This window comes from Macaca nemestrina, chromosome X (assembly GCF_043159975.1).
Source record: "Macaca nemestrina isolate mMacNem1 chromosome X, mMacNem.hap1, whole genome shotgun sequence".
NCBI classification, from domain to species: domain Eukaryota; kingdom Metazoa; phylum Chordata; class Mammalia; order Primates; family Cercopithecidae; genus Macaca; species Macaca nemestrina.
In genome coordinates, this window is record NC_092145.1 from 89,073,143 (window position 1) to 89,145,231 (window position 72,089).

At 40.6% G+C, this 72,089-nt stretch overlaps 1 protein-coding gene and 1 long non-coding RNA gene across 9 annotated transcripts; one reads left to right on the forward strand and one right to left on the reverse strand.

Moving 5' to 3' along the window:
- Positions 1-4,229: 4,229 nt before the first annotated feature.
- LOC105476696 (V-set and immunoglobulin domain containing 4) lies at positions 4,230-22,560 on the forward strand. 6 transcript variants are annotated; one of them, XM_071089140.1, is made up of 8 exons: positions 4,230-4,396; positions 10,413-10,769; positions 11,491-11,772; positions 16,162-16,224; positions 16,744-16,821; positions 19,138-19,242; positions 21,437-21,458; positions 22,131-22,560. In XM_071089140.1, exons 1-8 carry the CDS (start codon positions 4,327-4,329, stop codon positions 22,210-22,212), a joined length of 1,059 nt encoding a protein of 352 aa, XP_070945241.1. In that variant the 5' UTR covers positions 4,230-4,326; the 3' UTR covers positions 22,213-22,560. The 6 variants fall into 6 exon arrangements, with proteins under 6 accessions (XP_070945241.1, XP_011731163.1, XP_011731162.1 ...); XM_011732861.2 differs by lacking the exon at positions 22,131-22,560 and adding an exon at positions 21,888-22,007; XM_011732860.2 differs by lacking the exon at positions 22,131-22,560 and adding an exon at positions 21,681-21,899.
- A 1,660-nt stretch (positions 22,561-24,220) lies between these two features.
- Positions 24,221-29,323, reverse strand: LOC105476697 (uncharacterized). 3 transcript variants are annotated; one of them, XR_984184.3, is made up of 2 exons: positions 29,157-29,323; positions 24,221-27,775 (listed from the first exon to the last, which is right to left on the reverse strand). It is a non-coding gene; the product is annotated as an uncharacterized lncRNA (long non-coding RNA). The 3 variants fall into 3 exon arrangements; XR_984183.3 differs by having other exon boundaries at positions 24,221-28,379; XR_011618415.1 differs by having other exon boundaries at positions 28,250-29,323.
- Between the last annotated feature and the right edge of the window lie 42,766 nt (positions 29,324-72,089).

Sequence of the window (72,089 nt, forward strand, 5' to 3'; positions counted from 1 at the left end):
AGGGATCCCAAGAACATAAGTTGAGAATCCACTGGTGAGTATGACACCTTTAGAGTATAGATGGGAGCACTGAGACCTAGAGAGGTGAATGAACCCAGATCTCCTAATGCCTATTCCCATTCTCTTTCCATTGCATTATACAACCAATAGTCTAATTAGTCTCTCATTTTTCTGCTTCCAATTTCCCCATCCTATTCCATTGATATTCTGCAAACAGATTTGGTCCTAAGAAACTGCTTTCAACCGCAGCAGGCCCCTATTTCACTATAGAACCTTCTACAGCTCCCACATAAGTCTTTAAGATCAAGTCTAGGCATCTTGGTCTTCTTTTCAAGACCCTCCACAACCTGGTTTAGCTTTTTCTTCTCCTGCCTTTCTAAATATACACCAAGCTAGAGTCCAACTGACTCTCCCTGTTCATCAGAATCATTCTTGCCTTTGATTGTCTGTGGACTTTGGCTCTTTCCCTACTACTTACCTGGAATTTTTCCCCATCCTCTTTGTCTGTCCAATGCTAACCAAATCTCACATCCAAGCCCACACTCCAGCTCCTCTAGAAAGCTTTCCTAAACCACTGAAGTCCATAGGGATTGCTACCACCTCTGAACTCCCATTGCACAAAAGAGTTTCTGCCATTCCTTTGTCCCTTAATATGTAAGGTCTGTTATTGTTAGTTTTCTTCTAAACCCTCATGTTTATCTTTCTATGTATCTTTAGGTTGATGTTTATATGTGTATTTCTCTGTATATGTATGTTATATCTGTGTTTTTATTTAAATGTTCATATGCTTATGTGCATGTATTATCTGCCTATGTCCAGATTGAGTGTATGAATCTGTGTTTCATTGCTTGTTTTCTCAGGTCTATGTGCAAGTCTATGTATATTTGTGTGTTTGCCTGAATATTTTGTGTGCCTGTGTCCCATGTGCTTACATGTGTCTGTGTGTATATTTTGTGTATTGTGCATCAATGTGCTCATGTTTGTGCTTAAGGCCATATTATATACATATGCATAGCTATACGCAAAAGTGTGACCATATGTATCTGTGCATTTATGTTTATTTGTGGTATTTATAGGTGTGTGTGTGTGGGTGGGTGTGGGTGTGTGTGTGTCCTTGAGCAGGGCCTGTGTGGATTTCCTCTTTGTACCACTGCTTCTCTCCAGCTCAGTAAGCCCAAGGTGCACATACACACAGGAGGGTCTCAGATAATGTTTACACATTGATAAATTTCTCCAATCTGACCTTTCAACCTTTGTCTAGAAAGATGGCCTATGGGGGTAGAAATAGACATACAGTCACAGTGACCTCTGAATACTCGACCCCAAAGGGTGTGAGTCGTTTTCTCTGCTGCTCACCCACAACCTGTGAACTCTTACCACATGCACGCTATCATCTCATGAAGCACAGAGTTTGAAAATAAGAAAAAGGTGGACTCCCTGAATTAAAGTAACTACCCATCTCTCTCCTCTTCAACCACTTCATCTTTTCTGGCTCATGCCCTGGTGCATGGAGGATCAAAGGTACAATTTTTTGAAACACCAACTTGGATGGTAAGTTGTACTTCTGTCATTTATCAGTTGTGTGACCATGGGCAGGTTCCACAGTACCTCCAGATCTCAGTTCTCTCAATAAGGAAAGGTTATTCACAATGCCTTCCTTGTGAGGTAAGGCCTAGGGATAATGTGCACAACACAGAGCAGGAGTTCTACAAATGGTAGTTTTAGTATCACTTTACCTGGGAAGCCTTCCCACGCTACTATTGCCTTCACTAAATACTGCCCAAACCAGAAGTTTTACAGTTAAGTTAAGAATTCTCCTTGTATTAGTGTGTTCATGTGTTTGTTTTTCCTTTACACTAAAATCTCACTTATGCAGGGACCATATCTAACATTTCTTTTCTCTCCCTCACAACATCCATAGAAAATCTGGAACTGTTGTAGAAGTGGTCATTAAAGGTATCAATGAAGCAGAATAGTGTGTTACTTAACAGTATCATTTCTGGAGGCACATAGATAGGAGTTTGAATCTTGTCTAGGCACCCTCTATACAAGTAAGCGATTTCACTATTCTGGGTTTTAGACACATTTGTAAAATGGAGTTTTATTGAATTCATTCATTCAACAAATATTTATTGAGTGTCTTATATGTTAGGCACTGGAAATACAACAATGAACAGGACATACAAAAATTCCTGCCTTCAGAAGCCTTACACTCCAGTCTTACATTCTGGAGATGGAAAACAAACAAGTAAGACAGTAAATATACAATATGTCAAGTAGTGGTGGGCTCTACAACGAAAAAGAAAAGTAGCGTAAGGGAGTACAGTGTGGTAGAGAGAGATACAAGTGTACATACAATAATACCCACCCGAGGGATTGCAAGGGAAATAACCCATGCAAGGTGCTTAATTTAGTGACTGGAAGAGTAAAAGATTTTAAATAGCAACTATCATTATATAGTTGTTAGTGTATGTATAGTATAGTTTGATTTTTATAAATCTGAGAAGATACAAGCATTAAGTCTAATTATGTTCATGTTACAATTAGGGAAGCTGAGGTTCAGAGATATTTGACTTGTTCAAGGCCTCAGAATGAAGTAGACACTGAGTCAGGCTTACTTCCAGGTTTCTGACTTCTCGTCCAATTCTTTTACTAATCAAGAGGGCTACTGAGCCTACTGCAAGACTGGAAGTCTTTCCCAGTCTTGAAGTAATGTTGTACATACTCCCCAGGACATTTCTTTATCTTCAGATCCAGGAGGTCCTAACAAAATGCAAGGGACAGCTCAAAATATACACAATCACCTGGCCAGGCAAAAATTGACACCAGTTCTGTAGGCTTTTTAGTGGGGAAGGGGAGTGGTGTGTGTGTGTTGGGGGTGGTGGTGGTGGTAGTGGTGATAGGGTGTTGGTTGAAAAATATCAAAGGAAGGTTCTCCAAAGTTCAGGGTTTCCTGAGTGAGAATCCCCTTGGGAAAAAATGGCTAAAAGTTCCAGCGAGATGGAATGAGTGCAGTACTCAAAAAACAAGGAACAACAAGTCAAGGGGGATTGGGCCCTAGAGGCAGAGGTGATTGATAGAATTTCATGTAATAATGGGTCCTGAAATGCTGGAATGTCTCCTTAGCCCGTGCAAGCTCCAAATCATCTGTATGCAGCCACCCCTTGGCAAGTATGTTTCTTTATATTCCCACTCCCCATCTCTGCACAAACTCCTCCCTCCCCTGACCAAGGCCTTTCCTATCCCTCCAATCAAAAAGTAAACTAAGCTTAGATGCTACTTACAGTGCAGTATGAATTTTTTGGATGTATTTGTGCTTTTGAAAGTGCTTATAGTTTCAAAGCTTAGTAGACAAAGGGCAGTGCCAAACCTAGTTAGACTGCTGATGAAATTACAGTCACTCTGGGGCCTGTGAAGAGGAGCAATTTCTGGAGCAGTTGAGCTTTGCTAGGAGGCATAATATCACTCTATTGTAGGTTAAGGGCTTGTACCAATTGGAAGTCAATGAAAAATTTGACCTAATAGAGCGTACTACTAATGGGCTGCTGCACTGGAGGCTGGGCTTAACTTTCCCTTAAAAGAAGTAAATAATAAATAAATTCCTTATGAAAAAGCATAGAGAATATTAATGAAAATGAATTCTCCCTTACCACCAGAGAGGTGGAGCCATTGTAGAAAGTGATTCAGAGCTTCCCCAATATGAGATATGAGGCATATTCACCCATAACAGCCTTATCCATTGGCTTGCCAATTATTCAAGCTTTGATGTGTAGAAAGCCCTTTAATACACTAAGCTGTTGTACTCTTAAGCCCAAAGGCACACCAGACCCAACACCCTGTCCGTTTGCATAGGCTGCACAGGCAAGGGTTAACAGTACAACTGATGAAAATTGAATAGGCCAGCAAAGTTGTTTCCTTCTCCCTGGGCTCACCACAAAGGAAAACACTCCCATACTGAAGTGAGAAGACTCATCCCAAAGGTCACCCCCACAACCTCTGAGTCTTGTGGAGGAGACTCAAAATAAATACAGCCTGGGACATCAAAGACCAGAGAGCCCCATTGGCTCCAGGAAAAGTCAAGTCAATACCCTAGCAGGAGAGAAGAATTGCTTCACTCACCCTGGAACCTCCAACGCCAGGAAAGTGGGGGAAGGGGAGCACCCCACATGACCTGTGCTGAAATAGGGAAGGAAGGGGAATGTGTGATGGGACTAGGAGTTTGAGTGAGAGATATAGGGAAGGAGGGGAAGTAAACACACACAGACACTGGTGGCCACCAGAAGTTGGAGCCTCTTTGGTAGCTGGAGGCTGGAAGAAAGGACAGAAATGGCTCTGGCTGTGATGGGGATCTTACTGGGCCTGCTACTCCTGGGGCACCTAACAGTGGACACTTATGGTAAGGCAGAAAGTGGGGTCCTGGCTGCCATTGCTGGCTTAGGCAAAAGGCTAGGGGGTTGGTGTTTAAGGTCTACTAAGGAAAGCCTATTCCTGCTGGGCAGGTGAGTGTTCTCAACCAAACTCTGCAGGTTCTCTCAGCCTTGAGCAAAAGGGACGGATGTAGTTGAAGTCTGCTGAAGAAGTCAGAAGGCAAGTTTGGGCAGAAATTGAAAAAGGATTTTTCTCTTGGAAAACATCTGCATGATTTTCTAGGGCTTGTATCTCAGGGGCATCAAGAAGGCTCCCAGTGACACCCGAATTTTTCCTCCATCTGTGTCTCTCATCTAAAATTCTACCATTAGACTTAACCCCTCTGCTTCCAAGCTTTGGTCTCTGTTAAAATATATAGCCCCTGAAGAAGGAGTGTTTTCTAAGAGTTGGACAGGATTGTAGAAGTAACCTATACCACCCTTCATTGTCATGAATAAGTGCTCAGAAACATTCAGTAGTGATTGAGATTTCACTGTTGACCACTACCTCCGCAGACCATCTAGTCTATCCAGGAGCAGCTCCAACTGTTAGAAAGTTATTATTTGTGTTGAACTAAATTCAGTTCCCTCTGACTTCCATCCAAAAGCCCCAGCTTTGCTTCTTGGGGCTACACAGAACATAGATACTTCCTTGCCCTGTGATAGCCCTTCAAAGGCCTGAAGACAAGTACTATATCTCCTTGACTCTTCTCTCCTCCAAGCTGAACAGCTCCAGCTTTTTCAACTGGTCTTCATAGGACTCAGTTTTTTACACATTCCTGGGCTAACTCACTTCCCTATAGACATGGCTCAATTTGTCTGGGCTATTTACGGGTTGGATACAAATCCCAAAGGAGGATGGACTATTCCATAGTCACATTATTTCCTTGGAGCTTGGGAAGCTCCATCCTCATTTACACTCCTGAGAAGTGAGATGGATTTTCAGGAAACTAAACCTGGGTAACAGCTAAGTGAGATCCAATATAGGGTAAAGGGGTTTTTTTCTGCTTCCCTATCATCCCTAGAGAAAAAGGCTGGATAGGTGTTAGTTTGGTGTCACTTGTGAGGTCAGAAAGAATCCAGCTTTCCATAGCTGACTCTGATTAGATTACCCTATCCTGGGGCTCTGTGACCCATCAGACTCTGGAACCTCAGAGTTAGAAAAGACTCTGAATTAAGTCAACCAAAAGAAAAAATAATTTGCCCCCAAGCCAAAGAGCATTAGTGGCAGAGTTAATACTCCTGAAAAAATATTTTTCTTTCTATAACTACCATATTTCCATTCTCTAGTAAGCTTTATAATGTATCTCTCTACCTTCTCCAAGTCTGTTGGTGTGAGCTAGGGCTCAAGCCTGGGGCTTGAGGGAGCATTTTAGAAATGTTAAATTTAAATCCTGTGTTTGTGTGTGTGTGTGTGTGTGTGTGTGTGTGTGTGTGTGTGTGTGTGTGAGAGAGAGAGAGAGAGAGAGAGAGAGAGAGAGAGAGAGAGGAGAGAATACTCATGTGTCTTGTTCCTTCCCCAGCCTATGAGCTTTTCTAGACCTGGAAGCAGGCCTTCCATTTGTATATAGAATCTTACACTATAGACCTGAGGCTCAGGTTATGCTGAGCTGTAAATAATACCTTCCTTCTCCCTGGACCTCATTGTTCCCAGCCCATCTGTACAGTGAGGAGGTTGACTTGACTGGCCTCAAAGGGGTTTCTCAACTGGACAGCTCTGTGGGACTGCAACTTCACTGCTAAAAAGCCTGTAGGGGCCAGAATAAGTTGCTAGCCTCTTCCTGTGGGGCTAAGAGATATGTCAAGATAATCAAAATTTTAAAAGTTCTAATCTTCACATTTTATACACATTTTAAACATTTCAGAAACATTTTATAAACATCTATTATATAAGCTAATCCTCTATCCAGGAGGCATTCCAGGAAAGGAAGAGAACCCAGTCATGTGGGGGAATGGGATAGAGACATGGAAAATGTCACCCTCTTTGTGATGACGGGAGGAAGGGGATTCAGAAAGAGACCTAGAATGGGTCTTATAAAGGAGCACACACCTAGTAAATTCAGCCTTTCTTTTCTTCAGTGCCATTACACAGGCGTCAGACATTTGCTTTTATAAGACTGGGACCCAGGACCACAATAAGCTCAATACTGTTCCCTCTTTCTCAAGCCAAATCCTCCCCCAACAAAGCTCCTTGAGTCGGTATCCAGCGCTGGTCTTTCCCCTGAAGAAGGCCAATATTTGAAGGAAATACAAACATTTCCTGAGGGAGGAGAGCAAAGCTCAGGCATTATGGGAAAGATTTTTCAGAAAGCAGCTGGCAGATGGGGGCATATTTTTTTTCAGACAATCATGGGATAATATCTAACCCTGAGATAACATCCAGAAGCCATGTCAGGTAGGCCCAAGTAAGAGGTTGCTGGTTTCTATTGTGACTGATGGTTTAATAATTTAAGAAGGTAAGAAAGCAGTGTGGCTTCTGAAAACCTGTATTCTAGGCCTCTAGGCCTAGCTTTGACCTTGCTATCCATGTGACTTTGAGTAAGCATCTTCCTATCTCTGGGTTTCAGCTTACTCATATGTACCATAAGGGAATGTAACTAAGTGATTTCTAAAAGCTCTTCCAGCTATGCCATTCCAGAAGACTCCAAATTCTATCCTCTTTTGTACCTCAACCCCTGTTATACCAAGTGGCTTGCCATTTGGTGGTTTTAAGGTATCCATAATGGGCACAGTGTTCTGCCAGGAGATGGGGGGTTTCCCGAAATGGATTTTTCATACCCAATCTTCCAGGAAAACCAGGAGTATTGTTTAATTTGGCCAACATTTTACATTGGTTGCTAAGACAGCCCTGTTATTGGAGACACAGGCTGTTGTTTCCTCTCTGGCTGCCCTACAACCCACAGACAACCTAGTACCTGCCCATAACTCAGTAGATTGTCTCAGACAGGAGAGAGTGGTTCCTTACCTTACCATATGATGACTTCTCCTTCATGTCAATATTAAATCTGACAACGTTCCAACCTAATGAATCTGTTTATCCAGGGAATGACATATTGAAGACTGCTATAGGATCGGAATAATTTAAGACAACTACAACAAGTTTCACTTAGGGCATGGGACAAGACTGACATTTATCCAGCACCCACTGAATGCCAGCCACATGCTAGGTGCTTTCACATGTATGAACTCATTTAACCTTCACAATTATTCTCTATAGAATCTTTATTATTATTTCCACTTTACTGATAATGACCTGAAGTTCAGATAGGTTTGGTATTTTACCCAAGGTCACACAGAGAGATATGCGGTAAGGCAGACCTTGCGCTTACATCAGTGGTATTCCTACTACATCATACAGTCCTTCATTACCCTCCTGCTCTCATTAGGGGCTCCTACTTGATTCTAAGAAAATTACAAGGAAAGGTAGAAGGTAAAAGTCAGTGGTATTGTGGTTTACTTCACTTTGGAGATCAAATAACATGAGGAATAGTACAATGTCATTTTTCTTGTGATGCCCTGTACCTATAATCCAGTCACTATGCAACCAATGAAGCAGGAGGAGGAAGAGGAGATAAGAATAAGAAAAAGGAGAAGGAACAAAAAGGAACAGAAGCATAATGGAAGAAAGAGTGGAAGAAATAAAGGAGCAAGAAGGGAGAGGAAAAGAAAAATAAGTAAAAGGAGGAAAAACATGCCATTTTGGGAAGTCTAGTTACAAACTCTGTCCTATTCATTCTGAGACAGAGGAGTCAAGCCTGACCTACTTCCAGAAGTGATTTTCAAAACTGAGAAATTGAAACTAGCTAGCAATTTTTTTGATAGGCCACACTGAGCTTTGTGAGAATTTCCAGCAAATTCCCAGGGAGGGAAAACACAAGCCAGGCCTTGTAGCTCCCCTAAGGTCAGAAGGAAGACATGCATATGCATAGACAAAGGCATTTTCAACTGCTCCAGATGTCCTCACAGCAGAATGCTGCTTTGTTGCCCAAGAGGGAAATGTGAGAGTGCTTTTCAGAGAAGAGGAGGGACATTGGGAAAGTCCAGAGGAAGATTAATGGGAAATAGCCTATTAAACCAAGAGGCTTAGATAGTTTTCATGGGGTTTAAGGATGGTATATTTGTGCTTGCATGTGGCCAAAAATATGCATGGGCATGTGTGTCGATGATAATGAAAAGCTACATCTGCAATCACATGGAGGTGTGAACTGTCTATAGCACAGTGAAACCTACTACCTGGTGAAAATTTACTGCCAGCTGGAACATATAATTATATAACTTCTATTTCTATTATAGTCTATTAGCACTGGACCACCTAAGATTAGAAGGGACCTTAAAGAGCAATGCTAAGACCCAAACAAAGCCTAGAACTCCCCCAGACAGCTTAATTCATCCATAGATAGCTCTGATTAATCACAAAGGCCATTGTAAGGCAAACCATCCCTTCTGCGATGTGGAAGGCAGAAAAGAATATCATAAAAAGAAATAGAATTAGGAAAATAGGGCTAACCAAAATCTGCCCCTCTTGTATTCCCATTTGTAGGTCTGCATTCTGCTCTCTGCCAAATTTGAAGCATTCCAGGAAGTATGTAGTGGATCTAGCAACATGGACTTATGTTTATTTATTTTTTTCTACTCAAAGGTTTTTTCTTGGGTAAAATTTGCTATTGATATCCTAAGAGTCCCTGGTGAGGGCACAGGCTAGAGGCTTGACTTTAGTATCTCTATTAACAGAAGCCATGATGCTGGACAGTACATTCTGGGAGTTAGAAAGCATACACTCAACCCATCCCAAAGATGTCATCTTCCATTTGCTTGACTGAATACTGGGAATTCTAGGCTCAATTAAAAGCTTTTGAATAAATATGACTGAATAGTAATATCTCATATCTTTGAAACCACCTCTCTTAGGAGAGACATGAATATATTGCCTAAATATACCCACCCCACACTCCTGGCCCCAGTTAAATAAAACAAAAAAATCTTCAAAATAAGAGCTTATGGATGGAAAATTGTGATGGGAGGCAATGGTTGTTTCAACATCCCCACCTCCTTCCCCCAGCCCCATCCCTACCCCTAAGTGTTTCCTTCTCAAGCACGCCAAGGAGCAATCTCCCATTGCTTCTATCACCATCCCCACTACAGCCAGCTTCAGGATTTCACTCAGAACCTTTTCCTTTCTAGACCAAGATTGGATGCAATCTTTTCCCCCTCAGGATGAAATTTTCCTATGTATCCTTGCTAGGAACTAAGAGAAATCAAAAGGAAAATAAACAAAAGAAATCGGGGAAAAAAAGTCAGGTTTACAAAGTGCAGGTTTCAAATTTAACAATAACTAATGATTTTGTTAAACAGAAATGTATATCCAGACTTCTTCCTCTCACCTGGTTCTACCCTCAGTATTTCCTTTTTCCTGTCTTTCAGAGAACAGCTTAGGGTTGGGACCCCAGTCACTGAGTATTTCTAAGGGAACAAGAGAAAATAACAGGGCAGAGGGCCCTTTCTTGCTGATCTCAAAAGCCTACACTTTTCTCCAGGTGCATATTTACACAAAATGAAATAGTCCAGACCCAAATGCTTAGCATTTTTGCTTCCACATCTCTTTTGGAAAATGTGAAAAGAAATTTTTTTCATGGATTTGCAGAATGACAGAGTTGATAGAATATCTAGGGCATCTACCATCCAAACTCTCCACATTATAGATGAAGTAAATTAATCTTCCATGGTAGAAAGTTGACTTACCTAGGATCACCTCCATAGCAAGACAGTAACATAAAAAGGGCTTGAAACTCACAAATCTAAACAATGTTAAAGGCTTTCATTCTGAAGACTGGTTCTGATTGACGAGAAGGCTGGCAAAGAGCAAAAGGGCACAGGTACACAAAAGTGTGATAGAAAGAAAGTTGAGTGTTTTTTCTCAGAAACCTTTTGAGGTCTGTCGCTGCCACCTTAGTTGCCAGATAGGTATGCAATCTACGTTTGCTTCTTTCCTCTGTTCTGCTTCTTCAGGCCGTCCCATCCTGGAAGTGCCAGAGAGCATAACAGGACCTTGGAAAGGGGATGTGAATATTCCTTGCACCTATGGCCCCCTGCAAGGCTACACCCAAGTCTTGGTGAAGTGGCTGGTACAACGTGGCTCAGACCCTGTCACCATCTTCCTACGTGACTCTTCTGGAGACCATATCCAGCAGGCGAAGTACCAGGGCCGCCTGCATGTGAACCAAAACGTTCCAGGAGATGTATCCCTCCAATTGAGCACCCTGGAGATGGATGACCAGAGCCACTACACGTGTGAAGTCACCTGGCAGACTCCTGATGGCAACCAAGTAGTGAGAGATAAGATTACTGAGCTCCGTGTCCAGAAACGTGAGTCACTATGGGGGTTAGAAAGTACTGATAATCAATGAATCAATAGTGGATGTAATTCTAGAAACTCCTGAAAAACCCAGAGGCCTTTGTTTATCTATACAGAGGCTCTCCACAGGTATATGTGCTTATCAGAGAAAGTGGACAGGCAAAGAATTATTAGGGTTAGCATTCCCATGGTTAAATTTAAGAAGTGCTGGGAACGGTTCCTGACCTGCAAATCTGTATCCCTTCAAGTGTCCCAGAAATGCCAGCATCCATAGCCTAGTTACCCTGCTTGGGTTCTGGGATTTACAACTCAAAAATCAGTATATTTAATTTGTAGATAGATGCTGATAGAGAAGCTCTGGGGAAGGGGAGGCAGAGGTTAGCCAGGATAAGTTTGCTTGGTGGACAATTTTACAAAGGTCTGGCCCTGAAAACCCGCAACTGCAAAACTCAAAACTTGAGCCCCAGAACAAACTACATTATTTTTAAAGGTCAGTTGATTTTTACTTCCAAATATTCCAAAATCCCAGGTAATACCAAAAAGTACCTACCTTCAAAGGAAGCCATTTTGTTTGTATTACCCTTTCCTTCCTATTTCCTCCAAAGTCAGAAGCCCCCTTTAGTTCCAGTTGCAGATATATGCATGCCCTTATGCCCAACAAGAGTGATTCGGCCTTGTGGTCCCATATCCTTATGACTGCCCAGAGTTTCCTGTCTTGTCTTTTCTTCACAGTCTCTGTCTCCAAGCCCACAGTGACAACTGGCAGCGGCTATGGCTTCACAGTGCCCCAGGGAATGAGGATTAGCCTTCAATGCCAGGCTCGGGGTTCTCCTCCCATCAGTTATATTTGGTATAAGGAACAGACTAATAACCAGGAACCCATCAAAGTAGCAACCTTAAGTACCTTACTTTTCAAGCCTGCAATGGTAGCTGACTCGGGCTCCTATTTCTGTGCTGCCAAGGGCCGAGTTGGCTCTGAGCAGCGCAGCGACATTGTGAAGTTTGTGGTCAAAGGTGAGTGGCCCTCTTTCCTGGTGAGCATCTTAACAGACCAGTTTGAACCAAAGACACTCAAAATGTGCCCTTATGCAAAAGAAGAATTGGGAGAACAGGGTCCCAAGCAGGCAATGGTTGTACAATCCCAAATTAAAAAAAAATGGGACTGGGGACAACAGGGATAGAGACATTGCCCGTCATGCCATAGGTTAAGTAGATAAAGACAGTGAAGGAAAGAGTGAGATTTACTAGCACATTGTATTTGCCAGACACAAAGTACAAGAACTTGACACATATTTTCTCATTGAATCGCCACAACTGTCCCATGAGATAGTTATCATTACTTTTACTTTACAGAAGAGGAAATAGAGTCAGAAAGGGTAATCTACTTGCCCGTGGTCTCACAGCAAGGAAGTATAAATCTGGATTTGCACTCAGATTTCATGCTCTTTCTACTATGTCTGATTGTTTCTCATGGTTGAATCTATATTAGATCCTGGGCACCCTTCGAAAGCTGTTGTTTTTTGTTTGTTTGTGTGTGTGTTCTGTTTGTTTGGTCATTGTTTTGCTTGTTTGATTAGGCTTGATCTAATATATTTACATGCTTTCTTTTCACTTCCCTCCCCCACTTCATTGTAAAGCCAAATACAAGTTCTGGTTGAAGTATCCTTGAAGATGGGTTCTGGTTCATCAAGATTTGACTATTTCTAACAGCACTGTCCTGGGAGCACTACGAACTATGTATATAAACACTGTAAGCTGAGGCTTAAATGAAGAGTCCAGCAGTGATATGTCCAGATGAGTTTTCTTAGCTTTCAAGAGATATCCTTGGAAAGAAAGACACTCCAACAAGATTACCATTGCCCAAAACATGTTAGAAACTAACTGATTTTAGGGAATTGCCCTCAGAACCATCTGAAAATTATTGTCTTCTGAGGATAGATCTGTATAAGGAGAGGACGTAAAGCTAGCCCAAATGGCTTATTACCATTTGGGCTAGGAGACTGATGTTGGTTTGAGACTCTTGTGTTTGCCTGGAGGAATTTGTTTCCCAAAGTTAAGCTGTAGTGAGGATGTGTGTGCTGTAGATCATGGTTTGTTAGTTTGGGGAGGAACAGGAGTGGTCCACCCTGAAACAGTTATATGAACAGTGTCCCAGTTCTCTAAGAGCTGACAGTTTGGTCAAGCAAAGAGGGCAGGGCATGACCAGAAAGCCCAAGAATGCATACTTCATAAAGAGACTAACTGAACATTCTCGCCTTTCTGTGAGTTACTTCTCAGACCATCTAGGCAAGAACTTGCTCACAGTAAACCCGCCTGCCTATTCCTTCTCACAGTCAATGCTTATCACAGTGCTGTTAAGCAGTGCTCGCCATTGCCCCCTACTGATAGATAAGAAAACTGAGGCTCAGGGAAGTTATTCTCAGCCTTCCACTCTTCCCTGCTCTGTGAGCCAAGGTAATCTTTCCTGGCTACCTCTACCTGCCTCCCTGTCCAGCCAACCTTGTCCCCTGAGTCTGACTCCCTGTTTCACCTCTGCCCTATGGAACTCTCAGCCCTTCACCCTTCCACCTCACTCTGCACTGTTCTTTAGTTCTAGAAGGACTCTGGAGGCCCTGCTTTTGCTCATATTCTTGGACTGCTGAGCTTTGCTGACAAACAAAACAAAACACAGATATGAATTGACTCCACTTTAATTTGATGCTCTGCGACATCCACTGCCGGCCCTCATACTGTGTGTCTATCTATTTGCTTATCTTTGTCTCATTCCTCGTAGCAGCTTTTCAGAACATTTCTACCTTATTTAAGGCCCCCAGCCCCACTCCTAAAAGATAAGGTAACTTTCTTCCTCTGTAAGAAGGTCCAGGCCCTCTTCAGATGTGAATTTTATCAACTACCCTCCTCTCTGCCTTGATATTTCCCTATCCATTTCCTCTTGGCTCAGAGTAAGGTATGCTTTGCTCCTCTCCACAACAAGCCCCTCCTCCTGAACTCAACATCAGCTACTCCAATGCCCTGCAATACCCTTTATCCTCTACCTAAGTCAAATATATATGCATGCATAATATATGTATATATGTCAGTATGCAAGCCTAATACATACATATATATATATATATATGTATTATATGTAATATATATATATATATTATTTTTAAAAAATTTTTTTCTCCATCTGCCACCTAATCTCTCCTATGGTCACTACCAACCTTCTCATGAAGGTAGCTTCCACCAGCTGAACCTCTCAATTCATTCACCACACATAACTTTGTAATTTGGGGTCATCATTAACCTCTGTATCACCAAATCCCAAGGCCTCTGCATTCATACTTTTCCTCCTCAACATCTCTGTGACAGTGGTCCCTGTTGGCCATTTATTCCTCCTCAGTATTCTTTCAGTCACTGCTATCAATGACACCAATTTCTCTTGGTTCTTCTAAGACCTTCCTGAATGATCCTTCTGAGACACCTTTGTTGGCTCTTTTTTCATTCACTCCTTAATTGTAAATGTTCTCAAAGACTCAATTCTTATTCATCTCTGCATGTATTTCTATATTATCAGGAGATTTTATTTACTTCTGTGGCTTCAAATATCACCTGTAGGCTGATGACTCTCAAACCATAATATTATCTGTAATTTTTTTTTCCTGACTGCTAAATCCCAGTGTCTAGTTACCTTCTGGACAGCTTCATTTCTAATCTCAGCTTGTTCAAAACTGAAGGTACCTTTTACTCACCAAACCTGTTCCTCAAACCTGTTAGAAAACACAGCAGTATCTTTGACTCCTCCTTATCTTTTAACTCGCATGGTCAAATAATCATCAAGATTACCAAGTGCTGTGAATTCACCTACTGAATCATGTATCTTATTAGGATCTTTCTTTCTCTTCCTATACCCTCATGGTCTCATATTCTCTTTTAAAAAACAATTTCAATCATCTTCTAAATGCTCTCCCCATGTCCATTCATTCTTATGAAATCATCAACTTATTCAATATTTATTGAGTATATATTTTATGTCGCTAGATTATAAAATTCAAGAGTGCAGAATTCTACCTATCTACTTCATGACTGTTCTCCAGAGCCCAGCAAAGTATTTGGCACAAAGAAGACACTAGACACTAGACGAATATTGTATTTGTTAATGAATGGGCAAAATATGCTATTGCCTCATCTTTGAAAATCCTACCACACTGTTGTCAGAATTATTTCCAAAAAAAGAGGCTGAACAATTTTTGCTTCCTTTCTCAAAAGGAAGTAAACTTTTCTCAAAAGGTGTAACCTTCTGTTACCCCCCATGGATCCTTCCAACCAAAGAACAAAGCCCAAACTCTTTCAGTCTGTTTTCAGCCTACCTGTCCAGCTTTATCTACTAATATGTTTCTCCACATCTAAAACAGAGCATGCTGTTTCCTCTGCTAGCAGGAGGGAGGAGCTTATGGTTTTCTCATGTCTTTCCTGAGCAGGTACATGGCCCTGTGCTTGTGTGTGGCCTTCTAGTTTCCCAGAACTGTGTCAGAACTCTTCAAAATCCCTAGGGAAATCTTATTCCTCAACCGTTTTTAAGGCTACTTTGGTTAGTTTTTGTTTGTTTGTTTGTTTCTCTCACTTATTATCCATTGCCTCAGGCAGCTGTGTGACAAATGCTACCCCATCCCTGGGGAGAGGCTCTTAGCACTGGGTTACCAATAAAACAAGTCTTTTGAGTCAGGTCTTTCAGGGAACCACGAGACAGGCCAAACAATGGCAATTGTTAAAAAATGAAGTTTGTTGGGCCCACTCCAGCACCTGGAATGAGGTTGTATGTTCAATATTACCTCTGAAGTAGAAGGGGTAAGGGGACGAGGATAAGTTAAAACAACATAAAGCTTGCTGTTCTTACCAAAACTGGAATATTTTTCTTCCATAAATTCTCCCTAAGGTGCTGCAAACCTTTGGCTATTTTGCAAAATTCTAAAAAAAAAGTTGATTGTGTCAAATTTTGCATTATTTCACTGATGTTGTTAAAAGGTAAATTTCTGGAGGTTATTATGCCACCATTTTCACTGATGTCACCCATTGCCACCTTCTTTGTGATACTTGCCAAGTTTCTCTCAAGAGAATTAACTACTAGGTCTCAGTTAGAAGTTAGTAAAAAATAAAATATATTTTCCCATCCAAGTTGACTCACCCTCTGAACTCTAAATACAAGTTACTTCCAGATCTATTAATCCTGGGTTTAAAACTCTGTCCTTGATTGATGTATGAAAGCTGAACAAGCAACACAGAACTTACCAGCGTCATGACAGAAGAGACAGGTCCAAGTATGGAACTGAATGGCCTTTACTTACTTCCTCTTTCCCTAGGGCATTAAACTATTCACCCAAGGGTACAAGATCCCTTGAATCAGTTCCCTTTTCCTTGCAGACTCCTCAAAACTACTCAAGACCAAGACTGAGGCACCTACAACCATGAGACACCCCTTGAAAGGTGAGTTTTACTATTGTTTGAGGAAGTAGTAGAGGTCCAAAATGGTGTCATGGTAGCCAAGGAAGGAATCACAATGCCATTGAATGGCTAATAAATAGTCAATTGGTTCCTCAGCGAGAACATAGCAGTAAAGGAATGGAAACAAAAGAAAGGTAACGATGATGAATATATACTCTTTTTTTGTGAAAACTTCTGAGGCAAAAGGAAAGAGAGAGTTATAATACTCCCATTGGAAATACAAAAAAGGAGAACACCAAATTCTATTCTGCTCCTAGTTTGACTTGCTGTGTGACTTTGGGTATATTACCTCCCCTCTATGGGACTTCTTCTCACTGCCCACACCTAAAGTAAGAAACAAAGATGCCTCATCTCATGGTACTAGTGGTTGATAACATGGCCAGGCACTCTGGAAAGTAGAGCACAAATGGCCAGAGAAGGACTCCAACCTTTGCAACCATCTCTTACCTCTCAGCTTTTTGATAGAAGAGAGATCTCTGACCCTATTTTCTATATTCATAGCAACATCTACAGTGAAGCAATCCTGGGACTGGACCACTGACGTGGATGGCTACCTTGGAGCAACCAGTGCTGGGCCAGGTAAGAATATTGTCAGGATTTCTATCTTTTCTTCTTGACTCTAAGCTTTGTGACCAAAACTTTCCATTATGCACACTGTTCTACAGGATTGAACTCTGCAAGTCATTACCTGCTATGTGCCAAGCAATGGTCAAGGACACTGAGGATGGGTAAGGTGGGTGGGATGTAGAGAGAGAGATACAGATCCAGGGATGAGTGAAGTCAGAGTGAGGTTAAGGGAAGTGATAAATCTGTCCTTTATTTAGTTCTCTGTTGCCATAGTAATATACTTTCCAAACATTCTGAGCAAGAAATAGGGATAGGGACATTATGACATCATGACCTCAGCCAGGTAAGGATAATGGCAGAGCGTCATTGCTTGAGCTCTTAACCAGGGCTCTTCAAGCCACTTGAAGCTGATTTCTGATTCCTCCAAGGCCTTGAATATTCCCAAGTCAGGGTCTCAGAGAATCAAATCCCAGATAAATCTTTTGTGTTTCACCTGCATCTGATAGTCAGGTGGTGTGCATTGACATGACTACATTGACTGTTGAAATAATAGAACACTCTCACACCAGTTGATAATTAGCTGCTCCCCTTAACCCCTGAACCCTCCATTATTACCTGGGGCCGCCTTGTCCCATTCCTCGGAACTCTCTAGACCACTCCCACGGTCATGCAACAAAAGGTATACCAAAGAATCTCTAAGACTCCAAGTCTACAGTAGGCATCTGTTGTGATTGGTTGGAATTAAATAGTTTGATAACTATCACTCCTGGTACTCATTCTCTGCCTGTGTATAATTGAGAGTGGACTTACAAATGTTCTTTGTACCTCTCCTTTCCTGATTGTAGAGCTTTTTGGCTATCTCTGGGCAGCACTCAAACCTGTTTTATGTGCCACATTTGCATTGCCATCTTTGGCTTCAAGACTTCCATAGCTCCATTCCTGTCCCAAAAGAACATCTCTTGGGAGAATGGAAGTTAGAAAATGCCTCATAGGGAGTTGGTTTGGAAAAATGAGAAAATAACCTTGGGCAAAGTCAAAGTTCTTAGATATTAGGTCTGCACCCTATTTTCTCTACCAAGTTTTTAGGACTTGACTCTCTTCAAAAGAGAATATTTCTTCAATTTGTACCAGCTTATAACTTGAGTTCTCTCAGTTCCAACAAGACACTCTGAGGACCACAAATACTGGATTCCTAGGACACGATATCTTAGAGTCTCATGAAAACAAGCCAGTTGCAGCAACAAATCCTAAGTACACTGAGGTTCCTTTCCTTACACCTCTCTATCACCTGACCTAGCTTCTTAGATTCAGAATATTATAGCTAAAAGTGCATTAGACATCATTCAATCTTTTCATTGAACTTATGGGGCAACTAAGGCCTAGTAACAAAACTAAGTTTTGTCTAAGGTCACTGTATTCATTTTTCCATGGCTGCTGTAAAAACTTACCCAAACCTAGTATCTTAAAACAGCGTAAATATATTATCTTCCACTACTGGAAATAAGTCTGACACAATTATCATTGAGCTAAAATCAAAATATCAGTCAGCAAGGCTGTGTTCCTTTTGGAGGGTTTGGAGCAGAATTAATTTCCTTGTCTTTTCTGGCTTATAGAAGCTACCCACATTCCTTGGCTCATGGCCCCCTTCCTCCATTTTCAAAACTAACAATGTGGCATTCTCAAATCTCTATTCCTTTTTACTATGTAAACTAACATACTGACAGGTTCCAGGAATGTAGATGTGAATATATTTAGAGGACCATTATTCTGCCTACCATAGTCATATAGCAAGTAAATAAGAGATCTAGGACTGGAAGCCCAGTTCAGTTGATTCTTTCAGCTTTTAAGCATAATGGGAGTATGTGTCTCAAGTGGCTCAGTGGAAATATGTTTTGATAAAGAAGGAAGCTGGGGACTTGACCAGAGAGTGTGATGGGAAGAATCTTTGTGGCTAGAAGTAACTGATCAGAATCTTAATAAGGTATGTAGCATTTTTGGTGAAGTTGGAAAGTCAGAATATTATTTTCTTTTTTCTAAAGGAAGGTGAAAACCTTCTGTCTTGGCCCTATAGAAAGCATGGACAACTAGCTCAAATGCCCAGGCCAATCAGCCCACCGTTGAGTCTCTAAGAACCTATTTACACATGGCATCCTTTCTCAAGTTTTTCTCATGAGCCTGGAGGTTTTTCTCTCTGGCTAGCTAAGAAGGTTAGGAGAATATGGAAAATGAAAAAGAAAAAGGCTTGGCCTAGTCTGGGTTATTCCTTAGAGTTTTTGTTTCTGGCCTTATTTTCAACCAAATACCACTTGATCTTGTTTTACCATCTAGGAAAGAGCCTGCCTATCTTTGCCATCATCCTCATCATCTCTTTGTGCTGTATGGTGGTTTTTACCATGGCCTATATCATGCTCTGTCGGAAGACATCCCAACAAGGTTAGTCATGAATATGAGAAGGTGGCTTTGGCTCCTTTGTTCTTTCTGTCAGTATACTTGAGCCTAAATTCTGTATCAGGCATTGTGTTAGGCACTTCAAGAAGCTCCCAGCCTAGTTTGGGAGTGAAGGTGGGGGTGCAGGGAGACAGATGTTCAAGCAAACAATGGCATAAGACTTATGGAACTAAAAGCACTAGGCTTTTGTACTCAGTCAAGTACAGCCATCTTTCTAATGAGTCACCTTGTAATGATGCAAGAGAAAGAGAAGTCACAATCCCTGCCCTCGAGTTGCTTACAATTTATTTAGGAGATTCAAGGTAGAAACATGGAATTTATCAATAACAATATATAGCAATAGAGGCTATAAGCTCAAAAACTAGAGAAGATAATCAATGCTAAAGGGATCCAGAGGAGAAGAGAGTCATTTAAGGCTTGAGTAATTAGCAAGGGATTTCAGAAGGAATAATATCTTAGACCACATTTTGGAGGATGAAAACAAGTTGTAAGGAGACAATATTTCAGGAAGAGAGAACTACATCAGCAAAGTTGTAAGGGCCTAAAAGACAACTGGGAGTGGGATCATCAATAAAGAAAACTTCTGTAGATGGGCAACAGAGAAGTACAGTGGGAAAGGAAAGTTTATTCCTGATTATAGAAGGCCTTAAACGCCAGGTTAAATAATTTGGACTTTCTTCACCAGGCCTTGCAAGGGTACTAAAAATTACCAATTTTTTCAAGCATGGAAGTGGCATAATGACAGCACAGTTGTCAGGGCCATTTAAAAACTATGAACCAACCAAGGAGGAAAAAAACTTGGGATGCTTGTTTCTAAAAGGAAAAAAAAAACAAAAAACAACAAAAAAAACTAGCTATCTCTCAATGCCCAGTGTGCTAGTCATTTTGCCTAACATCAGTTTGTCTTATTCTCTGTACTATCTCTTACTCCAAAATAGCCTGGTTACTACCATGGGTCTGATGGATTTCCACCATCAGAAGAGAGCCTTGAATATCTCCTCCCAGGTTTTAATTATAAGCTCTGGCTTTTGCCAGTTAGCATGGCTATCACCATGAGGCTGAACTTGATAGCAGATGCCTCACATGACCACAAACCCCAGGGGCACTAAAATGAAAGTATTCTCATATAGTCTTGATGAGGCTAGGCATAAACGGTAACCACATTAAATTGTTTCTCTCTCAAAAACCTTCCATGGTTTCTTATGGCCCAGGGGATATAGGTCAAAATGCAGCATTCTATTCCAGGCTCTCTGTGATGTGGCTCTAGCCAATTTTCTCAACACCCACCACTTCCTTATACCTAGTCTCATTTCCAAAAATTCCTCTTTCCTATCTTTCTATAAGGGAGACGGCCTCAGGGCATCAATTTAATTTAACATAATTACTGAGCACCTATTGTGTGACAGGTGCTGGGCATATTAAGATGAAAAAGTCACGACCCTTGCAGTACAGGTGCTCATAGGCCAATGGGGGAGGCAAGACACAGAAATGCAGGGCTCTACCATAAGGCAGAATTCCTGTGGTTTCTCTTGTTTACTTTGTTGTCATTTAATGCTTGAATTTCCAGTTGCATCCCCGAAAAATTATAAGCACCTAGAGGGCAGTACCAAGAAACATCTGTCTTTGCACTAACCTAAGCCTTTGAACCTGTACGGAATATAGGACACTCCTCCTCCACAGACTCTAGGGGGCAATAGTGACCAATACCATGGTTTTTCCTGGGTATATGGTGGGAATGAGTGCATTTGGGAGTGGCTTGGGTCATGGTCATCAGCATCAGGCTAATCCAGCCCCTTCTTCCTGGTATCCGGCCTTACAGTCAAGTTTCCCACAAGGACTCTCTGGGGATCCTTGGGGGAGATTCCTGGGTAAAGAGCAGGTCCAGTTCCGGTGCCCTCCCTAAACCCATACCCAGAAACTGCTCCAGCCCAATATCCTGAGTCCAAGATGACAAAAGGGATAGTGACCATATGTGCTTCCCCTTCCTTTACCTGATAAATTTGCATCTCTGTGTTTCAATTCATCTCCCCAATATCTACCAGGTGTTGGAAAGCTGAGACATATTAAAATCCCCTCCTCTGTACCCTTCCCTCATCTTTTGACTGGTACCCGGGATCCATGCTTGACCTTTGTCCACTTGCCCTGAAAACTTTTGACATGATTCCTCCTTCTTTTCTAGAGCATGTCTATGAAGCGGCCAGGTAAGAAAGCCTCTCCTCTTCCATTTTTACCCGTCCTTGCCCTCAATTTTGATTACTGGCAGGAAACATGGAGGAAGGGGGGTGTGGCACAGACCCAGTCCTAAGGCCAGAGGCCTTCAGAGTCAGGACATAGCTGTCTTCCCTCTCTCAGGCACCTCCTGAGGTTGTTGTGGCCCCCTGAACACAAAGGATAATTTAGATCCATCTGCCTTCTGCTTCCAGAATCCCTGGGTGGCAGGATCCTGTGAATTAATTGGCAAGAATTCAGGCAGAAGGGTGGGAAACCAGGACACCAGCCCCAAGCTCCTTCTTATGGGTGGTGGGCTCTTGGGCCATAGGGTACATGCCAGAGAGGCCAACGACTCTGGAGATACCATGAGGGTGGCCATCTTCGCAAGTGGCTGCCCCAGTGATGAACCAGCTTCTCAGAATCTAGGCAACAACTACTCTGATGAGCCCTGCATAGGACAGGAGTACCAGATCATTGCCCAGATCAATGGCGACTACGCCCACCTACTGGACACAGTTCCTCTGGATTATGAGTTTCTGGCCACTGAGGGCAAGACTGCCTGTTAAAAATGCCCCACTAGGCCAGGATCTGCTGACATAATTGTCTATTCAGTCCTTGCCTTCTGCATGGCCTTCTTCCCTGCTACATATCTTCCTGGGTAGCCCAAAGTGTCTGCCTGCCAACACTGGGGCCCCTGGGAGTCACTGGCTTTGCCTTAGAATTTGCCAGATGCATCTCAAGTAAGCCAGCTGCTGGATTTGGCCCTGTGCCCTTCTAGTATCTCTGCTGGGGGCTTCTGGTACTCCTCTCTAAATACCAGAAGGAAGATGCCCATAGCACTGGGACTTGGTCATCATGCCTACAGACACTATTCAACTTTGGCATCTTGCCACCAGAAGACCAGAGGGAGGCTCAGCTCTGCCAGCTCAGAGGACCAATTGTATCCAGGATCATTTCTCTTTCTTCAGGGCCAGACAGCTTTTAATTGAAATTGTCATTTCACAGACCAGGGTTCAGTTCTGCTCCTACACTGTAAGTCTAATGTTCTGACTCTCTTCTGGTGCTCAATAAATAATCATAACAGCAACTTCAGTCATGTTGGTATTCTCTCACAGTATGGTAGGAACTACTAAAAGTAATGAAAGTGAGACTAGTTAAGAAGCCTGGGGCCCCTGAGAGTATGTATGTCACTTTTGCTTTTTTGGTCTTTTCCCTTCCCACACATGCCACTCCTACTTCACTCCACTGGTAAGTCCAGTGAGGCACAGTGAATACCTGATTAAACAGTACTCCCCTGGCTTCCCTTACCCAACATGTCATCCTGCCAGGTCCACCTAGATGATTCTTCCCACATCAGCTGGAAGCCTGAGAAAGAAAAAGTCCTGGGCTGGGCATGGTGGCTCACACCTGCAATCCCAGCACTTTGGGAGGCCGAGGAGGGCAGATCACGAGGTCAGGAGATCGAGACCATCCTGGCTAACACGGCGAAACCCCGTCTCTACTAAAAGTACAAAAAAATCAGCCGGGCGTGGTGGCGGGCGCCTGTAGTCCCAGCTACTTGGGACACTGAGGCAGGAGAATGGCTTGAACCCGGGAGGCGGAGCTTGCAGTGAACTGAGATCGCGCCACTGCACTCCAGCCTGGGCCACAGAGCGAGACTCTGCCTCAAAAAAAAGAAAAAAGAAAAAAGAAAGAAAATAAAATAAAAAGTCTTTCTGTCTCAGGGGACTATGAATGCAGAGACGAAGGAATTTCCTTCTTTCCAAAGTATGGATGCACCACTTCCACTTCTTTGAAGCTTAAAATTTTGGGGGTAGTTGCATTTTTCACAGGTTATCTGCTTTAGCTCCTGTCCCCTTCTTACAATGTGAGGTGGGGATAAGAGCAAGAAAGCCTTTCTCTTCAAGGAGGAATAGGGCTCGGAAGTGTGTGTGTGTGTGTGTGTGTGTGTGTGTGTGTGTGTGTGAGAGAGAGAGAGAGAGAGAGAGAGAGAGAGAGAGAGAGAGTTTGTATGTGTACATAAGTTCCTACACCTACACTTTTAAATCAGGCTCCCCTGTGAGGAGGACCTGTTCTGACCCAGGTCGACATAGCTTTGTTTTCTCCGTGTGATTAATGTCAAATCAACTTCTGCACTCTTCAAGGAAGTTGCCATGTTGCCACTTCTGGTTCCCACGCAGCCCCTAGGTCAGTTCATGTTTCACAAGGAGTTGCTCCCCTTTTGCGATGATTACAGAAGTCAAAATAGTACACAAAAGTAACAAAAAGGAGTTCTCCACTTCACCACCCAACATACTAAATCCATGGTAAAACCTCAACATTTTCTTCATTCCAGACGCTAGCTTCTCCTAGTTGGCAAAAGGAACAACTCTTTCTTCCCTGTAGTGCTTACAAGCCTCTGAAATAGGGTCTCCACCCAGTGGAAACCTCAACTTCCTTCATGAAACAACTTTGTGTCCAGACCCTATAGCCTTTGAAAATAACCATTATCTTTCCCTACTACCCATAGAAAAATGAGTTCCAGGTGTTGGAAAGAGAATCCTGGTTGCATTTTCACCGGTAAAAGGAGCCACACATCCAGGGATGCTTCTCCATAAGAGCTAAGGACTCCCAGGGATATCTCAGTCATTCGTCTTAAAGAGCCTAGAGATTACTGATTCTAATACTCCCATATTAAAGATGAGAAAATGAAGCTCAGAGAGGAACAAAAACACAGTTAGTGGTAGAACAGAGACCAAAGGTCAGGCCTGTGAACTCCTCAGTGCATGTATTTATTGCAGAATCTGGATCACCTTTGCTTCAAAACTGAGAATTTTTTTAAATACAGGACAAGCTAGTAAAGAATTCCAATGTAATAGAGATAGTCCACAGCTGCAGGATAGGCTAAACAAAAATCAGGTGGGGACCTTCCTTAGGCAGATGGCTGGTTGGGGAAAGTAGATGAGTGAAAAGAGGAAAAGATCTCCAGAAGATAGGGAAGGTATAAAGTTTCTCTACAACCGTTTCCCAAATCATGCTTCATTGGACATTGACACAGGAGAAGGCCTGTGGGGGAAAAGAAATTCATGATCAGATAGGTATGGCAAAGGCCTCATTCTATGGTTTCCTCTTTGAGTTTCTCAATGCAACGTTAGACTATTAAAGGCTCTGAAAAATCCTACAAGAAAGCACCTGTATAACTCTGCGTAATCAAGTAATACCAAAATTTATTTGCCCTCTGAGTCTGCTATTTTGCCTTCTTCCCTCAGCCCTTAACACTGTTTCTCAGGAATAAAAAAATCCTTCATGCTGGCTACTACCTCATATGCTCTATAACATTGTGGTGTTCACAGTTTGATTTTTTTTCAAAATCCAGAGGACAATTTGGCCCCAAAGCCTAAACCCAAAGCTAGTGGACTAGAGGAAAATCAGTCAATCGGTAAATGTTTATTATTTTCTGTAACTAAAGTACTGGGTTTTGGTAGGGGAGACAGCAATCATAGACATAGCCTTGTCTTCTAGAAGCTCACAATCTAGTTGGGAATTCAAGAAAACCCCCTAGAAAAGTTCACTGCAATTCAAGAGTTGTCAGTTGTCACTGACAATTCAAGAGGGCAATTCTCTCCTATTGCTGTTAGACAGTAGGAGAGAAAGGGGCACATACCAGGGCCCAGGCAAGAAGTGCTTTGTGAATGAAGAAGGAAAAAGTATAAGTTGACTTTCAAAAGTCTCTGGAAACACTGGACTGTAGCTGATACAGGAAATATAGGGAAGAACTGGATAGGCAGAAATAAACGGAGAAAGTGTTCCTAGAGGAAAAGACATGTGGAAAAGGGAAGAGGTAGGCAAGATCAAGGAGTATTTAGAAGGCAAGACTGAGTGTCAAGAAAGTGAATTTCTAACCCCTGCTTACTCACATAAACCGTGATGCTTGTGTGAGAATTCTGATGTCCTACATGGGAGACTCTGGGAGGGGAATGTGAAGGAAGAAAATAATAAAGAATCAAAGAACACTTCCATTCTTGAACCCATTATACATTTTCAAGTCTATTGCACCACCGTCAGCACTCTCATGGTGTGTGTAGACTCAGCCCAGGGCTGTATTTCCCAGAGATGCTACACTTTTTCTCTGGTGTCCTCAGAAAAAAATGCCTCAGTTCCTGCAGAGTCACATAAAATAACTTGTGAGAACTTGGTGCTTGGTGAGCATCCTTGTATCCAGCTGGCAGTCCATTCGTCATATGCCATCTGCCCTGGCCTGGAGCTGGTAAGCATATGCCGCACTTGGGGTATTTGACAAACTGACACTCTACCACACGGAGTGTCCAACTCAGCTTGTCAAATACACGGAGCGTGGCACTGCAGGAGGCCGGGCCAGGAGATTCTGTGGGGAAGTGAGATCTTCCTGGGAGATATGACCCTAGAGGGAAAGAGAGAGAAAGGAGTGATGAAGTCACACCCTTAGCCCCAGGGAGCTTGCTGAAAGAACCAGACAAAGCAGCAGAATACGAAAGTGAGCAAAACAGGCATAAGGTTCCTAACCAGAAGAGAGATCCTGAGGATAAGCAGGTAAAGCCCAAGTGACACCCGGTGCTCAGCTGGAAGCTCATCAGGCCTGAATCCTGTAGCTATGGTATTTCTAGGGGTCCCAAGCTTCAATGAGTTCCTCTGTGCAGCAAAGAGGGGAAAATTTGGTCATCATCCTGCCTCCCTGACTTGAGGAAAGTACCAGACCCCAGAGACAGCATCCTTGCTCCCTCTTTCTCAATTCTCCCAAGCTGTGTTTTCACAGTGTTGTGGTTATGCACATAGGCTTTGAGGTTAAACGTGAGCTTAAATCCTAGTTCTTCCATTAGCTAGCTAGGCAACCTTCGATCAATCCTTTCACCTCTGTGAGTTCAAGTTTGCTACACCCACAAAATGTATTAAGTATAGTACCTACCTCATAAGATTATTGTGAGAATGACAGGAGATAATGCATGTAAAGCCTTTGGTTCAGTATTCAATACATAAAAAATGCTCAAAAAGCAGTGGTTGTACCACTAAAATGAAAGAAAGAGCTATTGGCAATTGATTTAGCAGGATCTGGACAGGTGTGACATTGATTTCTTGTGGTCTCGGCCTTGCCTAACATGATCCTCTTGTCCCATAGGGACTCAAGAATGGCAGCTATTAAAGTGCCCTTAAAGATCATCTAGTCTCACTCACTTAGGTTATAAATGAGAGAACGAAGGTTCATGTTGGGGAGGAGACTTGTAAAGTTTACGCAATAAGTTTTTTACAGTTCAGCAGTATGCCTTATAAAGCTTTCCTCATTGGTTATTTTGCCTCCCTTCTCTGTATATCCCTCTAGGAAAGGGGAGACACATCAACAAAGAGGGCAAAAACAGGCAATAGCTTTGCAATGCAGCATTTGGGATCAGTGAACCCACAAGCCACCAGGGCAATAAGGAAGCTGCCAGGAGCAGGGTCAGGTCTGAGACTTCTGGGAGAATTCCCTTGGCAGCAATCAGATCCTGTTGCTAAAAATGCCAGGCTGCTGGTATCAAATTACTGCCCTTACCAGCTGTGGCAGTTGATCTGTGAGCAGGTAGCTGGTCTACATTAAATATTGTCATGAAAAGTTGCAAACTTCCCAAGGTTGCCAGAAATGGTAAACTGTCCCCATGAGGCCGGAAAGCCTTGTCCCAGCCAAGGCAAGACAGAGGGATTCAGCCTTGTCTTTCAGCAAGAAAACACTGTATTTTTTCTTGCTCATTTCTTTTAATTGAATGTAAGGGGGTAACATACCCCTTCAATTTAAGTTCTGGCAGTAATCTCAAAACTAAAGCTCTTTCACCCCCTCACTTCCTTTTCTACCTACCCAATTCAGCCTAAGCCAACCAGCAGCAAAAGCAGCAGTCATGGTCACCAGATATGCCATGAAAGAATCAGACAAACTTGTGTTCTAATGCTGTCTTGGCCATCAACTAGCCAATCATGGCTTGGGCATGTCTTTCTTTGGGCTTTAGTTGTCTTCTCTGGAAATGGGGACAAGAAGACTTACCTGGCAAAGTTGTTGGAAAGTGTTGCTAAGCTTTCCAGAACCTCCCACATGGGAGCTCAAAAGGACCCTTGTCTCAGCTCCTGGACCTGTGATTGGAGGCCAGCCAAGCATGCTGATTAACAGAGTCTGAGTTGGGGATGGCAGGGAAGAAAGAAATGGATTGTTACCTTTTTTGTATCATTACCCTCATTGGTTGCCAGCTCCAGTAAGAAGACCTATATAAGGTGGAGGTGTTCACAGCCTTTTGAATGCCCTTTCTGACTTTATTCACCTCCAGAAACCCTGGAAAGGAGGCATGAAAGGGGCAAAAAATTATTAGTACTTTGAAATTTGGAAAGCCTTATAGACAACATTGCTCCAGTATTAATGGAAGGAGTTAGTAGCTGAGCTGAAACTAAACTGATTTCATTTCCACTCTTGCTGTTCCAGTCCATGCCTCTCCAATGGAGTGTGTGTAAGAAAATCAGATTCAGTTGAGAAATGTTCACCAGACCCATAGAAAGAAGAGATAAATGTCTATGTGGGATGATATTAAGGGAATTTGAAAGCTCTTCTCTTGGGCAGATATTACTTAGAATAACATCATTTTTACCCATATGAAATGCAAAATCCTCTATTGAAGAGCTTCACCAAGCCTCTATTGTTGACACAAAGGGTGGGTCAGTTTTTATGGAAGGAATTGGAGGGAATAGACCAGAAGAACGAGGGGTAAGTAGGTGTCTAGGAATCTCTGAACACTCAGAGAGAACCAAGTACCTGAAAGAAAAATAGAAGAAAAGAAGAAGTCTTCAGGACCATGCCTAAAACTTCCAGACTGCCTCTAGTATGAGGAGGCCCAACTGGGTCAGTTACAGGACAGGTCCTGCTGCTTGATGTCTCAGTCCTCCTAGGATAGAGCAAAAAGAGGACTGATCTGGGAGCCACCCAGCTCTGCTACAGATTCTCTGTATGACTTTGGGCAAGTCCCTTTCTTCCTCTTTCTGGACCTCAGTTTTTTCCATAAGTACCTAGTCCCTAAGAGCCTTTCAATTTTGAACTTTTAGGAGTCAAAGATTGGACTAGAGAAGAGGCTTTCATCTTCGAGTCATGCCTCTCAGAGAGTGCTATATGGATTACCACCAGCACTTTCCTCTTGGATGTGTTCAGTCCCCCCACCCCACAGTTACATATGCAAAGATTACACTCATCTTCTTTCTTGACAGAGGGCTGACAATCATGAAAATAAGGAATCTAATAACTATGAGTCTCTAGACAGCATTTATCTAATCATTCTTTTCCTCTTTTTAATTTTTTATTTTGCAAAAGGGGTGAAAAAAACTGTGTCCTAGATTGGAGAAAGGACTTAAACAAAGATACACATTGGGTAAATGGTAAAATCAGGACTGCTACTAAGATTTCCTGACTCCTGGGTCCAAAGAACATTCCATTTCCATGTGACTGTCTCCTAAACATCCTATTGTATAGAAAATATCCTATCCCCTTTTCCCCTCTACTAGAAGCTTAGAATAAAAGGCCAGTGGAAACCTTCTTCCTCCCACCTTTGACCTTGATTCCTGAGGAGGGCCTGAAGAGAATGGGATGGGCAGATCCAAGCCACCGTTGACTGCCATGGACACTGCCCCAGCTTGGGAATCCAAGAAGAGAGGGCAAATGGATACCATACCTGTCAGTGGAGTGGTGCCTTGGTCATGGAGGGGACACTGATTCCCCAGTGCTGAGCCAACCTGCGGGGGCCAGAGGGAATTGGGCTTTATGCCGTGAGCAAGAAGCTTGTGTGTTTTGAAGGGCCCTTGGTGTCTTCAACAGGAAACAGAAATGAGGAAGATAAGACTGAGGTTAGCCAACGGAAATCTGGGTGCAAAATGACAAAACAATGCTGTTGTGAAAGGGTCTGCTACTGCAGCAATAGTAGCAGGCCACTGCCCTGCCTCCACCAACTCCCAGCTGACCTTCAACAGACAATAACTTTCCAAGCTGCAGAGAGAGACAGTAGAAAGCACCTGACTGCCCTAGGCTCTGCCTGTGGATCAAGGAGGTTTTCCCAGAATAATTGAGGGAAATCTGGAATGCCAGAACCGAGACATTATCTAATGAAAAAACCCGTAGTCAAAATTGAGAAATGGAGCCCCTAAGGGATAAAAGGAAATGCCCAGAATCACAAAGCAAATTAGTGGCAAAGCTGAAATTTAAACCCATCCCTATGGACTCCAAATCACGTGTTCTTTCACTCTGTCAGAATACCTCCTGGTCCTGGAATACCATTTTATTTCCAACATCTCTCCTGGCATACAGAACCAGCTACATAGTTTGCAAGGTGCAGTAAAACATGAAAATGATAGGGTCCTTATTTAAAACTTAAGAATATCAAGATGATGACAGCAGAACATTAAACTAAGTGTGGGGTCCTGCTAAGCATGGAGCCCTGTGAAGCTGTACAGGTCATATGCCTATGAAGCTGGCCCTGGGGCACAGCTATGACCACAAGCCACATTCTGTCATCTTGGGGCTTGCAGAAGGAAATAAATAAGGAAATTTACAATTATTAGAGTACTTATGATATTCTTTTATGTGTATTATCTAATTTATTCAACTACTTTCTGGTATGGTATTATTATTCTTATTTATAGGTGAGGAAACTGAGGCACACAGAAATAAAGTGACTTGTCTAAGGAAACAAAACTAGAAAATAATAGAGAAGGCAGATTTTTCACTCAGGTCTAACTCCAAATGTTGAGGTTTTCTTCTACTTTCCCACACTGGCTACAAGGAAGGGAGAAGAAAATAGTTGACTTTGAGAAAGAAAAGATAGTGCCAGATCCCTAAGTTCAACTGTGACCTTCAGGCTAATGAGGGACATGAAAAGTGTGAAAAGAGGGTGAGTGGTTTCCTAGTGCCTCATGTTTGCAGTCTCCAGGAAGTCCCCATTAACAGCCAGGAAGATGACAAATTCCTACCATGCAGTGCCCTCCACCATGAATCTTGATGGCATGAAGGATGGGAGGGGCAATGTTTTCAGGGTATACTTTGACAGCTTTCAATGACTGCAGTGCCCTGCACAGTCCTCTGTCTACACTAGTGGAAGTATGGCCCTGAGTGGTACTCAAGCTGTGGTAAATAATCTTTCCAAGCTACATACATTCTTATAAATTCAGGTTCAAAGAAAGACCACATCCTGTGAGCCAAGAGCCCTGGGCCCCAGTCCCTACTCTACTACCTCCTGGGGCATTAGTTTCTCCTTTAACCAACAGAGGTTGGACTAAATGGTCTTGGAGATCACTCCAACTCAAACATTCCCTGGTTCCTTTGTGGCTCTTCGTTACTCACTGTGGGCTTCCCCGTGGTTGTAGGACCTGAGGCTCTGTGGAAGCCTGAGATAGGGATTCACTTGCACTAACATCACTCTGTAGAAAACTTCCTTCTATCAGAATAATTTATTGGCTCAGGCCTCAAGACCCCAGATCTAGCTTCTAGAAAGATTCAGTTCTTGTTTCTTTTTGGTTTCTGACTAAAGCTTGGAGCAGAAGTAGGGTGGTCCTGTGGGCACTTTGCTAAAAAGGGACCCCCTTCTTCCTATGCACACCATGGAGATTAAGTTTAGCTACACATGTTTTTTTTTTTTCCTCCCCTATCAATCAGAGTACTCTACAGGCCTTTTAACAGGGGTTTCTGGAGACAATGTGTTTACCTAAAGTAGTGATTAATGGTATCCATTTTGAGCCCAACAACAGGGCAATAAAAGAGAGCATTAGGAACCAGAAGGCTCTGAAAATCATACCACCTATGCATAGGGCCTGAATGAGAGAAAAGGGAACTGGGCTCAGAGTTCCTCTTTAGCCCACAAACACAAACTATGCTGGGAAGGGCCAAATTTCCAATAACAGTACAAAGGAGCTTCTTCTTTTTGATCTGTTGTCCAGGCTTCTGCGGAGAGTAACCAAAAGTCACAAAGTATTCCCATTTTGTATGATTTCTGCCTTGCCTGTGCCTGTGGAGGGAGATAAGAAAGAAGGGAAAATAGTTGACAAGGGGAGCAAGCAGGCAGTGCTGGGGTCCCACACTGCAGACACACTCATTTGTTTCCTCAGTACTGGAATGGAAAGAACACTGAATCAGAGTCCTTGCATCTTAGACCCTAGGTTATAGACCAAGCTCTGTAACTCATTAATTATGTGACCTTAAACAAACATACACAGCCTGTCTGAGTCTTAGTCCCCACATCAGATTGAAGGATTCTCAGGCTAAAGGGAAATGGAAGACAGGTGTGCACCCCAAGAGCTATGTTACCCTACAGAATATGATAAGTAATTTGACAAAGGCATGAAGTGCTATCAGATATGTATATAAGATTCTCCCAGGGCAGAAGATGAGGAGGTGATGGTAACTGGAAAGGTTCTCAGAAGAGTAGGATTTGGGCTACATCTTAAAGGATAGAGAGGAAAAACTGATGCGCACTGTCTCTGGAAAGCCTTCTCTGACAACCACCTGCAAAATTAGTTGCTTCCCACCTTGCCCTCCTCTACTCTTGAAAAACATTCACACTGCATTTAGGTGTCAGTCTCTCCAAGAAGACCAAGCACTCCCCAAAGTAGGAACTATGCTTGATCTTTACTGTCTTCTTAGGCCTAGGAATAAACTACTCATCCCAGAACTGTCAGGTGAATAAGTGAATGAGTTAATGCATAAGCAAAAGAAAGAGACCTCATAGCCCAATGTCTCCACATTGCTTAGCTTACCCTACCTTCATGAAGGAGCTGAGAAGCCCCCATCCTTCACTTTGAGTTTATCTTTCCCCCCACTTCCTTTCAGAAGACTTTCAAGAAGAGGCCCTAGGGAAAATTGCAAAGCTAAGGCCACTTCCTGTGCAAGTGGCTGGTGTCCACACACTCTACCTCAACCCTGGTGATTGCTATGCATAGGATTGCATCAGGGTTTTCTCTGAAAGGAAATACAAAGGCTGGTGCAATGTGTAGGGCACCCGCAGGCCAGGACTAAATAACTTTTTGTACACCTGGGCCTGGGGACAGAGGTTTCACTGTGAGGCTCCCACAAAACAGTGATATTGACAAGATAAATGGCAACAATTAACCCAATAACTACAGCTTAACTATATTCAGCAAGGGTGTGTTCAGCCCCTACTGGCTACAAAGCTCTATGCTTGGCAAAAGGGGAAAAAAAATAAACATACAACAGGACAGAAATGTACAACAATCTAACTTAAATGTAATGTGAGCCACAATTATTATAATAATCACATTACAATTTTTTAATAAGCAAAACTAATTTAATAACATATTTTATTTAGCTCAATACATCCACAATGTTATTTCAACCTGTAAACAATGTAAGCTTTTATTAATAAGATATTTTACATTATTTGAAATGTAGTATGTATTTTATACAAACAGTACATCTCAATTTGAACTTGCTATGTTTCTAGTGTTAAATTGCCATATGTGGCTAGTGACTACCGTATTGACCAAAACAGGTATAAGATATGTTCTCTACCCTCTAGGAATTCACAGTCTAGTCCAGAAACCAGAATGCTACATAGGCATGTTCAAAAAATGAGTACAATAGTGGAGGTGCATATCTGGAAAAGAGAACTGCACTAAGAGTCAGGAGATCTGGGCTACATTCTTTTCTCTGCCACTAATTCTCTGTGTGACCTTGAGCAAATCCCTCTCCCTTTCTGGGCCTCCATATTTCCATCTCTACAATAAGTCTGATTAAATTTATTCATGAAACAAATATATGTTGAATGTTTTCTTAGTGTCAGGCATGGTGCAATGTAGTCAAGATGCAGAAGTAAACAAGACATATAAAACGCCTGCCTTCTTGACATATACAGTGCGGTGGAAAATAGCCATTAAACAAATTTTTTAAACATGTCAAGAAAGGGGGAAGATCAGAGACCAGGGAGAACACAAAACAGGATAGCATAATCCACCAGACTTGGATAGGTCAAGAAAACTTCTCAAAGGAAGTAACTTTTAATGTGAGACTGAAAAATAAAAAGTAGTGAGCCAAGTGGATAATAGGTACAAGGCAGTTCCAAGCAGAAGAAGCAACATGTATAAAGGTTCTGAGATGGAGAATAATGTGGCATATTCCAAGAAGATAAAAGGCTGGTATGGCTTGAAAAAGAGTGAGCAAAAGGAAAAAAAAAAAGCATAAAGCAAGTAGAAGAGATAAGCAGGGGGCCAAACTAAGAAAGGCCTTGTATGCTAGGTTGGGCATTTGAGACATGAGAAGCCAGAAAGTGTATATAGGTGATGCAGTGCCTTTCTATATTCAAGCCTAGGAATTTAGGGGTCCAGACCATGGCAACAAAGACAAAAAAAAAAGTTAATTCCAACTGGTTGGATTAGAGACTTCACAGAAGAGGCCGAATTTTAAAAGAGCCTTTAAGGATAACAGGATCAATAATCAGAGAAAGGCATTTCAGGCAGAGGAAAGGACCCAAGTAAAGGTGCAGAGATAGGAAAGAATATGGTGAGCTTGTGTGAATAGGTAGACTACCAATGCAAAATGGCAAAAATAAGCCTAGGAGTATTTTTAGTATTTTTGAGTATCTATAGACATAGTAGAATAATAGTAGCCCAAAGGCCTATCCAACACACCAAATGTGCTCTGGAGGAAACCTGGCAAAGACCTTGGATCTATCAAGAGATCCATTTTGTACTGGCATAACAATAATTAGCAAGTATTGTAAGCTTACTAAGTACTAGGCACTGTTTGAAGCCCTTTACATATGTTAGCTTATGTAATCCTAGCAACAACCTTATGAGGGAGATACTATAATTACTTAGTAAATGGCAGATGTAGGATTTAAATATTATGCAACAATTTATGAATGGTAGAAATTTTGGAGCAATCTACAAAAAATATATAATATGTCTCTGGCTAGGAAATGTCAAATTCAAGTCAGTTATCATCCCAGTCTTTAAGGACAGTTTTTTCCAGGAAAACCTCATTAATTTCCAATTTATGATCATTAGACAAGTCTGAGCTGAAGCTGACTTTTGTTTAGCTTCTTAGAAAGACAAAATAAGTGAAGTAAATAAAATGGGAGTTCCAGGGAGTTGTTTAAAGACAGAAAATCAAACTGGTTCTACTTACTCCCCATACCTTACTCCCAGTCAGAGTCCTTCATAAGCTTCCATCTATGGCAGAAATAACTGAAGTGACCCTAACCAACCATTTTAATCCATTTCCTATAATGGCCCACCTACTACTACTAAGCAGCAGCTGGATTAAAAATGGATTAAAACAACTACTAAGCAGCAGTTGTTTTTTTCTTAAATTGAGTAAAGAGTTTATTTGGGCCAAGCTTGAGAGCTGCAACTCGGGAGCAGATTCCAGTTGCCCTAAATATACAATCCTTTGGGAACAGTTTTTAATGGACAATGAAGAAAGGAATGAGGAATGCACTTTCAATAACCTATTGTAAATAGTGTATTTGGAAGGAACAAACATGCATTTATTTAAAATATATATTCTCACTCCAGTCTGTCCCTCACTCCCACTATTCACATCACACCTGTAGTCCCAGCTACTGGGGAGGCTGAGGCAGGAGGATCACTTGAGCCCAGGAGTTCAAGGCTGTAGTGCACTATGATCACCTGTGAATAGCCACTGCACTCCAGCCTAGGCAACAGAAATAAATAAATAAATAAATAAGAGGAAATTCTGTCATTTTCAACAACATAAATGGAATTGGAGATTACGTGAAGTGAAAGAAGCCAGGCACAGAAAGACAAATGACACATAATCTCACCTACATGTGGATTCTAAGATAATGAAAGTTATAGAAGCAGAGAATAGAATGGCGGTTACAGAGGCTTGGGGGTGGGTGGAATGGGGAGATAATTTTGAAAGGGTACAAAGTTTCAGACAGAAGGAAAAGGGTTTTTTTGAGATCTATTGCACAGCATGGTGAATACAGTTAATAATAGTATATTGCATGTTTCAGAATTGCTAAGAGAGTATATTTCAAAGTATTCAATAAATTATAAGCATTTGAGGCAATGGATATATTAATGAAATTTAATTACTCCACATTGTATTCATAAATCATAACATCATTTTGTATCCCACAAATACAATTATAAACTTAAGCAATAAAAAATTAAACGAATATATCTATATCTATATCTGTATCTATATATCAGTATAGAGATATTTCCTAATTCATACTGGGGTGGTTGCCCCTGATATCACTGACTTGGCACACACACACTATTTTCATCTTCTTAGTTTGTCTTCTGAGTAAAGGAAGGGAAAGAATTGCACCTTTTGGGAAACAAAAAGAAAATTTAGACCAGACGCTTGAGCTTTCACCACAGCTAAACATTTGCTAGAACTAGATTTGGCACTGATTCAGGAATCAGTCAATCCCTAAAAATGTGATACCTCATGGGCTTTCAAAGCGGGATCCTGAGAGCTCCTGTAAAAGCCAGATAATGCAAGGTAAGAAGCAGAAAATCTTCATATTGGCATCAGAAGGGACACTGCCCTCTATTCTCAGTTCTAGGCAGAATAAGGAGTGGCAATTGGAAGAAAAACACTTTTCTGAGTGCTTAGTATGTACCACCTACTCTCACTCTCTATTGTATCACTTATTACTCTCAATAACGTTATAAAATAAGAATCATTTCTATTTCACAAATGGAGGCATTGAAGCATCAAGAAATTAAGCAACTTTCTTCAACGTCACATATTTAGTAAGTAGCAGAGATGAGATTTATAATTTTGTTAGAATTTAGAATTCCAAATTCTAAAATTTAGAATTTTATCCCTAAGATGGCATAAGAGAGGCTACTCAATGACTCACCATATCCTTTGGCCCCCTCAAACCCTGCAGCCTAGCTGTTTCCCCTAGCCTTAAAGAAAAAAGGGGGTTATTTCACTCAATTGCAAACTCCATGAGAGCAGGAACCATGTCTGTCATACCCACTTTTCAATTGGTCTGTTGATTTCTTTTTCTTAATTGATTTTGGGAATACTTTGTATGTTAGAGAGATTTGCCTTTGTATGTAATGAGAATTGTAATTATTTCCACTAGTTTGTCATTTGCCTTTTGACTTTGTTTCTAGCATGTTGTAGTTTTGTTTATTGTTTATGTCCCCTACTAGAGTGTAAGCTCCATGAGGGTAGTTATTTTATTTTATTTTTAACTATATCCCTAATGCCTAGAGCTGCCCTGCTTATATAGTAGGTGCTCAGTAAATATTTGTTGATGAAAAAAATCTTCCTGTTCTGCAAGGCCAGAAAATGAGGTGATACCTGAATACTGAAAGCTTTGACCTTCCTTGGACTCTGGTTCCTGATGACCTGGTTCCTGGAAGCCATCAAGTTTGAAGGCTCATTGAGAATAGCTCTAGACAGAGTGTCAGGAGACCTGAGTTCCAGGTTCAGCTGTGTCATGGCTTATAACATGACCTTGGGAAGTTTCCTTTTTGCTCTGGGTATTGGTCTCCCTGTATCAGTTCATTCTCATATTGCTGTAAAGAAATACCTGAGACTGGGCAATTTATATATTTTTTAAAAAGTTTAATTGACACATGGTTCTACAGGCTATACAGGAAGCATAGCAGCATCTGCTTCTGGGGAGGCCTCAGGAAGCTTCCCATGGTGGAAGACAAAAGGGTGCAGGCACATCACATGGTGAGAGAGATGAAGGAGAAAGGACGGAGGTGTTACACACTTTTAAACAACCAGATCTCATGAGAACTCAATCACTATTGCGACAATAGTACCAAGGGGGATGGAGTTAAACCTTTCATGAGAAACCACCCCCATAATCCAATTAGGATTCCCACCAGGCCCCACCTCCAACATTGGGGATTACATTTCAACATGAGATTTGGGTGGGGACACATATCCAAACTATATCACTCCCTCATCCCCCATTTATAAATAGGGTAAACTGTATGGTCTTTAAAGGGCCCTTCTCTCTCCCATTCACAGATTGGTCAAGTTGTCTAGTAACAAGGGTGCCAAAGATAGCAAGACTGACCAAGGCCCTGCCATCCTGGAACTCACATTGAAATGAGGGACACAGGCACTTGCCAAAATATCTCGGAATACAAATATAAGTGTTATACAGGATAAATATAGGGTATCATAAGATCAAATAATAGTAAACCTAATCTGGTATGAGAGTTTAGGAAAGGGTTTCTTCAAAAAATATTTAAGACCTAAAGAATGATCCAGACTAAGTGAAGTTCTCGGGCCTTGTATATATGTGTACATATATAATATTAACATTAATTATACTATATATTACTAGTTACTTGTTAATTTCTCATTATTGTAATGAATATGATTACTTGTTGTAGATAATTTATGATACTATATACTATACTTATATACTATATATTATATATATATATCACTATAAACTATAATTTATAGTGATACTATAAACATTATATTATATTAAATATATACATATATGTATAAAAAAAAAAAGCTTTCTAAACTGCAAAGTGATAATACAACTGTGAGGGATGAATTTTCTCATTTGTCTGGGGATTTCTCCTGACCTGTTTTGGACTTCCATGGGTGGCCCTCAGTGAAGGTTTCTTTGAGACAGGTCCTGAACCTAAATCTGAGTCCCCTTGGGATTTGTAGGGTGACCAGCTGGTGCACTTATTAGTACGAAGTAGACATCATCTATCTCTGACAAGGAAAGAAATATTTTGGAGCCTGGAACTAACTCTAACTATATATTAGGCTCATTTGCCTGAGCTACTGGTGATACAAGACATCTTAGAAGCTGCCTGACTTATCTGCAAGTGTTGGCAATGGAGGCAGACAGAAAAGGGGAAGAAGCTCTGTGGGTCCCTCTAGCAACCTTGACTATCCAGGAGATGATCAGTTCTTGGACATTGTGGCATAAATTCCCAGCATACACAGGATTTCCCACCTTGTCATTATCTCGCTCTTTTTTTTTTTTTTTTTTTTTTTTTTTTTTTTTTTTTTTAGACGGAGTCTTGCTCTATTGACAGGCTGAAGTGCAGCGGCGCCATCTCAGCTCACTGCGATCTCAGCCTCCTGGATTCAAGCAATTCTCCTGCCTCAGCCTCCCGAGTAGCTGGGACTACAGGTGTGTGCCACCACGCCCAGCTAATTTTTGTATTTTCAGTAGAGATGAGGTTTCACCATGTTGGCCAGGATGGTCTCCATCTCTTGACCGCGTGATCCGCCCGCCTCAGCCTCCCAAAGTGCTGGGATTACAGGGGTGAGCCACTAGTCTGGCCCTCATTATCTCATTATCTCCAGCAGGACTGGAGACTTCAGCACACTGTGTTGATAGGGCTAGGGAACCAGAGGAAGTGGGGGAAGAGAGACAACAGTTGAAGAAGGACTACTGTGTCCCAAGCTAGATGCTTTATGCACATCCTCTTATGTAATCTTCATAACAACTCTATAAGGTGAGAGTTGTCATATCTTTCACTGATAAGGAAATTGAACCCCAGAGTGCTCAAATGACTTATTTCAAGTAATCCACTAAACTGGAGTTCAAACCAATTTTTCTACTGTCTTCCATACCACATGCCACTTGGAAGGTCCATTTTAGTGTCTTTTGCTGCCTTCAGGCTGGACCATATCAATTTTTACTCCAAAGCAGGATAATTATATCTAAGTTTAGGGGGATCACAAATAAGGAAATTCTCTCACTTCTCTTCACATGAACTGGTGCTCCTCTGGCAGGAAGTTGAACCTCCCATCTAATCTGAACCAGGCCTATTGTGGTTTAAGTCAACTTCCTCTTCCTTTATCCTACTTTTCTTCTGAACATCCTTCTCTGAGCTACAAGCTGCAGCCTGAAACCTCTCAGGAACCTCTCATTTTACTCCTAAGCAAAGGGGTTTTGGAACTGGAATCTACTACTCCTACTTCACTTTCTTCTTACTACTCCATTGGCTCTGTTCTCGCAAAGCTCATCAACCAAATAGCCTGTTCTCAGACATTGTCCTATTTTGTCCCTCATCTGTTGATCTCTGAGCCTGTACATGTAATCACATCACAACCAACTTTTTAAAAAATCTCTTTCTAGTGACCACCACATCACTCTTCAGATCACTCTAAAAAGTAGTTTCCATAGATTACCTCACTGTTTAACCTCCTAATCTGTGATAATTTAGCTTTTTGTCCTTTATTCGCATTTCTGCACTAACCTTGGTAACTGTTGTCATGAAATTACCATGAACTCCTAATCAACAAAGCCAAAAGCCTCTCTACTAGCCCTCATCCCCTTCAATGTCTCTGCAACAGATGACTGGTAGCCATTTCTTCTTCCCTAAAACCTGTCATCAGATGGCTTAGAGAATACCCTCCCTCTCCAGACTGAATTTGATCACCAGAACCACAGAAGTATGGTTCAGATGAGATGTAAAGATCAAATTCATGCCAGAGGATCATAGCCAATTGCAGAGACTGTCTTCTCTATTTGTGTCCCTGATACCTAGCAGAGCACCTGATCCCAAATAGTGCTCAGTGAGAATTGTTGAATTTACCTATACTCCTCTGATTCACCTATCTTTCTAACCATTCTCTTTGGTTCTCTTAATGACATCTCTTTCTTTCCTGTTCTTTATTAAATGTGTTTCCAAATATTCTGTACTTTGGTCTTTTTATTGTGTCTCTGCATGCTTGCTTACTCTCTTTCTATCTTCTCCACCTCCAGATCGGTAGATTCAATCTAATATTGAACATATCTCCCTGAATGCCTAAGTGCTTATGTCCTAGACCCTACACCTAAAACAAACTTGGTCATAATACTGTGTTTCTTATCTCCATGGAGAAAATCCAAGCTAGAAATATCAGTCATCATTGATCACCATTATATATTTTTACTAATACTCTGATTATAACACGACCTTACAGTGTGATACTTTTTGTCCATGCCTTTTTTTCATGAGTAGCCTGTAGTTCCCTCAAGAAAAGGTATCTCTGTTTAGATTTATTTCTGTATCACCAGTGTTTGGCACATAGTAAGGGGCCTTAGTGTTAGCAATTGTTAGCTACATTAATAAAGGGTGATGAAGTCAGCTCCCAGGGTGCCTGTATTTGAGGAAGAGAATAATGTTGTTCCCAATGATGAAGAAGAATATAGAAAAAAAGATGAAAATGATGTTCATTTTCATACAGGAATCTTTTTATCCTTAAAGTTTGATATTTATTGCCTGGATGATCTTTTAACAACACAACTCCAGTGGTGTTATTGCACTGCTTATAAAAGATGAGTGGCTCTTTATTGCTTTAAGCTTAAAGTTCAAAATCTGTCAGCTAGGTGATCAGGATCTTTCACCATCTACACAACCTATGTCTTCACTGTTCTCTTCCCATCCTATATTCTGACTACTATATGCCCTATATTCTAGTATACCTCCAGCCTTTACACATGCCTTTCTGTGGACCTGGAAAAATTCCTGGTCCTTTCACATCTATTCTGTCAGGAGATCTTGTGTTTCTTCCTCAGACCCAACTCAATTATCATCTCCTCTGGGAAACCTCTTTTAACTGTCCTAGACACATTCTTCTGTACTTTGTATGTATCTAAATTACAGCCTGATTACATTGCATTTAGATTACCTGTTTACATGGTTACTAAGTGTGCTCTACCAGGCACTGGCTTTAACTTAATAATTTTTAGATTCCCAGAGCCTAGATTAAGTTCTACCACAAAGTAGATTTTCTGTAAATGTTGGTTTAATCTGACTAAAATGCCTACTGAAATAAATATTAATATTTGTGTTATATAGTCTGACTCCATCTTGGCTTATGGACACTTTCCACACATGTTTAGTCCACAACTCCAGTTCTGCCTCAGTTAAAATCTCTTCAGATGGCAGGGGTGAGTCATTTCTTAGGCTCCATACCTAGAACACAGTAGACTTTTAGTGAACAATTTGGAATCACGATGTGTCTGGAGGTGAATATAGGCCAGCACAGCAATTGGGTTGATGAGTAGTTTTTTTTTTTTTTTTTGAGATGGAGTCTTGCTCTGTTGCCCAGACTGGAGTGCAATGGCGCAATGTCGGCTAACTGCGACCTCCACCTCCTGGGTTGGTTCAAGCAATTCTCCTGCCTCAGCTTCCCCAGTAGCTGAGATTACAGGTGTGTGCCACCACGCCAGCTAATTTTTGTATTTTTAGTAAAGATAGGGTTTCACCATGTTGGCCATGCTGGTCTCGAACTCCTGACCTCATGATCTGCCTGCCTCGGCCTCCCAAAGTGCTGGGATTACAGGTGTTAGCCACCCCGCCTAGCCAGTAATGTCTTCCAAACCTCTGTTTTCTTCCTATGGACATAATGAGACAAAATTTGAATAGAGAAAAACACAATTGCAACCAGGGTTACATTCCTGTCACCTTAGGTAAGGAAGAAGAGGAAATGAAAATCAGAGAGAGGCTGCAAAGCTGTGTGGGCTGAAGGGAGGAAATCTGTTGTAAATGTCAAAAGGCAAAGCCGAAAATAAACCTCAGTCCTTTGGAGAATTACTAGTGAAGTTAAGTTTGATTGATTTAAAGATTGTTTTTCAGAGAGTTCATAAAACTCATGATCCTGAATTGAGGGTTGTTTGGGATAAACCCCAAACCATTTTTTTCCTCTGCTTTCACATCAACACAACAATCAACGTGGAAGATTACTGTGGCCAAATGTGTGGGATAGTTTCCCCCACGCACAAAGCAGCAGACACCAGCTGAGTGTCCTCTAATTCAATTCCAACACCATCTACCTAAAGATAGCCTCAGGTCTCACAAATTGAGGGCTTATTTCCCAAGACTTCCCTTCACCAAAGACACCAATCCCAAGTCCAGGCCTCCAGAACTTCTGACTGGGCAGTGTCAAGTTGGGGTTCTCACTACCTTCTTTCTGAGTTCAATTAATTAGATAGAGTGGCTCACAGAACTCAGGGAAACACATGTGCAGTTTTACTATAGAGAATATTACAAAGGGTACAGATAATGAGATGCATATGGTGGGGTACGGAGGAAGTTGTGTGGAGCTTCCATACTCTCCCAGGGCACACCACTCTCCAGGAACCTTCACGTGTTCAGCTATCCAGAAGCTCTCCAAACTCTGTCCTTTTGAGTTTTCATGGAGGCTTCATTACATAAGCATGATTGACACTCATGTATAAATGTGATTGGATAAAAAGGGTATTATATCATACTAACAGACTGGGTTGAGGAAGCCAGCAAGGTTTATCTATTCAGATTCTTCTTGGCCTCTCTACACAGCATTCTTTCCTCCTGGGTATGAGTCAGGACCTTCTCTGGAATGAAGGTCTTAGGATCCACAATCAAATTAGAATGCTGCCTTGGACAAGTGGAAGGAGAGCAGGAGAATATCAGAGAGAGAGAGAGAGATTCTGTTTTCTGAGGCCTAAAGGAACTGTGGATGAAAACCTACACACACATACACACGGGCCAAGAAAGAGACTGCAAAATCTAGACATAGAATGCTGTAGGACAAGAGCCTGTGTAGAACAAGATTATGACCTACACTTAGCTCCTGGCTTTACCACTGATCCACTGAGGAAAATTAGACAAGTTTCTTCCCTTCTCTGGGCTTCAGTGTTCCCATGTGCAAAATAAAGGACTAAGCTTCTTTATATAACAAAAAGAGTGAGATAGAAATGCCCTTCAAGGATGTGGCTTACTTCTCAAGCAGAGACCTCTTACTATGGACCACACAGTTTAGTTTTACAGAACCCGTACAGTTCAGTTTTGAGAAGACACCTGGAGTTGACCTGATCATACTGCATGAACTGACCCACACAATTCAAACTCACAGAAAGCTGATATAACACACAGGAGCTTTTTTTGTTTGGTTTTGTTTTAATTCCAGAGATAATATAACCCAAAAACAGCTGGGAATGCTCATGTTGGCTGAACAGCAATCTCTGTCTTGCTTGGAAAAATATATTCTGAAAGCCAAATTAATCAGAAAGTTGCTTGATGAAAACATGGACAAGACAAAACAGATTAAATGAGCTTAACAAACTCTTCTTCTCCCCAAACCTCATCAACTAAGATAGAATGAAAGGAGGGGTCAGGATCACCTCTTTCTTTTATCTTTCCTTTAGACACACCATGAACACAATGACCACTTTCAGTTCTTGGCACTGTTTTTTTCCAGTCTTCATGCAAAATCCCCACCTGCCCTTCTGCATTGTTTCTGCAGCTGAGTTAATCCTTTTGATGAGGCTTCTACAACTTATTTAACATTCAGTCAGACCTCTTGAGATTCCACCTTAATTAGATTTCCGATTTCTTCAAGGCCCTGTTATTTCCAACTTTGATTAGTGAGAGCTCTTGTTCCATTAACAACGTCTCCAGATGTCTCATGTATTATATGATGATTTTATTGTTTGAAATCTCGGGAGAAACTTTTGTTCTGGGTTGTGGGGAAAGGGGGAGGAGAATCTTACTTTGCTCCTACCCCTATATACAAAGAGCTCTGCTTTCTCCCCTGGTAGAAATAGCACTGGGCTTGGGGGACTCTGGAAGTTTCAGAGGATTTGCAGATACACTTTCTTCCTTTTGAGGGAATCAATTTAAGGAGCTTGGTAACCAATGTGCTAGGTTCTTATCAAGATAAAATACTATTTCATGGGAAAAGCCTTGGGTCCTACTGAAATCCCTTCTATGATAAAGAGGAGTTGGTGAGCCTACTAGTCAAAGAGGGCAGGTTATCTTCTTTCCTTGCTTTTCCTTTTTTCTCCTTTCCTTCTTCTACTTGTCCCTCTCCTACCTTCTCTTCCTTCTTTCTTCTCTGTTTTTTTCTCCCCTTCCCTTCTTCACTTTCTCCTATCTTCTCCAACAATCTGGAATAGATATTAGAACCAGTGCTAGGATGAGCCTGAGCATGGAACTGGGTTTATAACCATATCTAGCCACCATGTGCATTCTAAGTTGCAAAAGCCAGAAGAAAAAGAGAAAGAAGAAGGAAAAAAAAAGGACAAGAAAGAGGAGGAGGAGGAGGAGGAGGAACAGAACAAATATCATCCTCGTCATCACCATCATCAGCAGCAGCAACAAAAAAGGCAATTGGAAACAAATGAAAATGTATTTGATCTCTCTCCAGGTCTTGTTGCACTAAAAAAAAAAAAAAAAAAAAAAAAAAAAATCTAAAAATGGATTTACAACACCAGATCCCCTCCCAGGAAAGCATATAGATTTTGGACTCACCCCCTTCCAGGGCCTCTCTCCCCACCAGGCTAAGCCTTATCTACCCAAAACACTGTGCTGCAGTTTCTGCTCTTCCTGAAAATATCTGTAGCCGGGAGAAGCTTTGCTCATATTCAAAGCCACAACCACACCATAAAAGAGCTCCCAGATAACTTTTATCCTCTACATTCAAGAAAGAGTAGTCCTCCCATCCATATCTTCTTCCTGGGCAGTGCCAAGGGTCTGGCTTGCCCACTTGGGTTATAGTTTAGATGAGACTCTTTCAGCTTTACCTTGGTCAATCAGGCATAGAGTTAAAAAGGAATGTACTTATCCATTGGGCAACTGAGGCAAAAGCACTTCATCTTCCAGGACCTCGGCCTCCTAACTGGAGGATGGGATCATAGATTAGATCAACTAATCTCTCCAAGTTATAAAAGCTCTTAGAGGCCAAAAAGTTTCACTTCCTTGTTACAACTATGAGAATGCTGAGGTTCAGGGAAATTAAAAAAAAAAAAAAATCCATGTGAGAAAGGGACTAGTTTGTGCCTGGTTCGGCATGATACATAGTAGGCTAGGTACAGTGGTTGTAATCCCAGTACTTCAGGAGCCTGAAGTGGGAGGATTACTTGAGCCAAGGAGTTCAAGACTAGCCTGGGCAACATGGTAAAATCCTGTCTCTACAAAAAAATACAAAAATTAGCCTGGCATGGTAGTGTCCACCTGTAGTCCCAGCTGCTCAGGAGGCTGAGGTAATAGAATCTCTTGAGCATGGGAGGTCGAGGCTGCAGTGAGCTGTGACAATGCCACTGCACTCCAGCCTAGACAACAGAGTGAGAATCTGCAAAAAAAAAAAAAAAAAAAAAAAAAAAAAAAAAAAAAGACACACAGTACATGCCAGTTCCCTTCTGACCTCTTAGCAGGGATGGGTCAAAAAAACAAGGGGATTCCTAAGGTTGCATCCAGTGCCTTTCACCTTCCCTGTATACCACACTGCCTTAAGATGGCTATGAATCCTAGTTGGCTTGACTATGTGCACCATTGGCACTTTCTTATCTCAAGGTCTTTGAAATTCCCTTCAACCCATGGCTGACTCCTTCTCATTCTTCAGGTCTTAACTTAAAATATTCTCTCTACGGAATAGCCTCCCTGCCAAACCAAGATAAAATAGCTCTTCTTACCCCTGTTCACTCATACGCTTGGAACCCTACTGATTTTCTTAATAGCGCACTCTACCATTTGGAATAATTGATTTTTTGATCAATTTATATGTTTACTGCTGATCACTTCCCTGGCTCTAAACACTGCATTCTTGTGATTGGTAGTTCTGTGACATAAACAGAGACTGTTTTATTCACTGCTGTATTGGATATTGCTTAGCTTAGTAGTTGACACGTGGTAGGAGGTATTAAATAATATTCAGTGAGTAAATGGTGCCTCTGACACAACATAAGTTAGGATGGGAGGAGTTGACATCACTAGGTCAATGTTATGATTGAGTTGAAATTAAGAAGTTGAAGGCATGGAAAGACTGGGGAGCTATTAAGTTGAATGAATATGAGACTCTAGTCAGGGCAAGGCTCACACGCTATACATGGAGGGGCCACGAGGTAAGGGCAACTGAGCAGTTGAGTTTGGAAAGAGACTGCCTCATGGCTCACTTTCCTGGAACTTGACATACTCAAGCGTAAAATAGAGGTCATAATCTTTGCCCTGCCTATATCATGGGGCTATTGTCAGATCTGATGTAAGAAAGATGTGAAAAAGGAAAGTAGGATGGGGAGGGAACTCATGGGTGGGTGGCTTATCTGCCACCACCTCTACCCCAGGCTTGGCCTGAAGTGGCCTCTGTAACTGCCTCCCCAGCTTCTGGACTGCAGAGTCATTGTGGAAGGGAAGTCCCAGCAGCAACAGTCTGGACTTCTAGCCCATACCTCCTCAGTTGCTCAAGAATGACGGTTGGTTTTTTGCATCAGCCTCTCTGTACCATTCTGTCCCCTACCCCATTCCCATACTGTCTCCCCAAAGTCTATGTGTGGCAATTTCCATGCTGACATTTCTCCATCAATGTGGCAATGTTCTGGTCTCCCATAGTTTGCTCAGGGACCCTAGGGTCGTGATAGGAGTGGGAGGGACCAGGTTCTCTGGGCCCCTCAACATGATAACTGGTCTGCCAGGAACATGTCTGTCAGGTCATCTTGCCCTCCCACAACTACTAATACCTTTGAGGGTTTAGGTTAATCTGACGAGTGAGATTAGTCCTTTTGGGGCCCAGCACTGGAAACTTGGTTTAGATCAGATCAGGTCCCGTAACTGATAAACAAAGTAGAAGACTAGTCTGAGCTATATAAACCAGATGCTAGCCCTACCTCACTCCCATCTCATCCTCTTAATCATAAGAAATTCCACCCTGGGCAACACGGTGAAACCCCATCTCTATAAAAATAGAAAAATTAGCCAGACATAGTGGTGCATGCCTGTAGTCCCAGGTACTTGGGAGGCTGAGGTAGGAGGATCGCTTGAGCCTGGAAGGTCAAGGCTGCAGTGAGTGGAGGTCACACAACTGCACTTTGGCCTGGGCAACAGAATGAAATGCTGCCTCAAAAATAATAAAGAAAGGAATTGCGTTAATTATGTTGGAAGATGGAGAGATGCAGATGCTCATCCTTGGTAATGCCCTTTTCCTATTAGTTCTTTCATTCATTTAATAAACACATGGGTACTTATTGTAAGTCAGACTGTAAGTCAGGTCCCTGTCTACTGGGAAAGATAGCCAAATAAAATGGTGTTCCAGTTAGCCCACTGTGTTCATCATTATAACATGTTCAAGTATAATATATAATATAGTATGTATAAGCTACAGTGGCAAAACAGAAAGAGTGATTGACTTTCTAGGGGTGTCAGGAACAGTTTCACAGAGGAGATTTGAACTGAAACTTGAAGGATTAACAGAATAGCAGGCAGTTTACAGGTAACAATGGGTGGAGCACCATAGGTATTCTAGAAGAGTGTCCTAACACACCATGTGCAAAAGCATGAATATATAAAATGGACAGGCAAGTTTGGTGACTAAAATTCTGTATGGTTTGAGTACATGACTTATCTTGAATAGTGGTAGGAGATGAAGCTGGCTAGATGTGGAAGTCTGCATTAATGAGGACTTTTAAATCTGTGGTGAGTTTAGAATTTGTCTCCAAAACAATGTAAAGTAATTGACGAGAATACTTAAACCCATTCAGCACATTCCAAAGTATATTTTCTGGGCCCACATTAGAACAACCAGTCTAACAAATGTGCATGTGGTTACAGAAGCAATAAGACCAAATATTTGAACCTGGACTGTGCTGGAAAATCTGATATCTATGTTCACTATATTTATTACCGCCGCTGCTTAAAGACAAAACTTGTTCATTTTTGGATCAAAGGTCTGTAGATATAGTCAGAATTCTCATTTTGCATACTTGTCTCTAGTTCAACCATTATGGAAAACAGTATGGCGATTCCTCAAGGATCTAGAACTAGATGTACCATATGACCCAGCCATCCCATTACTGGGTATATACCCAAAGGATTATAAATCATGCTGCTATAAAGACACATGCACACGTATGTTTATTGCGGCACTATTCACAATAGCAAAGACTTGGAATCAACCCAAATGTCCATCAGTGACAGACTGGATTAAGAAAATGTGGCACATATACACCATGGAATACTATGCAGCCATCAAAAAGGATGAGTTTGTGTCCTTTGTAGGGACATGGATGCAGCTGGAAACCATCATTCTTAGCAAACTATCACAAGAACAGAAAACCAAACACCGCATGTTCTCACTCATAAGTGGGAACTGAACAATGAGATCACTTGGACTCGGGAAGGGGAACATCACACACCGGGGCCTATCATGGGGAGGGGGGAGGGGGGAGGGATTGCATTGGGAGTTATACCTGATGTAAATGACGAGTTGATGGGTGCTGACGAGTTAATGGGTGCAGCACAGCAACATGGCACAAGTATACATATGTAACAAACCTGCATGTTATGCACATGTACCTTAGAACTTAAAGTATAATAATAATAAATATATATATATATTATACTCAATCACCTTCATCTCAAAAGTATCTTATTTATTATCTCTTTATCCAGCTGTTCTCTATTTATTTAAGCCTAAAAGATTAACTAGTTTCAGTCCATGAGCTAAGAAACAAAGGACAATGTTCCCCTGCCAAAATTCATATGTTGAAATCCTAACCCCCAGTATATCAGAATGTAACTGTATTTGGAGATAGGGCCTTTAAAGAGGTTATTAAGTTAAAATGAGGTTGTTAGGGTAGTCCCTAATGCAATCTGACTGTTATCTTTATAACAAGAAAAAATTGGGGCACAAAAAGAAGCCAAGGATGCACAGGAACAGAGCAGAGCATTTGAGAATACAATGAGAAGGTGGCCATCTGCAAGCCAATGAGAGAGGTCTCAGAAAAAAAACAAACTTGCTGACACCTAATCTTAGACTTCTGGCCTCCAGAACTGTGAGAAAATACATTTCTACTGTTTAAGCTACCCAGTGTGTGGCATTTTATTATTGTAGCCCTAGCAATGTAATATACACAAAGACCATTTTTTAAGTTTGCTGTCCACTGATGCCCCTCTTAGACCATCATGGGTTCCTGGCAAAGGGAGGTCTTCTGAGTGTGTAGTATGGTCTCTGTCCTCTTTAACCACTATGACCAGGTCACTTCATGGGCAGCAGAACTTAAGCAGTGAAGCCAGCTTCCTATATCTTCTACTTTATGTCTGGGAAAGGTGGCAAGTGATTATGTCACTGGCAGGTTTCTCCCTTCTGTGAGGTCCCCAGAAATGGTCAGAAACAGGAAAGCCCTGGCAAGAGTAGCATTGATGGGAGTTCCTACAAATTTTTAGGTAAAGACACAGGAAAAAGCAGAAAAGTTCTGGATTTTTAATCAAGAGACTTGGATTCAGCTCTGCTCATAGTCAAGTAACTCTTAAAGAAAGTCCTTTCTCTCTCTGAACATTGGTTTTATTATTCATGAACAGGGTGACAATATATCTCTCACTGATATGGTGACTACATTAAATGATATGTAAGAGCTGATTATTATCAGTTCTGAGTTGAGCCTTGGATAGTTATTGTGATAATGTGCCAAATCCCACAAGAGGCACACCCTCCACCCAACCCCAGCTCCTCTACTTGCTCATGGAGAGGTCAAGTTAGACCAAACGGCTCTTGGAAACTGATGAAAACAAAATCAACAAGGAACCTATGAACTCAGCCCTTTGCAGAAAGAGTTGAGCCTGAGAAAGAATTTGGACACATATTACTAATGTGATGGGAACTGGATGTGTCTCAAGTCTCCATCAAGGGACAACGTTGTGTCCCAAGTCCAATCTTTAGTAAGACATAGAAGGAATGGAATTTGGTGTACAGAAAACAGCAACCTACTCAATTATGTTGTGACTTGGCTGAGGTTACTGTTGTGTAGTCATAACAGAGGAGTGGTTGGCTGGCTGGTGGGTGGAGGTGTCTCCATGGAGGTTAGAGAAAGAGGAGACAAAAACAAAAGAATGTGTTAATGTTCCTCTGACACTACCCAAAGAGAGGGGCCACTGAGTCTATGGATCAACCTGCTCCACAGAGACAGAAGTCTCCTAAAAGCTAATTCATCCAGCTACCCCAGCTTTAAGAAAATGTTCCAGAATGTCATCCAAGCCATTTTGCCTTACTTTTCCATTCGTCAAACACCCCTGTGCTCTCAAGTCTGACATCTGAGTATACTCACACTAGGACAGGGCAGCATGAATGAATGGCAGGTGTGGGTAATTCAACTTTATTTCTGGAGAATAGAAATCAGTTTCCCTGTGCCCGACCAACTCAGATGAGGTGATAGTTAAGTTTCCGGTCTCACCAAGTTGAATTCAGACCTTGAAGTTATGGTGATCTCCCTCTGAGGCCTACTCCCTGCCTGTAGTCATCTCTTGGTAAAAACACTTTACTAATTTGTTGGAACCCCTCTGGATCAGAAGTTCTTACTCAGTTCTGAATTCTTCCTGGTTCTCTCCTTCTTTATTCCCCAAACTTGCTATACACACACAAACACATACACAGACACACACAAACACACACTCACACTCACACACACACACACAAACACACACACACACACACACACACACCCAGGATGGAGAAGATGTGGCTTAAAAGTAGCAAGTGTCGCACAGTCTAGGGATTTGGGAGGACAGTGAGCTCAATATGTGTCAGTTAGGAGGTAGGGTGGCGAAAACCTAATGCTATCTTTAACAGTAATCATAAAAATGCAGTGTTCAGAACCAGGGAGGTGACAATCCTGCTCTACTTAGCATTGGTCAGATCACAAATAGAATGCTTTCCCTTCTAGGAAACACACTCTGAGAAGAACACTAACAAAGTGAGACAGCCCCAGACCCCACGTTTCCCTAGAGACGGCTGTGTGTTCAAACTTCCCTCTGGAGCAGCCCTAGCCTCCAGAGTCATAACAGCCCAACCCTGTTTGTCACCCAGTCTTGAGCCATATCAGAAGCTGTGAGTTCTAAATAATTGAGGATTTTATGTTCTCATGCCTCTCTAGTTTGGGAGCTTAAAATAACTAGTCAATTCAAGTGAAGACCATTCTGTTTTGTTGTAAAGCATTGTAAGTAGCAACCCGCAGTCCAAACCCTTTTTGGCCTTAGAAAGGCTTTCCTAGGTTCCAAGCCTAGGTGGGGATCTCATAGTCAATCATTAAAAGGGTGGAAATGTTGGGGTACAAAATAGAGTAACTGGACCACTTCCCCAAATTCTGTGGATCTGTCCTTATAAAATTATTTGAAGCAGTTCTTGCTCAGTATTGTGATATTTTTCACGGTGAATGATGTCTCTCCAGTGAATCAATTGCAATGTGATAGATCACACTCTGAGACCACACTTTATTCTCCATTCTATTAATACATCTCTTGAGGTTGAAGGTGGTTTCTGGAGAATTCTGAGGTGGTGATCTTTCTTGAGCATGGTGTTACTGTCTTCTTGAAAGAGTAGGTACAAAAAGTCTGAGGTGTTGTCTGTATCATTCTCTCTTCTGACACTGCCTGTTGATGTGGCTGATAATATTTCCACTCTTGTTTATGTTGTTGCTTTTGTTCTTCTGGACTTTGATATTCTTGCCATTGCTCTGGTTTTTATGTTGCTAATGGTGCTTTTGCTGCTCTTGCTGGGGTTGATAATGATCTAACGAAGTGCACAGTCCCACTGGATTCCCCCAAGTCATAGCATTCCATGTTTCTTTAGAAGACACTTGGCCTATCCATCACGTTTCTTATGGCTTTCCTAGAGAAATTCTGGCACTGGGCTTACAAGTCATTGGGGATACAGAGGATAGTCTCTACCTCTGCATTTTTGGCCAGAGATTAATATTGAAGTGTTTGGCCAGTGTTTTTATAACTTATTCCATTTTATAAAATATTATCTTTCAAGCAGATTGTGATCCCAAAGCTAATATTCCTTAGGGAAGGAGTATCAGAGATGAGACCCTTTCTTATTAGCTATGGCCCTTTGAATAAGAGCATCTGCTACCCACCCTTTCTCTATTCCAGTATGCCCAATGATCCAGCATCCTGGCTACCTCAAGCTTTTTGATCAAGGTACTTTTCTTTTACAACACTTATAACTATTTGTAATTATATATTTATATGTGTGATTGTTTAATCAATGTTCATCTTGCCGACTTGATTGATTACCAGTTTCAAAGGAACAGGAACTATCTGTCTTTTCCTCAACATTGTATCCTCAGGAGTTTGGCAGGTACCAGGTATTCAACAAATACGTGAATAAAATGGGTGCCAAGTAAAGCATACTCTCCTAATAACATTCAGAATGTTAACACAAGCTAATACGCATATTTACTTAGTGGCATTTCGTTTATAAACATTTAATGTTATTAAAAAACAACAAGGTAGAAAAATGGGCAAAAAGGATAACCAAAGTGGAAAAATGGGCAAAGGATTTGAACAGGCAGTTTGCAGAAGGAGAAATACAAATAGTTGTTAAGGATATGAAAAGATGCCAAATTTCACTAGTAGTCAGAGAAATGCAAATTGAAAAAATAAAATGCTCTTTCTGATTAGCAAAAAATTTAAAGTTTGATGATTTTAAGTTTGGCAAAGGTATGGAAAATAGGTAATCTGAAACACTGCTGATGAAAGTATAAATTGGCATAATCATTTTGGAGACACTTTTTCAGGATATACTAAATTTTAAAATGTGCATCCAAATGATATGACTTGCTTCAGGGTAATCCAATGTGATCTGGGGCAAGTGTAAATGAAGCATAAATGAAACAAGATTGGCCATGTATTGATAATTGTAGAATCTGATTTTTAGTACACATGTCGGTTCATTATAAAATTTTGTACTTTTAAAACATGTATTTGAAAATTTCCACATTTATTACAAAAAAATGTATTTCATTTTTTATATTATCAATTGAAACAGTATTCTGAATATGTTGGCTTAAATCAAATACCTCATTAAAGATTTTTAAAGCAATGTAATAAAAAGTATACATTCTATGACCTATTAATTTTTCTCCTTGCTATCGATACTAAAGGAACATTCCCACACATATGCACAAGGAGTCATGACAAAAATATTTATTCCAGTGCTATTTGTAACAGTGAAAAATTGGATATGACTTAAATCTACATCAATAGTGACATGATTGAATAAACAATGATATATCTGTACTACACTATACTATGCATTCATTAAATAGAATGAGATATATCTAGATATTTATGTTACTGAATAAAAAAGCAAGTTTCAGATTAATATGTACAGTATGATACAATTTGTATAGAAAATAAACACCATACCTACCACTCAAAATAATGTCATACATCTCCTATGAATACATATATATGTATGGAAATCTTTAGAGAACCACATATAAGAATACATGACAGATGACAATAGTGGTTATTTCTCAGAAGTGGGGAGGGGACCAGGATTGAGGTAGGGGTACGACAGGTGATCAAAAATGACATTAATCTTATCTGTTAGTTTTGTAGATTTCAAATTTCAAGGATAATGTATTATTTGAGTACATAAAAGTGACTTTCAAAAGATCCAAAAATAAAAATATTAAATAACCTGGAAAGATGTTTATATTAAATTGCTAAGTGAAAAGAAATAGGTTACAAAACAGCATGGTCATATTACAAGAATAAATATACACATTTCAAGAGTAAAAAACTTCTTGGTAGAAAAATTTTCTAAAAAAGAATAAATATACACACAGAAAAATGTCTGAAGGAATGTACACCAAAATGTTTACAGGGTTATCTTTGGGTCGTGATGGTGGTAGAATTGTAGATAATTTTATTTTTTTAAATTTGCTTACCTGCATTTTTGCATTTTTCTACCATAAATATATAATATCTTTATAATAAAAATAATAACGAGTTTAAAAAATATGATAGTCACTGAGTATGCCTAAATAAGGAAATAGCACCCTCCCCCAACCCCTGCACACACACACAAAGTGAAGCAGAGGAAAATCCTAGATGGCTAGATGGAAATCTCTGGGTAGAAGGGCCTTTGTCTCTGTGTTACTCAAAGTTCTGGTCAGCAAACACTGAACAGCTTATTCTGTCAGGTCCTGTACAGAGCATGGGGATTGGAGTGGGAGTGGCAGGACTACATCCAAATCCCTGCCCTAAAGTTGAACTTGTGCTTGAGGCTCCTTCAGTGTATTTCCCACTGCAATCACCTTAACCAGACACCCATTCCCTCTCTCCTCAACTCCCACTGTTAACAGAACATACAAATACAGAAAAATAATTTCCAATACCTCCATTACAGGTTCTACATTCCTTCTGAAAAGCGACAAAGAAGCTCTGAGTCTTCTAAATAGCTACTTATAGCTTTCAGTGAGCTACTCTAACCTATTCCTTTTCTTCCACTTCCCTTCCTAGTCCCAGGAACAATCTTATTTTCTTTATTCACCATTGGTATTTTTCTACCCTTACTCCCAGGCAAACGTACACGCACAAACCTTTCTTTTTTAAAAAATACTTATCTTTTCCCTTGCTATTACAGAATTAAAACTTGCTGGGAGCAGAAAACTCTGAAAGGATAGGGAGCAAAATATATGTAAAGAAAAACAATCCATCATAATTCTATAACCCAGTGGCAAACACAGTTAATATTTTTGGTGCTTTTCCTTCTAGACCTTTTTCTGAGTATGTATGTGTATTTTGTTTCATTCTAATTGAGATCATACTTTTCATACTACTTTGTGTTCTCCTTTATTCACTTAACACCATAAAACTGACATTTCCCCATGTTGCTAAATATTCTTTGAAACCATGACTTTTAATGGCTGCATAATATCTCTTATAGTTATACCACACTTATTTAGCCACTCATCAGAACATTTTAATGTGATCCATTAAAGTATCTATCTATTATCTATCATTTATCTGTCTAGATAATAATTCTTAAATAATTTCCTTTATAAAGAGTCTTTAAATCAGTTAAATTACACCTTCCTACCTATCTTTCTCTTTATCTCTTTCTCTCTAAAGCACCTAATAAAAATAAAAAATAAAAAAATCAACCTCAGGCCCTTTTGCTAGTTCAATGATTCCACTAAAAGTCCTCTTCCAACCTTAGTCCTAATTTATAATAAGGCACCAGCTTAGTCTGCAACCGTTTAGAAGGAGATGAGCTTAGAACTCTTGCCCCTCCATACTAAGAGAATTCAACTCTTCTGCTTTGGAGAACTCCCATTAAAGACTGACCCTGGTGAGACCGTTCCCATGAAAAGTGTCTTGACATGTAACAGTGCTTTTGCATGCAAGTCATAAAAATTATCTAATTCTGTAAGTGGGAATTCATTCTCAGGGATAATATGAGGGTTTTATAAAAAATATTTTTAATATTGCCCAGTGCAGTGCTTAGCATGTAGTAGGCACTTAATATTGTAGTTTAATCTGCTGATAACATTCTGGTAAGCTTGAGATGATTAACTGGTAAGGCAAATAATTATTTAATTGAGCCAGTGTTTGTTACACAAGCCAAAGTCTACCCTATGGACTGGGACTATTTATTCCAGATTCAGATAATCTGACCCATTGTCAAACCCATATTTATTTACATTTGGAAAATAGATTCATTCGAAATATGTGCCTTGGTATTGCACTAAAGGTAAGTGAGTGCCACCAAAGAAGTGTCTCTGCTCTGGAAACAGTGAAAATGGAATTGAAAAGATATTTATCCTTGAATAACAGGAGACAATGAAAAGGTATTCGAATATTCCATGCTAACCATGATCAAAATGTCAGGTGTTCTGGAGTATTAAGAAAAGGCTTTGTGTAGAACTTTGAAGTAAGCCTCCAAATATCTGCACAGGTGCAGAGAAGTAGAAAGAGAATGGAGGTGGGGTGGGGGTTGCAGCTTAAGCAAAGATATAAGGAATGGAATAAACCTAGCTCCCTAGGGTAACTGACTGGGGCAAGATGTAGAGAGTGAAAGGCCCTGAATGCTGAAATTAAAAGCAAGACAAAATGAATGGCAATTTAGCATACTGGCTCTAAGATCAGACTGTCTGGGTTCAGACCTGCCACTTACAAGTAATTTAACCTTTTTGGGCCTCAGTTTCCTCATCTGCTAAAAAGGATAATAATGCTACACACCTAACTCATAGTATTTTGTGAGGATTTAAAAGAAAATTATATGTAATTGAGGCTCATCCCCTGACATCAGACGAAGAGAAAGTCAGTTATCAAAGAAAAGCAGCTAAAGGCAGAAGAAGCGCAAGGGTTGTTTTATCTGGTAACAAAAACTACATTAATTATTTGGTATATTTCCAGTTCCTGAATCCGTAAGCATAAATGTTGTTCAACTTGCCATGCATTTCCAAGGGTTCTCTCTATTCCCGAAGAACCCTATTTTGTAAGGTAAGAATGACCTTTGACTGGGTGCAGTGGCTTATGCCTGTAATCCCAGTACTTTGAGAAGCTGAGGCAGGAGGATCATTTGAGGTCAGGAGTTCAAGATCAGCCTGGCTAACATGGTGAAACCCTGTCTCTACTAAAAATACAAAAATTATCCAGGCATGGTGGTGCATGCCTGTAATCCCAGCTACTTGGGAGCCAGAGGCAGGAGAATTGCTTGAACTCAGGAGGCAGAGGTTACAATGAGCCCAGATCGCACCACTGTACTCCAACCTAGGTGAGAGAATGAGACGCTGTCTGAAAAAAAAAAAAAAAAAAAGAAGGACCTTTATTGAAAATTTGGCTCAGAATGGAAACATGTCACGCTGACCAGAGCAATGGCTCAGTGTGACTCCTCTAGGTCTCAGGACCCTGAGTCTGGAGAAATTGTGCAGGAAATGGAAATTAACCATGAGGTATGTTAATGAAAGTGTTGTTAATGAGGCTTCACTAAGCTTGTGGCTTTAGTGCTTCTTTAAGCACACTTCCTGACAGGAACTGGAGGGGTAGCAAAAGCACTGAACTTGGAATCCTGCTCTGCCTCCTTCCCCTAGTTGGGGGCAAGTTCATCTCTGAACCTTTGTTTCTTCTTCTGAAAAATGAGGAACTGAATTCACCTCTTTAATTCTCTCCTAGGGTTGCTGAAGAACCCAGTGCTTGTGAGAAGGCTTTGTCCATGGGAAGCCTTATACATGTGAGGAAGTAATTTGGGAGACTGATAATTATTAATACATGCACCCAAATAAGATGTGGGGAAAGAAGAAGCACTATTTGTAAGTATTATGAGAATAACTGTGTGGTTTGAGGTCAATGTATTGTGACCTGCATGTTTTTCATGGAACAGCAACCACCCCTGAAAATATTCTGGAGGTCAGTGGATAAATATACTTTGATAAACAAACATTTGCTTCCCACCCAATCTCTAGGCCTGTAAGTTAAGAGAAAGCCAGAGCAAACAGGATATAGTCTGCATATTGATTTGTTTGAGGCTGGTCCAGATGTCTGGAATCTATCCCATTATTTTTCAGTTAATTTCTCCACATTTCCCCCCCTCCTCATTTTTATCATCTGAAGACCTAGAAGGCAGACCAGGGTTTGGTTCCCATTTGGTCCTGGGCTCATATTATACCCCTGGACAGGCTTAAAAATAGTTCGTTTTGTTATTTTTGACCCGCCTGACAAATAAACTAAACAACTTAGTGTGTGGGGGTATGGTAATAGCCTAGAAAATGTATTTACTTATAAGCTTCAGAAATTGTGTAAAAAGAGAGAACGAGGCTAAAGTCCACAGTACTTTGCCTGGCACACAAAGGCTGCCACAATCTGGCTCCAGGCCCTACTCCCCCAACTCCTTTATCCCCTTACTCTGTATCTGAAAATGTCTTATTCTTTCCTCAAACCTATACCTTAGTGCTGACTGGTTTTTTGTCCTAATATAATCTTCCCTTCTCCCTCTTCTCTGACAGGTAAATTACCCTATATCCTTGATGACCCAGCACATCCAACATGACTCTATCAACAATATAATCACATTGGGTTATAATTATTTTTGTCTGTCTGTCATAAGAAACTGGGAGTTCCCTTTAAGACAGTACCTATTTATTTCTATATCTTAACATTATTCCTGCCACAGAATTGTCAACTGGAATTTATGGAAGGGACAGTGAATGAAAAGGGAGAGATGGAAGGAGGGAGAACAGAAAGGAAGAAGGGAGGAAGGTGAATTGGATAAAAACCAGAATTCCAGATTAAGATATATGGTTTGAATTCTAATCCAGTCACTTTGTAATTAAGATGCTTTGTAGCTGAATGTGTAGAGCAAATTAACTTCACATTTCTAAGACTCAATTTCCTTATCTGTAACACTGGGATAATTCTCTCTAGGCCTGTCTGTTTCACTCACTCCACTCCATGGAATAAGGGAGTGAGATATAAGAGAAGGTAGAGATGAAAGAGAAAACAAAGAGAGACAGAAAAGAAAACTGCAATCCCTGAGAAAGGGAAAAGTTTAAGGCTGGGGTAAGTGTACCTCTGGTTGTAGGAAACAAAAACCACCAGAGGGCAATGTTAACACAGGGAAATTTTCCCCAGTAGCAAAGGGAACAACCCACAAGTGGATGGGCCAGGTCACACAGGAGCCAGTCCTGAAGGAGCTCAGTCAGAACTGTGAGTCCCCTGTTAGGTTTGGTATGTCGCACCCCAGATGACTGACATATATATGAGCCACAGCTGCCTAGCATTCACAAATGGTAAGAGTGATTCATTATTTGTTAAAATAAGGCTGCTCGAGATTGTTAGCGTCTATCACTAAGTTACAATGTGTTTGAGTTCTCATAAGCATGCTGGAATGGCACACTTCTTCCACCTCACAGCAGGGTCTAGAGTCTGTCTTCTTGCCTGCCAGGCTGTCTTGTGTCACTACACAAACTCCAAGATCATCCCGGGCACCAGCTTTTTACTCCTTTCCATCAAGCACACCTTGGATTACAGTGTTTACCTGTTCAGAAGCCACCTGATGCTCTTCATTGCTTCCTAAAGAAAATTCAAAACCTTCAGCCTGGTTCTAAAGGTTTATTATAATCTGGTACAAACAAACTTTACCAGCGTCCCTCTTTGCCCTTTCATCAACCTCTGTGGAGCAGCCAGGCTGGACTGTTCCCTAGTCTCTGAACATATCCCTCTGCATAGTTCTATTGACTTGACTTGGCTCCCTCCATTGGAATCTTCCATGAGATGAAACCCTGATTATCTTTAATGACATTGTCATACAACATTATTCCCATAGAAGCTTTCCCAATTCTACTAGTCACAAATTATCAGATGCTTGAGGCTCTTCTGTGCTTTATCTATACCTTTCACTTTTGGCATTGATCAAATGCCAAAATGTTATGTTAGATTTGTTTCATTTATTTACTTATTTATTCTTTTGCTTAGCATATATTGGTTGTTTATTTTATATCAGTTCCCATGTGAAGGGCTCATAAATGACTAAGGCTTAATTTTGGCTCTCCAGGATCTAAGTGTCAAGCTAGAGAATGACAGATATATAACACCACATTAGTTTTGCACATGTTATGTGATAACAAAGGCACATCAAAGGACTGAGGAAGCTAGACTGCAGCCATACTGGAGTGCCAAAAAACAGTTAGATAACAAGACAGAGAGTGTATCTTCAGATAACTGCTCTATCAAATACTTAGCATGTCAATAAGTATTGACTCAATCCAGTAGAAAATGCGGCATTATAAGGGATTTTTGAATTGGAGAGTGGGCCAAGGATTTGTGAATTGGGCCAAGAATTCCACAGGAGAAAAGAGGGGCAATTACAATACATGTCTATTGCCCCCATGTCACTTGGAAGAGGGCCTTTGTTATTGGAAATTTATGCATTTGTGGAGTTTCCAGATTGGAAGAGACTTTAAGGATTATCTAGTCTTTGTTCTACAAATAAGAAAGGGAAACTATGAGAAATGAAGTGGGTTTTTTTTTCAGTCACCCAGTTTCTTTTTCCTTAAAAAAAAAATCATTATATTTTAAATTCCAGGATACATGTGCAAAACGTGCAGGTTTATTACACAGGTAAACATGTGCCATGGTGGTTTGCTGTACTATCAACTCATCACCTAAGTATTAAGCCCAGCATGCATTAGCTATTTATCCTGATGCTCTCTCTCCTCCACCCTCCTGACAGGTCCCCGTGTGTGTTGTTTCCCTCCCTGTGTCCATGTGTTCTCATTGTTCAGCTCCCACGTATGAGTGAGAACATGCTGTGTTTGGTTTTCCGTTCCTGTTTTAGTTTGCTGAAGATGATGGCTTCTAGGTTGATCCATGTTACTACAAAGGACATTATCTCATGTTTTGTTTTATTTTATTTTGACTGCATAGTGTTCCATGGTATATATGTACCCCATTTTCTTTATCCAGTCTACCATTGATGGGCATTTGGTTTGATTTCATGTACTTGCTATTGTGAATAGTGCTGCAATAAACATATATGAGCATGTTATTGTTAAAACAGAATGATTTCTGTTCCTTTGGGTATATACCCAGTAATGGGATTGTTGGGCCAAATGATATTTCTGGTTTCAGATCCCTGAAGAATCTCCACACTGTCTTCCACAATGGTTTAATTTACATTCCCACCAATGGTGTAAAAGCATTCGTATTTCTCCACAGCCTTGCCAGCATCTGTTGTTTCTTGACTTTTTAATAATCGTGATTCTGACTGGTGTGAGATGCTATCTCATTGTGGTTTCAATTTGCAATTCTCTAATGACCAGTGATGTTGAACTTTTTTTTAAATATGTTTGTTGGCCGCATAAATGTCTTCTTTTGAGAAGTGTCTGTTCATGTCCTTTGCCCACTTTTTAATGGGGTTGTTTATTTTCTTGTAAATTTATTTAAGTTCCTTATAAATTCTGGATATTAGAACTCTGTCAGATGGGTAGATTGCAAAAATTTTCTCCCATTTTGTAGGCTGTCTGTTCACTGTGATCATTGTTTATTTTTCTGTGCAGAAGCTCTTTAGTTTAATTAGATCCCATTTGTCAATTCTGGCTTTTGTTGAAATTGCTTTTGGAGTTTTCATCATGAAGTCTTTGCCCATGCCTATGTCCTGAATGGTACTGTCTACATTTTCTTCTATGGCTTTGGGTTTTACATTTAAGTCTTTAATCCATCTTGAGTTAATTTTTGTGTAAAGTGTAAGGAAGGGGTCCAGTTTCAGTTTTCCACATATGGCTAGTCAGTTTTCCCAGCATTGTTTATTAAATACGGAATCCTTTCCTGATTGCTTGTTTTTGTCAGGTTCATTGAAGATCAGATGGTTGTAGATGTGTGGTCTTATTTCTGAGATATCCATTCTGTTCCGTTTGTCTATGTGTCTCTTTTGGTATCAGTACCATGTTGTTTTGGTTACTGTAGCGTTGTAGTATAGTTTGAAGTCAGGTAGTGTGATGCCTCCAGCTTTGTTCTTTTTGTTTAGGATTGTCTTGGCTATATGGGCACTTTTTTGGTTCCATATGAATTTTAAAGTAGATTTTTCTAATTCTAATTTTAAAAATTCTAAAAAAATTCTAATTTTTCTAATTGTGAAGAATGTCAATGGGAGTTTCATGGGAATAGCATTGAATCTATAAATTACTTTGGGTAGTATGGCCACTTTCATGATATTGATTCTTCCTATCCACGAGGGTGTAATGTTTTTCCATTTGTTTGTGTCCTCTCTTATTTCCTTGAGCAGTGGTTTGTATTTCATGAGGAGGTCCTTCACATCCTTTGTTAGCTGTCTTCACTGGTAATTTATTCTTTTTGTAGCAATTGAAGCCACCCAGTTTCTATTGTAAGAACTAAGACCAGATACTTAAAGTTCCGTGTTCTTTTAACTCCTCTACATATCACTTCTCAAAACTGTCAACAGTCTTCATTGTGGCTGAGACTTCTAACGGTAGAGATCTGACATATGTCTCTGGCATATTAGTTTGAAAAGGAACACTAAGGAAGATCCAGATCTCATTGTATACCTGAGGAGACTGAGACTCAAAGAGAAAAAGTGACTGGTCCATGATCATAGATCTGGAGCCAGACCTGGGCCTAAACTCATAAGATATTTGGTGAGAAATGAATACATTCTCTGTAATCAAGACATCATGCCTTGCATTAGCTAAGAAGTGATTACTCTTCACTTTAGAGAATAAACAGGCCCCCATCTGACATCATTTGTTGTTTAATCTTCATCTCAAACATGTATACTTTTGCATGTCTTTTCATAGCCTGGAACATTTGCCTTAGCAACAAGCATAATAACCAATGAGCTTCTCTGAGACCTCTAAGCAATTTGTAACTACCCAGAGAAAAGTTTCCCCACTCCCTCCATCTGTCTCTTCCCCTTCTTCCCTACTGCTGCCAAAGGGTAAAAGAAAGAAGAAAATAAAACATATATAATAATTTCCAGACAGCAGTTTTCTTTGTGCAAGTTGAAAGGCCATCTTTCAGAAGCTCTGAGATCAGAGGGCATTGAGGCTGAGCTGGGCAGAGGAAAAGCAGCTGGGCACCAGAAACTACCAGTCCTCGATGTTCAGACATTGGTTTGGAGTAGAAATGGAACTGTTTGGAAGAGCAATGGTAGAGAGGATTAGGGCTGCCAGGTACTATGCAAGGGCTTGAACTCAAAGATATGTTTTTTGTTTTTTAAGCAAATCTAAGCCAAATTCTCATCACAGTTTAACAAGAGCACCAGAGAATGAGTTATTCTAGCCAAGATAAACATTCTCTACGGTCCCTGAACCTGGATCCCATACAAATGTGAGCAAAATTTTTAAACAGGGTCTTCTTTATATGGAACTTTGGAGATCAGTTGTTCTGCCCCATTTTATAGGGAGAAAACTGAACGTCAGAGTAGTGACAAGAGGTACCCCAGTTCACTAGTTTATTACAGAGAAAATACAAACATTTGAGTTCTGATTCCAAATTGATTGCCCCTTCCATGACACCAAATGCTGTTCAACATTCTTGCTTATTCCCCAAGTCTTCTGGGAAAGGAAACACTTGTGGGTCTGAAGATCCCTTATTCTAGCACATTTCTCCTGTTTCTCTCTTTCTTCTTCCAGAATTCCATGTTTGTCTGGTGCAGATGACCATCTTGGTGACTTCTTTGACTTCTCTCACCATAAACAAATGTAGACACACACACACACACACACATATAAAATTGTATGTGTGGTGATCTGAAAGATGGTTTCTAGGGTCATTTTCAAAGACAAAATAAGATCCTATGGTCCCCAGATAAAATTCAGGTCCTAAATCTGTTATTTCACTAGCACCATGGATAAGTATGCCTGAATCATAAGCCTCTTAGTGTTTGGGCCAAGTAAGCCAGAGAGAATGAAATGAGTATGAGAGCAAATTAATGGAGTTTTTGGGATATCTTATCAAGGTCTTGGACCCAGACAGGTGAGCTTCCTTCTAACAGTAGGCTAAAAATTAGACAAGTTGTAAGAATGGAGTAACGGTATTAAATTCCTACTGTTTATCCTATAATGTCAGGCAAGTCCCGTAGGCTCTCTGAACTTCAGTTTCCTCATGTATAAAATGGAACGGATAAAGCCCTGTCTCACAGGGTTATTTTTTTTTAAAAAAAGGGCAAAATCCCAAGTAAGTAATGAATATTATCAATAAATGTTCACTTCCCCATCATTCACCAATTTTCCTGACTGTACCTTTTATCTTTTACTGGTTCATTCCCCTTTTGAAAATGTAGGCACATCTCAAAGTTCTCTCCTTGTCCCCTGTCTTTTCTCTAAACCCTCTTCCTGGCACTCCCATTATTCCTATTGTATTAATTTTTACTTATTTTCAAAGGAGTCCCATGTCTTTCCCTGTATCACTCCAGAGTCTCTTCTCTATTTCCAAATACCTATTGGTTAACTGCACTTGGATAACTCACCCAAGACTAAAAAGTTGATAAAGACCATTTGTTTAAATGTCTATGCTCACTGAGAAATTATCAGTTCCTTAGATCCTGCAACATTTTTCTCTTTTATTTCTTCATTCTTTCTCCATCCAGTTCCTACTACAGTTCACGAAAGTTAATAGATGATCAATAAATCTATTCTGAAGAAATGAATAAACAAATATTCAAATAAATAAATGAAGAAAGGTGGATACTGTGTTGGCTAAGGATTTATATAAACAATGAAGGTCCTCATTTAGTCTGAATTTTCCAGAGCAATCTTAATTTTGTATGTTCTGTTTGTTTTTATTTCAGTTCAAGTGTTAGTCTCCGTGTCAGATTCTGTGGATAGGTAGATTTTCAATGAGGAAAATGCAGTTCCTATAACAATAGGCTAGGTGAGAGAAGATAAAAATCTGAACTGCAACAGTGGCAGTGGATTTGGATTGGGGGATCATGACGAGAGACACAGAGGTAGAATCATATATAGTGTCATCTTTGTATAGCAAGAAGAGCAGAGTTGTGTGAGAGGCAGCACACAATTTCTATTAGCATTTCAATGAGATAATATGAGCCTCTCTTTGAATTTGCTTTGTTCCCTGAGCCCTGTCTGGTACCCAGATGAGCTTCCATCTGAGTCTCAGTGTAGTTCTCAGTAAATAAGGACCAGCCTCTTGCTCCAACACTACACAAAGACATCTAAGCCCTTTCAGAATTTTTTTGGCATGAAGTTTGCTGGTTCTAGTAAGATGCTCAATGCATCCTTATTACTCTAACCCATCATAAGTGCTTGCTCAAACCTAATCCAGCACCACTTAATTATTGTGGCAATCTGACCCTTCCTCTATTTCTCAGATGTGTCTTTCCCTGGGAGACTGGGCACTTCCAAGTACCTCTCATATGTCCTGCCTCTTCCTATCACCAGCTTCGCTTATGCTCTGCTGCTCACCACTCCCTTGGTATGGTTTTCTTCATTCATTATCTCTTCCATTCATTTATCCATCCAACAACCATTTCAATCCAAATTAGTTCATCAAGCATTACCGACTATGAATGCATGCCAGGCCTTTCACTAGGCACCAAAGTTGCAGAGATGACAATCACTGAATACAAGGATCCCTCAGGTTGGTGGAGAAGGTAGTCATCTATTGCTGCTTAACAAACCACCTCAAAACTAGAGATATGTAAAGCAACCATTTTATCCTGCTCATGGTTTCTGTGAGCAAAGAATTGGAATAGAGTACAGTGGAGATGGCTTGTCTCTGTTTCACAATGTCTTGAGAATTTGAAGGACTCTAAGACTGGAGGTAATTTAACAGCTGGACGATATCACTGTGGAGGAATTAACTTAAATGTTGGCCTGAACCTCAGCTGGAGTTATACTCAGAAGCTGGCAGGACAGAAACAAGGAGGCATTATTACCAGGTACTTCACAAAAAAACTGGCCAGAGACACCAGTTCTCAATTCTTTTTGGTTTATAAAAACCTTACCCAAGCACTTAATATGCACAAGGATTTGCTGCTCACATCTCTTTCTATCTCATATCCCAGTTTTTCAGGTGTTTATCTCAAAGGATTTTCCCAACCATGCTTAAAGGTCAGTGTGACAAAAGTGAGGTTTGGAGTCCCCCACTGATCCTCATGCAGAGTTGAGCATCAAGCAAGTCCAAAAGGAAATATTCATCCTGTTGATTTATATCAAAATCCAAAGGAATTTGGCTGGGCAACTGTGTGTGTGTGTGTGTGTGTGTGTGTGTGTGTGTGTGGTGTCAGGCTTCTGCCTCCGTATGGGGCTGAGTGTGAGGCCAGCCAGGGTGAATGGTGTGGAAGATTGATATACTTGGCTCCAGTGGTCTGAGGTTTTTCAACTTTAGATCTTTCACCTTGCTGTGTTTAGCACATCTTTCAGCCACTCATTACCCAGAGTGAGAGTGCAGGTGGTGTTCAGATCTGTAAAGAAAAGGGTAGGATGGCTGAAACACCTGTGAGTGGCCTGAAATTGCAACCAAAAATAATAAGGCCTCTCCAGATTAATTCTCCATAGGTTATCCCATCTAGCCCGCTATCCCTCAGACATTTGAGGAAGAGATAGAAAACAGCTCAAAGTGGTAAAATGAGCCCTGGGCAAGGAGAGACCAGGGCACATATCAAAAGCTCATATTTTCACCAAAAACTGTCAAGCCAAGAGCCAAATCAGGAACGATCTCCCATTCACAATTGCCACAAAAAGAATAAAATATCTAGAAATACAACTAACAAGGGAGGTGAAAGATCTCTACATGGAGAACTATAAATCACTGCTCAAAGAAATCAGAGATGACACAAACAAATGGAAAAACATTCCTTGCTCATGGAAAGACAAAATCAATATCATTAAAATGGCCATACTGCCCAAAGCCATTTATACATTCAATGCCATTCCTATTAAACTACCATTGAGATTCTTCACAGAACTAGAGAAAACTATTTTAAAATTCTTATGGAACCAAAAAAGAATCCAAATAGCTGAGACAGCAAAAAGAACAGAACTGGAGGCATCATGCTACCCGACTTCAAAGTATACTACAGGGCTACCATAACCAAAACGACATGTTACTGGCACAAAAATAGACACAAAGACCAATGGAGCAGGATAGAGAACCCAGAAATAAAATCACACACCTACAGCCATCTGATCTTCGACAAACCTGACAAAAACAATCAATAGAGAAAGGATTCCCTATTCAATAAATGATGCTTTGATAACTGGCTAGTCATATGCAGAAGACTGAAACTGGACCCCTTCCTTATACCATATATAAAAATTAACTCAAGATGGATTAAAGACTTAAATGTAAAACCCAAAACTATGAAAACCCTGGAAGACAACCTAGGCTATATCATTCAGGACATAGCCACAGACAAAGATTTCATGATGAAGATGCCAAAAGCAATTGTAAAAAAAGCAAAAATTGACAAATGGAATCTAATTAAACTAAAGAGCTTCAGCAAGAAAAAAAAAAAAAAACCTATCAATAGAGTAAACAGACAACCTACAGCATGGAAGAAAACTTTTGCAAACTATGCATCTGACAAAGTTCTAATATTCAGCATCTATAAGGAACTCAAACAGATTTACAAGCAAAAAAGGCAAACAATTCCATTAAAAAATGGACAAAGGACATGAACACACTTCTCAGAAGACACACAGCCAACAATCGTATGAAAACAAGCTCAACATCACTGACAATTAGAGAAATGCAAATCAAAATCACAATGACATACCATCTTACACCAGTCAGAATGGCTATTAAAAAGTCAAAAAATAACAGATGCTGGCCAGGTTATGGAGAAAAAGGAAGGCTTATACACTGTTGGTGGGAATGTAAATTAGGTCAGCCGTTGTGGAAGACAGTGTGGCAATTCCTTAAAGACCTAAAGACAGACATACCACTTGACCCGGCAATTCCATTACTGGGTATACACCCAAATAAATATAAATCATTCTATTATAAAAACACATGCACGCTTATGTTTGTTGCCACACTATTCACATTAGGAAAGACACGAAATCAATCTAAATGCCCATCAATGATAGAGTGGATTAAAAAAAAAAGGTGATACATACACAATGGAATATTATTCAGCCTTAAAAAAGAACAAGATTGTGCCCTTTTCAGGGACATGGATGGAGCTGGAGGTCATTATCCTTAGCAAACTAATGCAGGAACAGAAAACCAAATACTCAATACTGCATGTTCTCATTTACAAGTGGAAGATAAATGATGAGAACACATGGACACATAGAAGGAAACAACACACACTGGGGCCTATTAGAGGCTGGAGGGTGGGAGGAGGGAGAGGATCAGGAAAAATAACTAATGGATACTAGGCTTAATACCTAGGTGATAAAATAATCTGTACAACAAACCCCCATGACACAAGTTTACCTAATAATATATCTGTACATGTACTCCTGAACTTAAAAACATCGAAGCAAGGCTCTCCACCAGCAAAAAGATTATAACTTGCTGAAGGCTCTGATGATTGTTAGCGTTTTTAGCAATAACGTATTTTTAATTTTTAAAGAAGCCTATATTTGGCTTACCACTTAAAGAGCATGCTTGCAGTTTCATTTGAATTCTAATCCCTAAAAAGGGCATTTTGTTTATTTTCTTCTGAAGTTCTAACATAGCTGTATGGTAAGTAAAGTGCATTAATTTCAACTGTACATTTGATGAGTTTTGATTAAAATATACACGTGGGTAGTCAATATTCAGATCAAGATATGGAATATTTTGTTTGTTCTCAGATGCTCCCTTAATGCCCCTTCCATTCGATAACTTCCTAGAGGTAATCCTTTTTCTGAGTTTTATCACCATAGATTAGTTTTACTCGTTGTTCATATAATGTATGAACATACAATGCCTAAACTTCATGCAAATGTAATCACACAATATGTGTACTTTTGGGTCTGGTCTCTTTCACTAAGCATGTTTTTGAAATCCATTTATATTGTTCCATTATATTAGTCATCTATTTCTGTGTAACATTATTACCAGAAACTTAGCACATTAAAGTAACAGACATCTATTATCTCATAGTTTCTGTGGGTCAGGAGTCTGTGCATGGCTTGGCTGGGTCTTCTGCTTCAGGAAATCAAGATACTAGCAAAGGCTGTGGTCTCAACTGGGAACGGGAAAATATCCACTTCCAAACTCACGTAGTTAATAGCAACATTCAGTTGCATGCAGGCTACTGACTGAGGGCCTCAATTTCCTGATGCCTATTGAAAATATATTATCAATGTAGCTATAAACACTCACTTTAATTGAATGCATCCCCAGGACTACTCCTGGGGATCTCTGGGTCATAGATCACATGTATATTTAGCTTTAGTAGGTATTTATAGATGCTTATTCTTAATCCTCACAGTTACCTTGGAGGTAGCTATCATTATCTCTATTTTATAGATGAGGAATTGGAAGCTTAGAGAGAGAAGAAAACTTGACCAAGAATCCATGATAGTAGGAAGCATCTTAGTTAGGTTCAAACCCAGGCTTTGCTGGCCCCAAGACCCTTTATACCACTACAGTGTTTCACCAACCACAACTATTGGTATACTACCTTCATGATTTCTACCATATCTTAAACAATACTATCCATGAAATCATTGCTCTGATCTGCCAGTGATTTTTTCTTAATACAGCACAAATAGATATACGTAACTATGAAAATTAAAAAGTCATCCATATACCACCTAAAATTGTCTTGCTTATCACAGACCAGTGGTGCTGGTACAAAAACTTAGGAAACACTGTTGGGCTACGTATTGTAGTCAGGGATTGGATTCTTCCTGTCTCGGCCCTGTCACTGATTCTCTGTTTCCTTAGGCAAATCCTTTTCTCTCTCTGAACTCCGGCTGCCCCATATGTACAATGAGAGGCTTGCAGTCAACCATTTAGAGACCCTTCCAGGTTTATCTTCTGTTCTGGATCAAAGATAGGAATAAGAAGAATCAGATGACAGTTGCACCTCGGCACCAGGATTGGGATGTTTCAGCCAATCAGTTTCCCTCTCTTGTGCAATGGCAAAGTCCTTGCTTTCTGTCATCTACATCTATGTGCACATTTATTTATTTGAAATAGGGCAGTACATATGTGCATACATACATGTCTCTCTATTGAGGTTGAGAGGGGGACTATGTACATATATGGTTGGGTAGGGACACCTATGTTTCACGGAATTTCTCCCACAACCCTTCATGTCCTCCAGAGTGCCACATGACTTCAGCTTTACAACTATTTGTACTCAAAGTGTAGAAAACCTACCTGTGTAATTATTGCTGTTGCTATTTGTTTTTTCCAGCACAACTCCTTTTGAATCCAGTAGCTTGGGGAGCAAAACATGGCCACAGGATCATACTCCCTTCTCAATGGGGTGTTATAATTGTATGAAATTGTTGTCATTATTTAGAAAATATCACAAAGGGTTGTACTTTCAGTTCCAGGCTATATGGATTTCAGTTAGTTGTTATGATCATCCTTCTCCTGCTAGCAAGAACTCCCAGTCTCTGCTAAGCCATGAGCAACAGCAGGGACCTTGTTTATGTGATGAATTGATTAATTTGATGAATTAATGTTATGGTACTAGGAGAACATTTACACTCTGAACCACACACCCACTTACTAGTTCAAAAACATTTTAGGTACCTCCATAGGCTTGACTGCAGACTCAGCAATCAATCTGAATTATGAACAAACCAGCGTTGACAGAGAGCTTGCTAGGTGCCCCCTGTATCAGCCTAAACCACGGAGCAGAGAAGCACAGGAAAGGGGCAAGGAAGAGAAAAACTGCATTTGGGCGTCTACTCTAGGTGATAGGTTAAGCACTACCATTTATAAATTTACTCTCAGAAACCCTCTCAAGGAGGTATTACTACTATACTGCTTTTATAGAAAATACTCTGAAAAATCACATAGTCACATAATAGTGGCAGAGCCAGTATCTCTTTCCAGGCCCAACTCCAAATCTATGTTTTTGCCACTACAGTATACTGTTATTACAAGTGTCCCTGCCCTTCAGCTCTAGGAAATGGAAAATAATCTATGAAAGACATACCTAGCTTTCTACTAGGTCTTGTTCGTGTTTTACCTCCTTCAAGATGTCTTTCTTGACCTTCCCAGCCCATAGGGTTCTTCTCCTGCTTATAATCTATGTAGCAATCACTGAATCTATATCCCTTTTTCGGGAAATTGTGTAACACGGTGGGAAGTGTCCTTGGAGACTAGTCCAAACCCTTACTTGTACTGATGAGGAAAACTGGAGCCGAAAGCAGGGAAAAGGAATTGCCCAGGGTCACACAGCAGATTAGATTAATAACTGGGGCTAGATCATAGGCCTTCTGATTCTTGGTCTAGTACTTTTGTTCCTACATCCAGGTTGGGGCAAGAGATGCAGAAGAGAGATGACTATTAACTTGGTATAGGGGAACAATCAAATCTGATATTCAGAAACCAAATGGAAATAATCCAATGCATGTAAAATTGCATAGCATGCTCACAGATATATAATAGTTTCTTAATATGTTTTGGTTGTCTGAATCAAAGAACTCCCTTCTACCACCTGCTCAGGGTCTACACAGCCAGGGATTAGAGCAACCAAAGCAATCTGTGACTACAATTTAGTTCTTTAGATAGAGAGTCTCTACTCTTCTCATTTATCTGTTTTCATGTATTTATAATTTATATGCTTATTTCCTTTTTCCTTTGTTTAATTTTTAACAAAATTTCCTTTTGCAATTTCAACTTCAACTTCCTATTAATCCTCTACATTTCTGTTCATGTCACTTTTCTGAGAAAAATGCAAAGATTCCCAATCAACAGGATAAGACCAACTTCTCAGTGATCAAAATTAGATCCCAAAGTTCCTCTCTATTCTTATTCTTTATATCCTGTTGCCTCTTCCCTTGGATACACGCCCTAATCTGAAGTAATTACAACTTACTGTCAATTTGCTATGTCCTTTCATTCACCTGTCTCTTTGCACATGATGTTCCCTCAGTATACCAGCATGCTCTATCCCTACTTCTGTGCTTAGCAAGCTCAATTTTAAAAACCCACTGCGAATGTCATATTAAGTGTTAAATCTTCCCCAACTTTCCCAGGGTAAATTAGCTGCTTCCTCCTAAATGCAGTTTATCCATCTTTAAGAAGATTGATTATACTGTATTCCGTGTGCATATCTGTTATTCCCTCAGTGCCTCTATCCTTTGCTGTGAAATGTTTGAAAAAATAAATGAAGTCTTCCTTATCTCTCTCTTGTTTTATGTGCTCCGTAAATGTTTGTGATTGATGGCACAACTCAAGCAGAGAAAGTGCAGAGGCCAATCTATAATTGTTTCTCCCTAACTTAGAGCTGCTTCCTGCACACTCTTCCCATTTTAACCAGGGTA

What these genes read in the sequence shown, in the direction of transcription:
- LOC105476696 (XM_011732857.2), top strand. Translation starts at nt 4,327, where the DNA reads ATGGCTCTGGCTGTGATGGGGATCTTACTGGGCCTGCTACTCCTGGGG. An exon ending in TGAGCTCCGTGTCCAGAAAC is followed by an intron (nt 10,770 to 11,490) that starts GTGAGTCACTAT and finishes TTTTCTTCACAG; the next exon opens with TCTCTGTCTCCAAGCCCACA. An exon ending in AGCAACCAGTGCTGGGCCAG is followed by an intron (nt 16,822 to 19,137) that starts GTAAGAATATTG and finishes TTTACCATCTAG; the next exon opens with GAAAGAGCCTGCCTATCTTT.